This window comes from Protopterus annectens, chromosome 4.part0, assembly GCF_019279795.1.
Source record: "Protopterus annectens isolate FY-2018-M chromosome 4.part0, PAN1.0, whole genome shotgun sequence".
NCBI lineage: Eukaryota > Metazoa > Chordata > Ceratodontiformes > Protopteridae > Protopterus > Protopterus annectens.
In genome coordinates, this window is record NC_056733.1 from 1,408,661,621 (window position 1) to 1,408,733,709 (window position 72,089).

A 72,089-nucleotide genomic window follows, 5' to 3' on the forward strand; every position below is an offset into this window, starting at 1 on the left:
AAGAGAAGGATGGAGAACCACTGATGGATGAGTCAGGACATCTGGCACTGGGTCCAGAATCCAAGGTTCTTCCAATAGATGAGGCTGGAGGAAGGGGAACCAAATCTGATGGGGCTAGTAAGGGACTATTAGAATGATAGTCCTCCCCAGAGCCTTGGCTTTCTGTAAAACTTTGGGTATCAGAGGGAAAGGAGGGAAGACATAAAGGAGATCCAGGGGCCAATTGTGTACAAGTGCATCCCTTGGGGCATCTCCGAGACAGGGGCCAAAGTAGCTGCTGCATTTTATGTTTGTTGGAGCTGCAAAGAGATCGCAGCAAGGCTGGCCCCATCTGCAAAATATCCTTTCTGCTACTTCTTCCTTGAGGGACGACTTGTGAAGCAATAGAATTGCCCTGCTTAGTTTGTCTGCTATCACACTGGATCTCCCCGGGATGTGTGTTACTATCAGAAACTGCTGGGTGGAAGTTGCCCATTGCCATACTCTCAGGGCCTCGCGACATAGGGGATAAGATCTGGTTCCTCCTTGTTTGTTTATGTACCAGACCGCTGACATATTGTCTGTCTGAATTGCAATAGTTCTCAGAGGAAGAGAGTCTTGAAAGGGCAACGCTAGAAGTACCACTCTCATCTCCAGGACACTGATATGCAGATGAGCTTCATATCTCTTCCACATGCCTTGGGCTGCTCTTCCCTGATAATGCCTCCCCACCCTATCAGGGAGGCATCCATGGTCACCATGGCTATGGGAGTGTGTAGAACAAAGGGGCATTTGGTGAACACTCTGGGGTCTGTAGTGAGACCCAAGGGCAGAGCGCGAAATTGATAATGACTGGCTCCCAGCTGGAAATGCAAATGATCTCTGGATGGTCTGTCTATTTTTATGTGGTAGTACGCATCCTGGAGCTCTATCGAGCACATCCAATTGTCTTTCCCTAAAAAGGAAAGTATTGACTGTAGTGTGACCATCCAGAATTTTGTCTTTCTTACCGACTTGTTTAGTCTGCTGAGATCCAAACATGGGCCTCCAGTCCCCTGTTTTCTTTGGAACTAAAAAGAACCTTGATTAAGTTCTGGATCCTCTTTGGTCTGCTGAGACTGGTTGGATGACTCTTTTCCAGCAACCTTTGAATCTCTGTGGCTGCCTATTCCCTGTGACTGGGTGGAATGTCCGGGATTTTTCTTATAAGGGGGGGATGGCAAAGGGAAGTGAGTATCCTCTGGATATGATGCTTTGTACCCAGTTGCCTTTTATTTTTAGCCGGCATCTAGGTACAAAGAAAAGCATCCCTCAACTGCCTCCAGGGATGGGACAGGTGGGCCTCCTCTCAGGAGCACTGATAGGGCTTCCCAAAGAACTGGTCTCTGTTGTCCTGATTCTGCGGACCCCCTCTGCCACGTGGGTGGTGTCTTCCATTGTTACCCCTCCTCTGCCTCTAGAAAGAGGTTCACCATGAGTGTCCTGGAAAGTTCATTGTGTTTTACAGAACCACATATTCTCTCCCTTCTGACCTTTTGGGTAAGGTCTGGTAGGGGTGGAAAAACGGACTCCGACAGCAGACTGAGTCTTTCCGTCCTGCTCACTCCTGATAAGTGTTTCTGTCACTTTGGGTCTAAAAAGGGATGAGCCATCGAAAGGGGTGTTAATAAAGAATGACTTAAAGGGGGCCACAGAGGGACATAAGCACATCTAGGAATGTCTCCTAAGAGCAATTCCTGTACCCGCTGCCATATTCGTGACATCAGCTGCATACGAGACCAGACACATGGAAGAGTTTGCAAGAGAATTACGGGTAGTGAGCTGGGCAGTTAATTTTTGTGAGACCCCCACAACTACAGAACCCTGTAGAGTATCTCCTAGTTCTTTCAGGAGATCCCTTTGCAACCTTGTAAAGTGCGTTAGATAGTTCAGTGATCATAGAGCAAAATTCGCTGAACTAAACATGCACTTACCATATCTGTCCATGATCCTAGTCCTTATTAGGAGGATGGACAGACATAGAAGTTTCTGACTGTTCCTTCTTTGCGGCTGCCACCGCCACCACCAGAGCATCAACGGGCACTCCTTTGGTCAGGAAGGTCTTGTCCTGGGGAAAAGTTAGAAATTTATTAGGCCTCCTTACCATATCTGTCCATGATCCTAGAGTCCTTATTAGGAGGATGGATCGACATAGAAGTTTCTGACAGTTCCTTCTTGGTGGCTGCCGCCGCCACCACCATAGCATCAAGGGGCACTCCTTTGGTCAGGAAGGTCTTGTCCTGGGGAAAAGTAATACATTTATTAGGCCTCCTATGGACAGGCTCCATGGTATCCGGGGACTCCCACGCCCTTCGAGAGATTAGCTCAATTAGCTCATCAAAGGATGGCGACATGCAAGTGGTGGAGTGCTGAGACGCAAAAACCTTCAGGAAGACTGAGTCATTATCAGTAGGGTTAATGGCTTCCATCCACCCCTCTGCTTAAGAATTTCCAGGATATCTGCAATGGAGAAATCCTCAGAGGGGGACCGTGGGGACCCTTCTGACTCATCCAAGTCAGTATCTGAGGTGATGGATTCCTGTGAGGAGTTCAGATGCTTCCTCTTGCAAGTTCTCTTCCTAGGAACCTCATCAGTGAGAGCTTCTGGTGAGGTCTCGGAAGAATAAGGTTCACCCAATGGAGCTACCTGAGGCTCTGGGTCTCTATGCTTCTTTGGGATCTGTGGAGCAGAGGTAGACACTGGCGCCTTCGGGTAGGAGGTTGCTAGATCTGATGTGGCTTCCTGTGGGAACAATACTCTCCTCATGGCATTGAAAGCCCCCTGGCTTTGATGGGAGGGAAACACCGGATCCAAAGCAGCTGATGATTCTGCCCGTACCAAAGCAGTGAGTTCCGAGCCAGAGGTAGGTGCCAAACTCATCCAAGCCGAAGCCTCGAGAGGCAAAGTTGGAACCGAAAGATCAGTTCAACTATCCTCCCCAGACCAGACCGGTGACTGTCGGCTCCCAAACTCTAAGGTTGGCACTGAGCAAGTCAGAGTCAATGGAACAGACAATCCTGTAAAAGTCGTCGGTTCAGATGGTTCCACTATCATCAGCTCTGAATTCTCTGGCTCCGAAGCCTTGAGTTGGATCAGAGGAGGAACAACAGTAGTAGGGATGGGATTGGATGGTTGCAAAGCCACTGTGGTCGGTGCAAATAAAAGTTTGGCCAACACCAGTGTCTGCAGAAGCCTGTGCACCACATGATCCATGTCTGTGTCAGATAATCTTGAGGACCAAGAAGAGACCACAGAAGAAGCAATGGATTGCAATATGGGAGACTTAAGTGTCAGTGATACAGATTACAAAACCGGGGACTGGCTCCTACCTGCAATGATAACCGATGGCTCTGAGACCTGTGGAGCCGAGGTCTATGTCTTTTCAGAAACTCTGGTTGGAGTCAAAGGGGGTTTCTTCGGCTCTGATCCAGAAGATGCTTTAGAAGAAGATCTAGAAGTTTTCCCATGTGAACTGCCTTTGTCTAAGGACTCTTGGAATGTAGATTTCAACAATCCCCCCTTGCTATCAATTTGCTCTTTCATTTGTGATGCACTTTGCTGCTAAACAAATGACAAATAGAGCAATCCTCTTGTAGGTGAACTCCACCTAAACAGTAGACAAAGTCTGAATGTCCATCTGTGATGGACATCTTCTGTCCACACTTAGGACATTTTCTGAAGCCTGACTTCAATTTTTCCTGTTGAGACATATTGGCACAAGGAAAAAAACAATCCCCTCAACTATATGCTAACCACTAATACCACAGATATCTAATATATAGTCAAACACTCAAAAATAGCTTGCAAAATAAGATATCAGCCTTAACTTCAGGCTATCCAACTACACTATAAGAGGAAAAGAAAAAAACTTTAACTTCAAACTTCAGCTTTAACTTGTATATGTGTGTATAAATATATATATATATATATATATATATATATATATATATATATATATATATATATATATAAGCTGAGAGAACTGGGATAGGTGAACTAGGCCCAATAGAAAACTAGGCACATAACAGAAAAAAGTGTTTAAAGAACATAAAGTGCTGAAGGACCTTGAATAAACTATCCTACACAGCACTAATTAACTATAAACCCCCCAAAAACTACAACTAGCTAAGAAAGACCAAATTTAGTTATATTCACTGGCCTGAGCTGGTGAACTCCTGATCTGTTGCAGTGGCAAACAAGATCTGAGGGAAGCACAAGGTGCATCATGGGATAAGGAGTTGGCTTCGAGGTGGTTGAAGACCTCGAGCTTTGGCTGTTGGCCGAGTCGGAGTCGAGGATCGGCTCCAAACCCATCAGTAAGAATGAATGGCGAGATAGAACTTCACATCTGTTTTTTAGTCTATTTGTACATATGCAAATTTGAATAAAGTGCCTACCGATGGTAGGATCTCAAACAAAATATGGGTGTTATCCCTAATATTTTTTAGCGCTTCTCACAAAGCAGGTTTCAGACAAATGTTCAAGCAACGGTAAATCACTGCCAATAATGACCTCTGCTGTTTTTGCAACCCACTGCAAAGCTTTTTGTTTTGCAGCTTTAGTACACCTGTTGTACCAAGCTTTCATACAGTTAGGATGCTGTCTATTGTGTATCTATAGAAGTTCAACAGCTTCTGGGGAAGGTTAACTCTCCTTAGCTTCCTCAGAAAATAAAGGTGTTGTGCTTTGCCTATTACATTCATGGTATTATCAGCTCAGGTCAGATCCTCTACAATAGTAACTCCCAAAAACTCCGCAACCTCTGCATTAATAATTGTCAGACTATGGTTGAACATTTTAGTGGTACTAAAATCCCAAATAACTTCTTTAGTCTTTTTGGTATTTAAGACCAAATTATTCACACACTATGTTGTCAGGTTCTGAATGTCCTCCCTATATGCAGCTTCATCATTGTTTGATACAAGCACAATGACAGTCGTATCATCTACAAATTTAACAATAATGCTTGATTCATGGACAGATTTGACAGTCATGGGTAAAAAGAGCATAGAGGAGGGGACTTGGTACACAGCCCTGCGGCACGCCTGTGCTCAGAGTAAGAGTGAAAGATATGTGCTTATTCAACCTGACAGACTCTGGGTGGTTTGTAAGAAAGTCCAACAACCAATTGCTTACAAATGAAACAAGTTCTAGTGCAATATAATTTATCAACTGATTCGATAATACTGAGTTGTAATCAACAAAGAGCATCCTAAGTGTTAGGCTTTTCCAAATGTGAGAGGGCAGCATGCAAAGCCACACATACAGCATCCTCAAATGATCTGTTTGTCCAGTAGGCAAACTGATATTGATCTAAATCAGCTGGATTGGAAGCTTTGATGTGAGCAATTACCAGTTGTTCAAAACATTTTGCAAACACAAGGTAAGAGTGACTGGTCAATAATCATTAACACAAGCTATCATTGATTGTTTTTGGTGCAGGCACAATGGTCATAAATTTCAAGCAGATCAGGACTGCACACAAGGAAAGAGAGACATTAAATATATGCATAAATATCTCTGCCAGTTGATCAGCATAGGCCTGAAGCACACATCCTAGTACATTATCAGGGCCTGCTGCTTTCCGTATGTTGATGTTTTTAAGTACCTGCCATACTTCATGCACATGCAGAACCAAAGGTTATAAATCTCCAGTCAGATTAATACTGACTGGCAGTTATTATCCTTGCCAAACCACACAAAGAAACCATTTAGTTCCTCTACTAAGTTGGTATTATTATTGGACAGCATATTTGTGTCACTTTTCCTTTTATAATCCATGATTAACCAAAATGCCTTGCCACATCCACTGTAAATTCAAGTTACTATCAAAGTCTTCCACAATCTGTTTTGTACTTAAGTTTTGCAGACTTAATACACTTCTTAAGATTAGCTCTGGCAACTCTATAGGCTGAGTTATCCTTAGATTTAAATACAATGTCTCTTTCCTTAAGCAACTGTTTAACATCACTGTTCATCCACTGTTTCTCATTTGGATAAACCATAATCCTTTTGTTAACCTAACCAGGCATATACAGCAACTAGAGCTACCTCAAAGGTTCCTAACAAAAGGAATACAAGGCATAACAAAGCTGTCTTGTGCAGAATGCCTTAAAGCCCTTTTCCCAGTACTCAGTCTCCTGAGAGGTTACAAGACATTTGCTAACCCCACACTCATGAATCTCCTACATATTTGTAAGTTGAAGAGTATTAGAAATACAAGGTCTAGGGACCTAAATTTTGTCAGTGACTTTAACAGAACATGTTGGAGAGACAGATGTGTCCCAGACACTGCCCCTCCCATGGAACAGGCTTCCCATCCATGTGAAGCTGAGTTCCTCTATTATTACTCAGTTTAAGCACAACTTAAACCAGTGGATGGGGAATAGGAAATTTACACTGGGCCTGGCAACCATGTCCTTTATGGGCAGAGGTGGCTTATAAATGCCTGGCTCTTAATTTCCTGTTCAAATACAGTACATAATTCTTTCGGGAAAACTTGTCTATGCTTAGAAAGGCCCTCCACGTCATTAGTCTAGTAACACTCTATCACTCTGAGAGATCTGGTGACTGCTTGCTTTTATGACCCTTTTTCAGATTCTTTGTACTTCTCCCTCTCCTTTTCATACCATTCTCATTGATTTGACTTTGTAGAGTTTCTTGGCCAGAGAGGAAACTTAAATAGTTGAGAGCTGAATTCCCCACTTAGGCATGAAGGTGGCCCTTTAGTACCAGTTTATCTCTCCATCCTTACAGGGTGCTAGGACCTAAAGAAGCATAAGCTTCACAATATGTGCATAGGTGTGCTACCCCTAGGTAATAAGCATACAAAGTCCAGGTCCTATGGCAGAATTTTGTGGCCACAGGCCAAATACATTTTAAAACTAGAAGTCTTGTCTGATATGTTTATAATGCTGGTGACTAGCAGACAAGCAAAAAAAAAAGAGGACCTGTAAATAAAACTTAACCCCAACAGTAAAGAGAATGGTTATTACCACGAAAACAAAGGTAATCACAATTATAATATAAAAAGAGAATAGTTATCAAAGAATGTAGCTAAAGGGATTAAACTAACACAGGCAAGGAGACCTTTGTCTTGTCTGATGAAGGTTGTGCATTTTGTCAACCGAAAGCGCTTACATTACTTGTGAATAAATATTTTGTATTTGGATCTAGCCTCCTTGCCTGTGTTCATTTTGGAAGTTTGGAGTCTCGTCATTTTTATAAAGGGATTAAACATAAGAAATGATCCCAATACTAAATGAAGAGATTGTTTTTATATATAATGGGAAGGAATGAGCAAAAAGTGTAAAGACAAGAAGGAGCCTAAAGCTGACAGAAGTAAAGATCTAACTATATCAAAAAAAAAAAAAACAACTTTTCTGACAGGTTAGACAGAGCCCTCAAAAGCCACAACCTTCTGGATCAAGCAGCAAAAGAGATCGGGGTAATCTGGAGAACAGAAGGAATTATGGATAGGGGAGGAATGACAGTCTTGGAACTAAGCTTCTGAAAAAGCACAGATAGCCCAAACATCAGATCAAAAGGTAATAACCCCTAGACAACCATTAGGAAATAGTATGTTTTGACGCAAGTTGTCCTTTCTTACCCTCACAAAAAATGAACAACTGAGCTGAAGATCTGAAAGAGTTCTGTCAAGACATTACCAGAGTTGCCTGTGGGCATTCAAAGTATAGAGTATCCTTTCTCCCTCATTTTTAGGCTCATTCCTCTCCAACAAAGAAAGGCATCTTCCAGGCCTTTTTTCATTGAGCTTTGGAGCAGAATCTTGCCAGATAACTATTCAGGGAGGATTAAACACGTCTACTTGAGGAACTCCCCACAGATGGATCAAATCTTGGAAAAATCCCCTGATCGAGTTTACATTCATGAAGATCTCCCCTTGTCCTGTTGAGTTTGTCTGTCACACAATTTTGCTCTGATGGAATGTTGGATGCCTACAGAATGAGATGGAGCTATGAAGCTATACCCCTAACCTAACATAGCAAGCCTGCAAAGGAGGTAAAACCTAGTTCCCCGTTGTTTGTTGTACTGCATGAGTGTGGTATTGTCCAACAACCTGAACAGGTCCCAGGAACCACAGATGATTTAGAGAGTTCAATGCCTTGATCAGGGCAAGCATCTCTTTTATATGTATGTTCTTGTACTTGCCCTTGGTGTCCCATACATCTTGCATTTTATCCCCCTTGAAACTACTCCCCAAGAAAAGTTACAGGCGTCTAAATATGTAAAAATGTGGATACCCTGAAACCTTCAATGGGCTGTAACTGGAGCTAGACAGGTTGTGAACATACTTAGTGCAATGGATAGTCCAAAGGGTAACGCAGAGAAATGAATGTCACCCAGACACAAAACCTTAAGAAACACCTGAAGTCTGGATGAATAGGGATGTGACATGCATCTTTTAATCTAGTGTTACCAGGAAACTTGAATGAGGAAGAAGAGGTAACAAGTTGTGAAGTGACAACAATTTGAACATGAGCACTATCACAAATGAGTTTAGAAAAGAAAGATCTAGAAATGGTCTCCCAGCATTTTATTTCTTTGGCATTAAAACATCTTTGAATAAAAATGTTCCCACCTAGGAAGGAGAAACTGGGCCCATCACTCCCTGGGACAACATATGAAGAAGTACAGGTGGAAATAAGAGAATCTAGTCAGATGGATGAGGGATTACCCCCTGGAAATGAATTTCTTTCCACTGTTATTTGTAACCTTGAAGAATGATCTTTCATACCCATTTATCAACTATCTGTTGCCCATAGAAATGTAGAGATTCAACTTTCTGGAAGGGGAAGGGGGTGACAGAATGGACAAGTTCCCTTAAATGGTAATTCTAGTTGGACTGTCCTTGGTCACAGAAGGTTACAGAATTATTTTGGAGCCCTCCTTGCCATTTTTTCAACATCTGTTTACCTGCATTTTGTTAAGGCTGTTTCCAAAACTGGATGAGGGGTTAGCAAATCCATTAGAAAATTTGGAAAAGGAGGGATGAAAAATCTTGGGGATTCCCTGTATCAGCTTACCCATTTCATCACAGTTTTTGACCATGACTTTAGTAGAGGGGCCAAAAACTAAATGTCTATCCAAAGGAGAATTTAAAATCTCATTTTTATCATCTGAGAGGTTCTTAGAATGTTGTCAGGCAGTACCAGTGCCACAGCCCTGGAAGTTGCATCAACAGAGTCATACACACAAACTGTAAACAATTAGTAGTGATGTGCACAACAGAAAAAACTAAATTATTTTAAGCAGATTTTTTCTCACAAGAAGAAACAGCAAACAAAACATTCCTCATATTTCACAATTAGAACAAACTAACATGAGCCTGACAATTCAAAATTCTGAAAATCGAAGTTGCAGAAGAATACACTATTAACCCCATACTCATCTATAAACTTCCCATCCCTATGAGAAAGAGGACTGGAATTAAATTTTAGCAGCAGTAGGAGTAGCTAAAGCTCTAGTTACTGGGTCAGGCTAGGGAAGAGTGTATATAAACATACAAGACTGAGGAACTTTATGCATCCTATCTGCCTTTCATGGGCAGCTGGCTGACTATCAGTTAAACTTCAGACAGTAACACACACATCCTCCAAAGCTGACAGAACTTGAGGAACAGAAGGTTCTGGAAATTCCTTCTGTAACAGCTCATAGTATTTTCTGAGGGACTGAGAAACCTCAGTGTTTTCCTTCTGAGGATACTGGCACATTTTAGAAATGGTGTCTGAGAAAGAGACCCCCCCCCATATGGAAAATTATAAACTGATCTTTCCTGAGTCTAACTCAGAAATCTGAAGACAAAACCCTGTATCTGTCCCTTCATCTTCCTGACTAGATTCAGGAAGCTGAATCACTTTAGTAGAAAAGGGTATCCCTCTTTCTTTGATCAGAAACTGCTTCATAAGGATCAATAGCCTGAGTTAAACCCTGAGCCAGACCAGACAAGAAAATGGGGCAAACGGTGTTATTAACGGAAGCAGTAACTTCCCCAGGGATGGACACAACAATGACATGGCTCTCCCTTGCCCAGTGAGGGTTCCCAACAGCTGCAGAAGTCATGACTAATCCCTGGTCCATACTGGCTGTCAGTGCTACACCAGGGAGATCAGTGGTATAAGCTGAGGGGTCTGAAATACAACTAATGGCCTCAGCAGTCACCCACCTGCAGCTCAGGCAAACTGCTAGATACCCTGATGGGGTGGCAAAGGCTGTTTGCTTAATGTTTCCTTTTTGTGGCTGGAATGACCAACTGTGGGACTGACGGTTTGTTCCATGGTCAAGCAGATTATGGTGTCTCTTTACTGGGGAAAACTTCAAGAGCCAGTAAAAACTTTAAAGTCTTTAAAAAAGTCACTTTTTCACATTAAAACACAGTAAAAAGCACTTTTGAGGGCTAGCAAGTGTTTTAAAGTAAAAAAAATTGACACAGAAAATTTTTTTTTAATACTTCACAGAACTTTGAAACTGGGAAGAAAAAAATTTAAAGTACAATACAGTCTCATGACAGTCTGTTAAAACATAGACTCCTAGCTTTGAAATAACTTTCCTGAACAGGAAAGTGTTATTAAACAATTTTTTTAAAATGCAAGTCCCCCTGAGAGAACTTACTTGCTCAGCAAATGAATACAAGCTGGCTGGCTATCCTCAAAAGCCTCAGAGGAGCTTTCTCTTCAGCATCAGGAATGTTTTGAAGGGTTTGGCACCCACTTTTTTAGTCAGCTCACCTTGAGCTGACAGTTTTGGGTTGTGGAAGGTACCCTGGTGCTTTTGAAGCTGGACAGCTGTTATATCCTTGACAAGATATAACCAATATATAGCTAAGGCTACTACAGCAGTGATCAATGATGAACATCGAATGTTGCCTAGGCCAAAAGTGAGTCACCACAATGACTTTTGCTGATTTCTTAATATCTTCAGAAATTACCCTGGCTATCAGAAGAAAGGGTGTAAAAATGCATAAAGGAACATCTCTGACCAAGGGAATGAGGATGCATCTGTTTTGTAGCACTGTCTGCAAGGAGCTATGGTGCAGAATTTATTTAGATGTCTGGGAAGGAAGCAAACATATCTATATGATGTGTTCACCACAAATGGATCAATTCCTGGAAGTGTCTGTTTCAATTTGTTTATGTGAGGGTCTGGTCTTGTCCTGCTCATCTTGACACTACATTTTGTTCTGACAACATGTAAGATGCTTGAAGGGTTAATGAGTGTTGTAGAGCTACCCTCCCAAGCCCTTATAGCCAGCATACACAGAGGATTAAACCTGATGTCGCCCCTTTATGAACCAGATCATTGTGGTGGTGTCTAATCATTTGTAGATGTTCTGAGGCCCACAGATGAGAGATTTTATGACACTGTGCATCTTTGAACTAAGAGTTTCATAGGCATTGCACCTTTATCCACATACAAACGACTCACCAAGCAGAACTGGAGGCATCTGTAGTTACAGATTGACTTACAGCAGAATGAGGAAAAGGGGAGACTGGATTTGTTGTCTCCACCAGTGTGGTTCCTCTTTTACAAACTCCAAACGTTTAATCTAAAATTCTTGAGGTGTCTGCAATTCATGGAGTATGGGTGGTAGATGATGGATATGGTTGAGGAGAGGGGCTATACCATTTGGGAGGGAGGTTCTTTCCAGATCAGGACATAACCCTTTTTTATAATGGAAAGCACCTAGTGGTCTGTGGTGATCTGTTCCCAGCTTGAGATTGACCAAATGCTTTGGAGAGGATCAAAACAGAGGGGTCTGGGGATGTTTTGTAAATAGATTTTTCCCCAAAGAGGGGCCTCACAGATGTGTGATCCCTCTGTGGTTTCTTTGGGGATCTTTTTGGAAGCCTTTTTGTTTTTGAATAGGTCTGGAGTCCCATCTAACAAGTGGGCTTGTCTGAGTAATTCCTCTGGTATCTAGGCACAGACCAACAGACTCTGCCTATGGTCTTTCATAATCTTACCTTGCTATTATAGGGCTTTAAATAAACTACCAGCTTGTAGACTAAACGAAATGTCTTTATCCAAAGTAGAATCAATATATTTGGTTTTAAAGTTTTCTGGCATGAGTTGGTTATGCATCCATGCAATACCTGGGAATGACAGAGGCAGTAGCAGCTGCTGTAGAAGAGGCCTCTACAGTGCAACTACATTTTATACTGTGCCTGGCCGAGTAACCTGATTAAGCAAGGGCATTTGTTAACAAGAATCTGGCCCGTCACTCCAAGAATGGATAACAGGTACTTGGTCATTCTGGTTTGATAATAGCCATGAATGTCACAGATGATGTATAAACCTTCCCCCACATATCCACACCTCCACTGCCTTTGTCTGAATGAAGGGCACTGGGAAGAAGTTCGGAAAGTTTATCAGAAGAGAGATACTGCAGAGGAGGTCTGCCACTGGTTTCTTGTAAAAGAGCTTAGGTTCATCAGGAACTTTACAAAATCTGTCTGGTTTTTGAGGGCAGAAGGCTGTGAATCAGGGGTAGCCAAGGAAGGCTGCAAGGGACAGGTGAAGTGGCTGGAGTGCCCATTTCCAAGAGGCTGCAATATCTTTTTTACATCTCTAGAATCTGTCTAGACTCCCACTCAAAATACTTCATCATGTTTATAACAGTCTCTCCAAATGAAGCTTCAACAGGAGAGTCAGGGGAAATGGAGTCTTCATCATAAGAAGAAATCTTGCCAGGGAAGGTATTTGAGAGCAGTGTTCAGAGTTAAAGATATCTTTCTCTTCAGAGGAAGAGGAAGAGGAAGACAAAACCAAAGCCATAGTGATTTTAAGGGGTGTGGAAGGAGGATGGTAGAAAATGAAGGGGGTTTCAGGGTCATAATGGCCTTGAGCAGGCCATGAGAAAGTATATACATTCCTTCTCCCTTGATGGAGGAGGAAGAGAGACATTAGTTTTTTGGCATTATGTTTGTCTGCACCAAGCAGAAAGGTTCAGACCCCTGACATGCATTTACTAACTTACGAGGGATCTCTTCCCTCACTAGAATCTGTGGGATGTCTTCTAGACTCTCAGGTTATGATCCATAGTTTGCTTTTGTCTATGGGAGCAGATTCCTCAGTCATAAGATGCTCCAATGCTATACCGGCCTCTGGTGGGATCTTGGTAGTGAGCAACAGCGGTGGACTCTGATGTACTGCAAGTTCTGGAATCTCAGCAGGTGCATCAGAATTAGAAAAGGCAGTTCAAATATCTGGCCTGGGCCTTTTGAGTTTTCTCTTGAGGGGTGATGGTCCATTTGGGGAATTGGGATCCACCATCTTGTAGTAGGACAAATGCTTCAGATGTTTGGTCTTCAAGAAAGCATTGAGCAAAGCCAAATGGGATCACAAAGACTTTGGAACAAATGATTGGCATATGAAATGGGCCTTGTAGTAGCGTTCCATGCCTAGGCAGAATAGGCAATGGGTATGCAAATCCACATATGAGATATGCCTACCATACTTGCACTTAGCCCCCCCGCCCCCCCCCCCCCAGCTGACATCTAATATAGATCTAGCACAACAAAATAGGTAAGTAAAGGAAGGTTCCACAACTGGCCACTTATCTGTCTTTAATGAAGCTACAGTACCAAAACAAATGACAAGCAGTCTGATGGATTTGCGATATGTGTTTGGGCTGGAGGGAAGATAGTTTATCTATGCTCATACATGTTCCTAGATACCCCTACACTTGAAAGCAGTCAAATGTCATCAATACAAAATAGGAAAGGTTAGGCTTTGGTACTCCAGCAGAAGTCAGCAGTAATAAAACACTTGTTTGGAATACTAGAACAGTGAATTCAGTCAGGACACTATCCACTTGCTCCTAGAAAAACATGTTCATCCTAGAAATAGTTTTTACTCCAAGGGAGATGGACAGAACCAACCTTCCTCAGAATCAGAGCTTTGGGCTTGGAAAGCTCCAATGGAATCTGATAAACTTTCTTCCGCAATATTTATTAAGAATGCACTCTGGCAAAGATTTCTGAGTTACACGATTAACAGCCTGCAATAACTTCCTGGATAAAGTAAGGAAATCATCTTTATGAACAGACACCATGTCTAATCTTTTCTTTTTTTTTGCCAGGGACCTTCCTGGAAGAAGACAGACTAGGAAATGGCACTTAATCACTGGAAAGAGGTCTCTTTCCCCAGCTACCTCATGAAGAACCTCTAGATGGTCTCCCAGACCCAGTGATGATGTCCTTCTTTATCACTGTTGCAGTATTTACTCTTGGGATATCCTGACAAGGATGGTAAAACTTTTAGTTATGTACTTACCATAACTTCGGATGTATGGGATCCATCTCGCCTACATTCACAACAGATGGGTTCGGAGCCGATCCATCGGCTCCGACTCGGCAACTAATACACTAGCACGAAATCTCTCATTGGCTGGGCTACTCCCTATCCCAGGATGCACTACACCTACTTCCCCAGATCTTGTTTGTTCGCTTTCATACATCCATGCAAACACAGAAAAACTAGTAGTCACTATAACCAACTAAAGTTCTTCAAGAAAGATCGCCAAGAAAAAAGGGACTACAGCTCCTCTAAATCCGAATGGAAGGGGGAAGGAGGGTGGGTACTTATGAATGTAGCGAGATGGATCCCATACATCCGAAGTTATGGTAAGTACATAACTAAAAGATGTAATGGGATCCTATCTCTACATTCACAACAGATGGGACAGCGTCCTAGCACCTACATCCCGGTGGCTCATTGGAACACACTCCTGAGAACTGTGGAACCAAAGGAAGCTCTGCCTCGAGAAACCACATCCAATTTGTAATGAGAAATGAAAGTGTGCGGAGAAGTCCAGGTTGCCGCAGCACAAATATCATCTATTGATAACTTGGAGTGAAAAGCTACGGAAGTAGCCATTGCCCTGGTAGAATGAGCCTTGACTGGAAAGGGAAGGTCTTTGTTAGCCTGTGAATAAATAAAAATGATACAATCTTTAATCCATTTAGATATGGAAGTTTTTGTTACTGGTTGATCCAATTTGTTCAATGCAAAGGAAACAAACAATTGATTTGATTTCCGCGTTTGAGCGGTTCTATTCAAATAAAAACGCAGTTGTCTATGTACGTCCAATTGATGCAAAGTATATTCTGCGTTATTAGAGAATTCTGGAAAAAAGACAGGGAGTTCTATAGTTTGTTGAATACAGAAAGAGGAGGCCACTTTTGGTATAAATGCAGGGTTTAATTTCAATGAAACTCTATGCTTGTGAAAAATCAAATAGGGAGGATCAGAACAAAGAGCTTGAAGTTCTGAAACTCGCCTAGCAGACGTTATGGCTACTAAAAGGCCGTTTTCCAAGACAGAAATTTTAAATCACAGGTAGCAGCTGGTTCGAAAGGACGGGCAGTTAGGGCAGCAAGAACCATATTCAAATCCCAAGGGGAGACAGGATGAGATAAAGGAGGCCTAAGGAGCCAAGCCCCTTTAAGGAAAGCCTTACAAAGTTTGTGAGACATCAATGAAGGTTCAAATGAAGCATGAAAATTAGAGATCGCCGCTAGCTGAACCTTAATGGTAGAAACTGAAGAGCCCGACTGAAAAAGGGAGGCCAGAAAATTCAGAACCTCCGATACTGGTGCAGTGAGAGGATCTATACCCCGTTCTTGAGCCCAGAAGGCAAACCTTTTCCATTTACTGGAATAAAGTTTGATGGTGGAAGGTTTATGAGAAGAAGACAGTATGTGGACCACGTCCGGCGAAAGAGCATTGTCTCGGACTAAGGATGGAAGTGGAGTAACCATGCTGCCAACTTCAGGGACCTGAGAGACAGATGAAACCATCCTGACTGATGAGTCAACAGGTCTGGCACCGGATCCAGAAACCATGGACCTTCTATCGCATGCCTCTGTAGGAAAGGAAACCAAACTTGACGAGGCCAGTGCGGGGCAATCAAAATCATCTCGCTCTCCATGTAAATGGCCTTCTGTATCACCCTCGGTAGGAGGGGGAATGGAGGGAAGGCGTAGAGAAGACCGGGGGGCCAAATGTGAGTCAGAGCGTCCCTGGGAATCTGTCCCTGAGAAGGGAACAGTGTGAAGAACTCTCTGCATTTGGCATTGTGAGGGCTGGCAAACAGGTCGCAGCAAGGAAGACCCCATCTGTCGAAGATTTTCGCAGCTATACCCTGGTTGAGGGACCACTCGTGGGGTAAAAGAATGGTCCTGCTTAATCTGTCCGCAATCACATTGGACTTCCCGGTATGTGCGTTGCCATTAGAAAGCGGTTGGTAGCTACCGCCCAGTGCCAAAGTCTCATGGCTTCTCTGCATAGTGGGTAAGACCTGGTTCCACCTTGCTTGTTTATGTACCACACCACCGACATGTTGTCGGATAGGATAGTAATCGGGCCCTGTGGGAGAGCGTGATGGAGAGCTTGGAGTACCAATAGTACCGCTCTCATCTCCAGGACATTGATATGCAAATGCGTTTCCTGGATCTGCCATGTGCCTTGGACCGACCTGTCCAGGTAATGACCCCCCCACCCTACCTGGAAGGCGTCCGTAGTCACAGTGGCAACGGGACGTTGAGGTATAAAGGATCGCCCCTGGTCGAGATTTGATTGGAGAAGCCACCAATGCAGATCTCGACGGCAACTTTCCGTGATTATGATTAAGTGGTTCAAGGGAAGTTCCTGATAAGACCATTGAACCAACAGTAGCCATTGTAAAATTCGCATGTGAAGTCTGGCCAAGGGAACTAAAAGTATGGTTGACGCCATCGAGCCCAACAGTTGTAGGATCCGATGGGCCGGGGCTCTTAGTAGGGGAAGACAGGATTTGACTTGATCTTGTAGGACCTGAATTCTTGCTGCCGGTAAAAAGGCGCGCATTCTTTTTGTGTCTAAGTCTGCGCCTATGAAAGTAATATGCTGAGATGGCTGCAGTACAGATTTTTGCAAATTGAACGTGATCCCTAAGAAACGGCCCAAGGTGAACGTGGCTCTGAGCGCTTGGAGTAGTAGATGCTCGGAGGTGGCAGTAAGGAGCCAGTCGTCTAGATAAGGAAACACCTGGAATCCCAGACTTCTCAGGTGAGCAGTTACCACTGCCAGACACTTGGTGAGCACCCTGGGGGCTGTGGTGAGACCAAAGGGCAGTGCTCGGAATTGGAAATGACTGACTCGAGGAAGCGTAAATGTCTCCTGGACTCTTGAGCTATGGGAATGTGATAGTAAGCGTCCTGGAGATCTATGGAGCACATCCATGCATCTTTTTCCAGCAAAGGAAGAATAGATTGAAGAGTGACCATTCGGAATTTGGACTTCTTTACGAAACGATTCAATGAACTGAGGTCCAAAATGGGCCTGAAGTCCCCTGTCTTTTTTGGTACCAAAAATAATCTTGAGTAAGTTCCTGATCCGATCTGGTCAATGGGGACAGGCTGGATGGCTCTTTTTTCTAGCAGCTTTGAAACCTCTAATGCTGCCTGATCCCGTTGACTGGGTGGTACGTCCGGGATTTCCCTTAAAGAAAGGGGGGTTTGTTGAAGGGAATGATATAACCTCCGGTAATAATGCGAAGCACCCACTGATCGCTTGTTATGGATTCCCAAGCTTGTGGGTGCGCCGCAAAATGACCCCCGACTGGCTCCGGAGTTGCACAGTTGGGCAACAACTCAGGAACGCTGGTCGTATGAAGAACCACAAAAGGAATCACGGTCTCCAGAGTTACGGGGGCCTCTGCCACCTCTGGGGCGGCGTCTTCCAAAATCCCCCCCCCCCCCTGCCTCTGGAGGGGGAATCACTGGGTGGAGTAGGGAAAGACTTCTGAGATTTTCTAAACCACATTTTCCCTCCTCTCCGAGCCTTGGGGTAAGGCCTAGAAGGAGCGGAAAATCGGGCCCCAACAGCAGTCAAAGTCTTGCCCTCCTGCTCGCACCGAGTTAGTGTGTCCTTCACCTTGGGTCCAAACAAGGATGACCCATCAAAGGGGGCGTCGGCGAAGGAAGACTTGAAGGCCTCCACGAACGAACACAAGCGTAACCAGGCTTGTCTCCTGAGGGCAACGCCTGTTCCCGCTGCTCTACTCGCCCCTTCGGCCGCATATGAAATGAGCCTCATGGATGAGTTAACAATAGAAAGGAGGGTAGTCATCTGTGCGCCAACAGTCGGGGCCAGCGCCTCAGGTAGGTTACCAACAAGAGAGTCATTTAGCTCTTTGAGAAGATCCCTTTGGAGCCTCGTAAAATGACATAAGTAGTTCAGCGACCGTAAGGCAAAGGCCGCTGAAGACAGGTACGCTTCCCGTACCTATCCATACTCCTAGAATCCTTATTAGGAGGATGAACAGACGCCGAAGCCTCTGCCACGTCCTGCTGTGTGGCAGAAGCCACCACCAAAGCATCTACAGGCACACCCTTTGTGAGAAACTCCTTCTGGGGGGGGCCTCGCAGGCACCGGTTCCACAGAATCAGGGTGTTCCCACGCCCTTCGAGAAACCAAATCAAGGAGTTCATCGAAGGGCGGAGACACCCAGGAGGCGGAAGGCTGGGCCCCAAAGGCCTTGAGGAAGACTGACTCCTCAGCTGAAGGGGTTTTGGCTTGCCAGTCACCTCTCTGTCTCAGAATCTCCAAGATATCTGAGAAGGAGATATCATCCGAAGATGTTTTGGGGGACCCTTCTGCGCCATCGAGGTCAGTATCCGATGTAACAGACTCATCTTGGGAGTCTACGTGCTTCCTCTTACACAATTTCTTCCGTGGGGGTTCGTCCGAAGCAGTTTCGGACGGACCACCGAAGAAGGAACCCGATGGGGGTATCCTCAGGCCCTGGGGCCCCGCTGCCGGGGAACTGCAACACAACAGAGGCACCAGTCTCCAAATCTAGGGACGGTGAGGTAGAATCTTGCTGAACCGGCAAAGGCATGGCCAGCCAGCTCCTCATGGCCTCAAAGGCCGGACCTCCAGAATCCAAGGAGGTCACTGGTCTAGAGGCCACGATGGCACTGGGAATTCCAGCAGCCGATGCTCGAGAGGAAGACTAGGCACCAAGCACCCAATCCCAAAGTGCTCCCTCGGGCCCGGCTGAAGAGGTCGCAGTACCAAACCCTGAACCGGAGGACAGGGTAGGAAGCACAGTCGGAACCGAGACCTCGAAGGGTCTCTGCTCCGACCGTATGGCTCCGCTTTGCTCCACCACCACCGACTCCAACGGCTCCGAGGAGGTTGGAGGAGGAATCGAATGTGTTGGAGGGGGGATCGGCTCCGAAGCTAACTGTGCTGGAGCCGAGACCAATTTAGTAAACACTGGAGATTGGAATAGCCTCTGTAAAACCCTATCCAGGTCCGAATCTGAAAGTCTCGATGATTTAGAGGAGGTAGACAATCGAGGAGACTTTCCTCTCGGCTCCGAGAGAGAAGGGGACCGGCTCCGAAACGGCTCCAATGCTATCGGCGCCGACTTCACCACAGCATGGACCACCATCGGCACCGAAGGAGCCTTCTTCGGAGCCGAGGGGGAAGAGTCTGAGCTGCACACTTCCACCGGCTCCGAAGCCATTGGAACCGATGGAGGTGATTCACCTCTCGATACTCCAACTTGCGGCTCAAGGCAATGGAGCCGAGGTAGGAGGTATCGAGGCAGACCTTCACCCTCGGCCCGAAGTCAGTGGAGCCGAGGAAGAAGAGGTCAATTTTGTCTTTTTAGAAGTCGGCTCCGACGGACTTGTCGGAGCCGACGATCTTTTCTTTTTGGAAGCAACAGGTAGATCTAAGGCTTCCTCAAAAGAAGGTTTGATAAGCCCTTTCAATATTAACTTGTTCTTGCGTTCTTGAAGAACTCTAGAGGAGAACGCATGACAGACGCTACAAGTCTCTTGCAGATGTTTCGGCCCCAAACAATAAACACAGACTGAATGACTGTCTGTAATGGACATTTTATAATTGCACCGAGTGCATTTTTTAAAACCTGACTTTTGTTCCTTAGACATGATACAGGCCACAACAAGTAAAAACTCTATGGAAATCTTACTCTACCACAACAAGTATAGCACTATACACAAATTGCGCCAACTGAAAAGCGCGAGACACACTGGCGCGAGTACTGGTGAAAGTTTACCTCACAACAATTAGAAACAAGTTAAACGGCCCAAAGCCCTCTAATTTAAACGGGCTTTGCCCGAAAAACAACTAACCAAAAGTTAATTAAACCTAATAGCACTCAAAGGTAGGGCAAAGGCCCTCTAACTTAAACGGGCCTTACCCGACTGAATAAATTAAATTTTTTGGAAACACTCAAGCACTCAAAAAAAATAAGAAATAGTAAGAAATAGCTGTTAAAACAGCTGTTTGGTTAATATAGACAAAAATTCCCTAGGTCAAGGACCAATAAGGTAAAAAGAACCACTTAGCTCCAGCCAAGTCGAGACCACGTCCAGCTTGTTAAGCGGCAAACGAGATCTGGGAAGCAGGTGTAGTGCATCCTGGGATAGGGAGTAGCCCAGCCAATGAGAGACTTCGTGCTAGTGTATTAGTTGCCGAGTCGGAGCCGATGGATCGGCTCCGAACCCATCTGTTGTGAATGTAGGCGAGATAGGATCCCATTACATCATCTGTCTAGCATACCAAAGCCTTTAACTTCAGGGCACTCTAGATCAGCAACATGTCCTAGTGCAAAAAGTAAAGTGCATAAGTGACTTACAAGCACCTAATCCTCAGAGCTTCATTGCCACCAGTCTGAACACTACATATGAATTCAGTCTGCAAGCCATTTGAAGACGGTTCCACTGCACAGCTTTCTAAAGATAAAGTACTCTGTTGGGGTCTCTATTTTTTTCCTTCTTACCTTAGTTCACATGTCATCTAGGAAAGGAAAATTAGAGTGGGAGGAGTATTGCTCATAAAGAGAGAATGACCAGTGCCTTTTTTGGTTGGGTGCTAACTACAACCACACACAGTGTGACATCCATCGGGCATTTGTCTCCAGACACTCCACAGAAGATTCCTATCTCTTTCCATTTATTTGGAGAGCCAACAGTTGAAGCTTTTGGCTCAGGGTACCATGGCCAAATCTGCCAAAACAAATGTTCAGCTACTTCTTAAAAAGAAAATCAAAAAGGTGGGAAATAATCCTGTTGCTGTCCAGCCTTCATCAATGTCTCCATCGGGTTGGATGAACCCTAGGACTATCAGGTGCCACTGTTAGTTCCATCTGCCATGACCCAGTTGGAGGGCAGACATGGAGCTGTTTACCTTTATGTCTGCTGAGGCTGAGCCTACATCTGTTGCAGATGTGGAGAGGGAACTATGTCTGATTTCAAAAGGGTCTAGAGTGATTCCTCATATGCTTGTTAGGGAAGAGGCACCTGGTACCCTCAATGAGCCTAGGCAGGGGTCTGAACCTAGACATGTTAAAGCTGATGTTCCTTTGAAAATGCAGCAGAAGACCTCTGTGGTTATACTAAGGCTTTTCAATGCTCTTAATTTCAAGCCCCATCAAGGGTTATCTGTTCCTGCTTCTCTTCCCTAGTCTTTCACTCCTCCACTGACTCCTCTGATGAGTAAGACTGGTGAGTCATTGGCTTAGTCCTCTAGGATCCACTCTCCCCTTGCCCTGGGGGTTTGAGGAAGAGCATTCATTTTCCTGTGGAAGAATAAATAGCTTTTTGGGGATATCATGGCTCATATGATGGAACACCAAGTGGGACTATTATCAGCTTTCTGAAGTTCAAAAAAAGGTACTATGAACTCTTGCAAATATATTCTCCTCAGCCGTCTGCAGTTTCTCCAGTGTTGGCTGCTCTTTTGGCTAGTTTCACAGCAGCTTCTCAGGTCCCTAATTCTCAATGCTGTCCATAAAAACCAAATAGGTTCTAAAGTTCCTGAAGCTCAACAGTTTTTATATAAAAGCCCTTCCTCTGATCCTGATGTTATTTCTGTAGCCACTGAAACCATTCAAATTGCTGTCTTCTTCTAAGCTTTTACCTTCTAATAAGGACAGGCATGCCATGGATAGGTAGGGTTAAAAAATATATACTTCTCCTACCTCAGCCTTTTGGGTTATTAGTAGACCCACATGACTAGGTATATCCTGTCTCTTCTTTCCCAACTTGGGGACATTCTGGCTGATTTGTCTAATTGAAGGCAAGACTTCTATTTCCCTTTTGTGCTGTGCTTCTCAGGTAGCACATCATTCTATTAAATGCAGTTATGATGCTGCTGATGCCTCCTCTAGGGCAGCTGCATCTGGATTTGTTATGAGGATTTATTCTTGGTTGTGCCTCCAAGCTTTACTTGAAGATGCAGATTCATAGGTTCAAGGCCAAATTATAGGATACCACCTTAGACAACCAGAAACTCTTTGGCACTGCTACTGCTGAATTGCCCTTGCACGGTAAGGGTAAAGTTATGTAGGATTTGAAACAAATCTGTCTCTCCTGTTCCTACGTTTCAGAGAAATTATCCTTCTAAGCCATTCTTTGTTTGTAGATAGCCAAAACAGCCTTCTGGGGGTAAGAGGGCTTCTAGGACAGTTTTTCAAGACAAGCCTTCTCTGGATTCTAAAGAGCCAAGCATTCTTTCCTGAATAAATCTTCTTCTGATACACAACCACTCTTATTCCTCAGATTGCTCTGCCCTCAAGGTGACTTTTCCTGTTTGGCAACAGGTAACAATGGATGGTTGGATACTTTCCATTATCCAGAATGGTTATTTCATGGTCCAAAGCCCCTTACAGGTTCATATAAGGTTACTAGGCTAATGGTCCTGTGGGCCTTACAAGCCTAGCCAAGAGTTTATCCCCAAAAAAGAAACCTCAGTCAGCCCCTGTCAATAGGGACAGACGTGGAACCCCTGGGACAAACTTGTAGTTTCCCACCCACTCATCAATGTTGTGCTTGAAGAGGGTCAGTGAGGTACTCTGACATGTATGGGAAGTCTATTCCAGAGATGGGGCAGCTTCTGGGAGACAAATCTGTCTCTCCAGCAGGTTTTATTGATGCTGCATATTAGACTTAGGCCTTTCAAGCAGATAATGCATGAGGAGTTAGACTTACAGATATGGAACATCTCTAATAGGGCAGGGTTCGATATTGCTTTGTAGGTGAGACACAGATCACCATTGAGCAATCTGTACAATACCGAGTACAGCAAGAGTGATTTGAGCCTGTCCACTTAGGACAGGTGTTGGAGGCCATGGATTCTCTTTGTGAGGTATTTCTCTGGCCTTTCCAGTTGGTGCAGGTGTTTGGAGAGGTACATACCAAATGGGGCATTATACTCAATTATAGGCCTAATGAGGGAGGAATACAGAGAGTTAATATTTTTTCTGGATGCAATCCCTTAGATGAATCAAATAAAAGGCTTTTCTGACTACTGCCACTACAATACGGCTGAATGTGAGATTGTTGCCAACCTGAGTACCCAGGTCTCTCACCACAGGTTGTGTGCTTATGGGGTTGCCGATGTAGTAATCAGTAGGGGCCTTGTTTTTGCCAAATGGCATAATACATTTGTTTTGCATTTAACTTAAGGCCATGACTTTGGCACCGGTCATTTGTTGCTGTGAGACCCTCTGGTAGTATGGAGAGCCGATGACAGCACCCAACCTATATTCATCTGCAAACTTGGTCAGCCACAGGCCCTTTGTCTTTGCCTGGACCTCTGAGAAGTAGATGCCCAACAGCAGGGGGTTCCAGGACAGGTCCCTGGGGAACACCACTAGTAACATGTCTGCTGTCAGAAGTGGTGGTGCCTATTTTGACCTTGTGGGTCCTATTGGTGAGCCAGTTATCCACTCACCTGATAAGATAGCAATTTACACCAAGTTGTGTTAGCTTTTCAATGATGCCTGAGTGGGAGATTGTGTCAAAGACCTTGGCCAAGTCAAGGTAAGCTGTATGTGCTGACTTTCCCTCATCCAGGGGCCTTGGCAACAGTCTCAAAGTCAACCAGTTTCAACAGGCAAGATCTGCCCTTGACAAATTCAAACTGGGTGGGGTCAAGTGCTTGGAGAGTCCTATGCCCTTGTTTAGGAGGTCCATAATAATATGCTCCATAGCTTTACAGATCAGACTTGTCAAGCTAATGGGGCAATACTTTCTTGGATCAGTAGTGGCACCACCTTTGTGCAAGGGGATGACAATAGCAGTTCTCTACTTTACTGTAATGAAGATTGTAATTAGGCTGTGGTTGAATAGGATGCTCAATGGTGAAGCTAGTTCTTCATGGAGATGGTGCAGAATACAGTCTGGGATACTATCAGGTCCCATGTAAGCTGTGTTCTTTGCCTTGGGTAGAGCCTTTAGCATGATCTATGGAGATATGAGGTGTGGGACAATTATCTGGGATGTCAAATGGGCCTTTGGGGGGGTGGGGGTGATGTATGTGCTGAACCTATCAGCTAGCAGGTTGGCTAAGTCAACAGGATCAGTGTAAATCGTATCGTTAAGTACTAATTCAGAACAAACCTGGGCTTTGCCATGGAGGTTCCTGACATAACTGAAAAAAGTTTTGTGGTTTCCCTTTGTTTCAGAGGCTAGTTTCAATTCATAATTGGCTTTGGAGGTTTTCACTAGTGATCTAATTTGCTTGTTGAGGCTGGGAAGGGAGTTTTTCCAATTTGGAATTTGTTCCTTTTTACCCTTGGACAACAGTTTCTTCCTTTTCTTGTAAAGCCTGTTGATAGAGGATGTCCACCAGACAAGTTTGTGATTCCTTGAGCAGGTTTTAGTTTTGTTGGGTATGGCTGAGTCCATGCAGTTGTACTGGTGCTTGTATACTGCATTGGCACACTGTTCAGCATAGCTGTCTGCATCCTCTCGGGGGGGGGGGGGTGTGAAGCTACTGATACCCTCCCTTAGAATGTTGTAGTCAGCTTTTGAGAAGTTTTTTGCCTGGTTATGGTTGGGGGAGTGTTGGCTAGGACAGAAACTTCGATTGAGACAGATCAATGATCTGATCTCACCAGAGTAGAACATACTATGGGAGTGGTGCAGCGGTCACCCATGCTGGTGAGAACCAAGCCCAGAATGTTATCTTCCCTTGTGGGGGATGGGATGAGATGAGCTGGTCTAGTGCATTAAAATTGATGAAGTCATGGAATCATTGGGTGAGTGCATTAGTGCAAGAATAGTTCACCTAGTCTATGGAGGGTTAGTTGAAGTCACCAAGTATCAAGGTGTTAGGGGGTACCTTGATGAAGTCAAGTAAGTCCAGGTATGAGAAGTGGGTGTCCTGAGTCATGTAGGGGGGTAAATAGCAATAGCTGGATATAACTTGGATGGGTATCTTGCCAACTTTCAGTTGCACCTGGACTAATTCCAGTGCATCATGCTGGCAAACCAGTCTGGAGGTGTGCCTATCCTTAATGAAGACAGAGACTCCATCACCCTAAACCTTTCCAACCTCATTTTGGGGCCAGAAAATGTGGAACAAGGTATAACCATGTAAGGCATGGGTACTGTCTGCAGCCCTGAACCAATTTTCTGTGACTGCACAGACATCGGCATCTTCCAGTGTGAGGAGAGCTTCCAGTGAGTGCATTTTCAGGTTAAGGCTGCTAGCATTAAGCAGCATGAACTTCAATTTGCTTTTTGACAAATCTTTTATGTTGGAAGATTTGTCTTTGGGACATAGCCTAAAAAAGGCACAATGGAGGAGGCAAGAGCTTTGGCCAGGATCCAGAACCCCAGGGGTGACAGGTGGAGGCCATCTCTAGCAAAGCATTGAGGCCTGTCAACCATGTCATCCCAGGCAGACAGATACCAGATCCCCATGGAAAGACACCAGACACTAAGCCAATTGTTGAAGTCAATTATGTTTTGCTGGTATGGTGGTATCATTCTTGGTGAAGGTAGGATGTTGCTTAGGGCTAAGGTCATACCTGCCTGGGACATGCACAGTGACAGCTCAATTATGTCTCTCTTCATATAGTCCAGGGAGGTATGTCTCAAGTCATACACACCAACATGGACAAAGAGAGTCATACGTGTACCTGTTGTGGAGAGTCTTAAGTGTGTGTGTGATGTGGGGAATTCTGGCACCTGACAGATAACTGACCATGACCTTCTGCTTGTCAAGTCTGGTGAGGGGGACATCAGGGTGTCTCACTATTGAGTCGCCAATGGCTAGTGTTTGGTTTACTGTTATGCCTTATGGGCTGTATTGGTTTATTGTTCTGTCTAATGGGCTGCATTTGTGTTGTCTATAGTGTGTGATGTGTTTGGTGTTGTGTGTGTGGAATGTTTGCGTGTGTATTTTGGGGGTCTTGCTGTTTAGGTAAGTTTTTACTGAGGACTCCTGCATAGGTGGGTGTGTGTTGTGCTTGAATCTGTGATGTGGGTGGTGTGGTGTTTGTGCTGGCAATCTTCTTTTTGTCAGGAGTACTGACTGTGATGCGAGACAGCATGGATTGCAGGTTACTGATGTAGATGCATTTCTTGCAAGTAGAAGAATTATGTGCTAGGAGAAGAGGACTGTCTGTGAACGATGCAGTTGCTACACTGTCTGAGTATGCCCATGTCGATCAGACTGGTGGGAATTGTCCAGACATAGTGTTCTGAATACTTGGTGGACTTATGGAGAGCGGGTTTTAATAAGGGTTAGCTCACAAAAACCTTAAATGTAAAATAACTGGCCTAAAGCACAAGTGCTAAAACCAAAACTAAGATGCTTAGAATAGCAGATAAATTTAATCAGGCTACTAACAAGCAGTAATAAATGCAGAATAAGAGCACTTGCTCACTTAAGAGGACACAGAACAGCAAAATAAGGTAACAAAGTAGGTAGAATAGTTACAGTAAGAGCAGCTGAAAAAAGTGTAATTTTTTTTTTTATGTGGGGAGGGAGGAAACAGAACAAGATTAAGCGACTTCGGGGGCTGTCCATCCCAAATGATCTCTCTATACACAGTAGATAGAGCTGATGAGATGGGACTGGTAGCAGTGTCTGAAATCAAAGAAGCAAGGGGGTAGTCCTTCCCAAATGATCTCACTGTACTCAGTTGAGCAAATGAGACGGGTCTTTCCTCAACTGTCAGGCTTTTCTCAGGCTCCTTCTCATCTCATACATTTTCCTTTAGTTCTACAGAATCTGGTGGTACAGGGAACCATCCAACCTGTCCTCTTGTCTCAGCAGGGGACATGCTTATTTCAGGAGGTTTCTGAGTCCCAGAAAGGAAAAGTCACGGAGGCCCATTCTACACCTGTCCTTTCTTAACACCTTTCTCAAGGTTCCCTCTTTCAGGATGTTGTCTCTTCAGACACTTTTCCCTTTGCTGCTTCACATTTTTCTGGTATCCCTGGATTTGAAGGACACTTACCATCCACATTCCTATTCAACTTCTCTACAGGAAATAAACCAATGTTGGAAAAAGCAAGCCGGGATCCACGAACCAATATTTATTGAGCGCTTTCATTTTTTAGAATAAAAAAACTCATCAGAATGTATCTAATACAAATGAACAGTGACTGACCCAACTTGTATAGCAATCTCGCTTACAAAAGTGTTAATTAACAATCAGCTTAAAGGTATAGTCTCTAAGCACACAAACAATAAATATATACCTTATGAATACATATAAAATACATAAGAAATCTATAAAAAACATATGTATAAACTCACAGAAGAGAACATTTCATTATTAAAATATAGATATATATATATATATATATATATATATATACACATAAAAATAAATATTATGAACTACATATTTTTCACATATATCCTTCTGCCCTTAATCTAAGTATAGGGCTGATAAAGATGTTACTGTTGAGGCCTGGATATTCGGTAGCATTAGTCCTCATCTGCCACCTTAATTCATAAAGCTCTAAGAAATCATTAACTGGACCCCCCCCCTATCCTCCACTGATACCTGCTCTAAAACTGTGAACTTAAAATTATGGCCCTCATTGTTGATAATATGTACTGCCAATGCATTTTTGATGTCCTGCTTCCTAATGTCATAGCAGTGCTGGTAAACCCTGCTTCTAAGGGCATTAATAGTCTTGCCAATATAAAAACATGGACATGACTGGCAAAGAGCAAGAAAAACTACAGATTTACTGCTACAACAAAATTTCTTCTTATAAAAATATTTCCCATAATTAGGAATATCAATCTCCGTACCCTCCATAATGTGTTTACATTGAAGGCAAAATCCACATTTCAACATGCCCCCTACTTTTGTATTAATAATGCTGTTTCTCTCTAACATATTCTTGAAGGAAATATCCTTCTGATAGACAATTTTTGGGGCCTTCCCCACTATTTCAAGGTATTTATGACTAGTATAAAATAAGTTCCAATTGTGTTGAATAATCTGAGTAATGTCAGTGAATTGTCTGTTAAACTTAAAATAGCTGACCTTTTAAAATCTATTCCTTCCTTAGATATACTTTCATTTTGAGTAATACCTTTACCAAGTAAAGGAAAATAATACCCCCTGTTCCTTTTATCTATGACTTCTTGTAGAATAGGTTTCAAAAATGGTTTAGGGTAACCTCTTTGCAAAAGCATGTTCTTCAATACTTTAATTTGCTGTAAGAAAGCCTCCCCTTCAGATGTCAGGCGGGCCAAACGGGCAGCTTGACCCTTTACCAAGGATTTCTTCTGGTGTAGTGGATGAAAACTATTAAAATGCAAGAGGGTATTAGAATAAGTAGGTTTTCTAAAGAGTGCTGTAGTAAATTCTTTTTTTGCTCATTTTTCTTAATAGTAATATCCAAGTAATTGCTTCTTTTCCTATTGTATGACTAAAATCTAGAAAATGTGTACTTTACTTTATATAGGACAAAAAATTATTGAGCTCTTCCATACTACCATGCCAAAGAATAATAATGTTGTCCAAATACCTGCCATAATATTTCCAATATTGAGCATATTGGCTATTGAAAATTAATTTTAGTTCCCAAAAGGCCAGAACAATATTTGCAAATATAGGGGCACATATAGCCCCCATTGCTACACCTTTACATTGCTTAAAGAGCTGGGATTCGAAAACTATGACATTGGAATTTAGAACTAGTTCCATCAAAGTTCTAATGGTCCTAATAAGCTCATGTCTGATATTAGTATACCTACATAAGAATAGATAAAACCACTCCACACCTAATTCATGTGGGATTACAGAGAACAAATCCCTGACATCAATGGTCACAAAAATGAGGCCATCATCATACATATCCTTATTAAATTTCTTTAGGAGATCCCATGAATCCTTTAAAACCCAACCACAATTATTTAATGTTGATTTTAGTTGGGTGTCTATGTATTTGGCAATAAAATATGTTTTTGATGCCTTTGCATCAACAATGGGCCTAAGGGGTGGGTTACCTATATCCTTATGTAACTTTGGTATGCCAAAGATAGTGGTAATTTTTGGGGACTTAACTGCCATAAAGTTATAGTCATCTAAGCTAATTTTCCTGTTTAACAATAATTCATCCAGAATTACATCAACTTTCCTATATAGTATATTTTTCTCAGTCAAACTAATCTCACAATATACATCAGTATATAATATACCAAACATTTTTTCTATGTAAGAATTAGTGTTCATGATGGCCAAACCACCCCCTTTGTCAGGTTTCATAACTCTGATTGCCCTATTGTTGCATACATCACTAACTAATTTACTCTCTTATATATTTAAATTGTTGTCCAAATCTGAATACTTTCTCTTATTTTTAAGGAGTTTCTGTATATCGTGTTCACACATTCTCTCAAATGTTTGCACTACAGGATTCAAGGGGGGGGGGTTAAATAAGCTAGTTCTTTTACACAGTTCATGATTTATAGAATTAAAAGGCATTCCTTTAAATAAAAACAGTTTAACTTCCTTGTATAAAGCTTTAAATTAATTAATACTTCATCTAATACTGCATCTCTACAAGGGACAAAAGAAAGCCCTTTATGAAATACGTCAGCCAATTTCTGATCAAAAATGGAATCAGTATAGTTGTAGATACTGAAGTCTCCACAGGAATTCCTTACGATGTTGCATGTATCAGAAAAACCCTCACTCACCACTTCATTACATACAAAATTGGCATCAGTGATCAAGTTTGAGGTCATAGGGTTAATATCAGATATTGTAGAGATATTCAAGTCATTAAATACATTTAATATATCCCCCCCCTGTGATTCCATTTGTAATAACCTGTACCCCCTCTCTGGTTCCTCAGTCACTCAGACCTCCTCAAGGGGGAATACTTTAAAGGGTCAGGATGAAATTCATCAATATTATCATCCCTATTAACATCAGGGACATACGTATTCTCATTGACAGAATTGTTTGTGTAAAATGTCTGTCTATTTTGTCCCATGGGGAGGGGGGGGGTGGAGGGTAGGCTTTCCGTTGAGCATAATCATTCTCGTCTCTCTTTAATTTATTGTCCTTCTTACGTTTGAGATCAAAAATATTATCTATCCTTTTAAAAATATTAAAGTAATAATTTTGTTTAAGTTCAAATAACAAATCCGAATGTATACTGTCATCAAGTGCCTTTACCTTAGCTGATAAGCCAAGTAACTTTCTTTCATTGTCTCTAATAAGACAGTCAAAAAGGCCACAGTCATGTTTGTTAAATAAATCAAAAAGTTCAACATGTCATAAAGAATCTTTGACTAACCCCGTTGGATACTTCCATGTGCGAAGACCTTTTAGGATTTCCTCCCTTCGCTTACACTCCCTCAAATAGTTGTTTTCTAACTGTAGTTTCCGATAGTCCAGTATACTTTTTTCAAAGTGTTTGAGTTGGTCATTCAACGAGGCGTTCCCTTCAGGGTTTCGTTGTTCTGGGATAGAACGCCATTCTCAGTCTCAAGCCACTGATTTAGTGTATCTCTTCCGTTATAGGAAGAAGCGGCCCCCCTGTTGTCAGAATTAGAAGCCATATGTAAATTAACCTCACCCAATTGGTTGGGATGTGATCTGCATTCCTGCTGCCATTGTGCCGGTGTAATGCCACTAAGAAAACATTCTCTGCATCTTCTCCATGGTCATCCGACCTGTCTGGACGTAGAGGCAACTCTTGTAGAGGTTGTTGGATCAATCTAGCCATTAAGAGTGCTAAATTCTCCACCGTTGCGTTCAAAGTCTGTAGTGACTGTGCTAATGTTGCAATGGTAGGTGCTAGCAAACAACTCAGAACGTGTAAAAAAACAGCAAACTAAATAAACCAATGTTGGAAAAAGCAAGCCAGGATCCACCAATTAGAAGTTATGTACCTACCATAATGTTCCATGTTAGTTGTCTTCTCTCGCCTTCTTTCTTGCTGGATGGGTTCGGAGCCGATCCTCGGCTCTGACTCGGCACTTGCTTTAGCTTGAGAACTCCTTTTACCAGCTTGAGGCAACCCTATATCCCATGATGCAAGGCGGAACTACCTCAGATCTCGTTTGGTAGCTAACCTACCCTGCTAAGGACTAACCTAACATAATTAGGAAAACCAAGTTCATAATAAGAGTCCTCACATGAAGGCTCAGGAGGAAACAACCTGATAGGAATTCTTCAAGATCTGTCCAGGCCAGGGGGAAGGAGGGAGGGACGCAAGAAAGAAGGCGAGAGAAGACAACTAACATGGAACGTTATGGTAGATACATAACTTCTAAATGTTAAGTTGTCAATCTCGCCTTCATTCTTGCTGGATGGGACCGCGTCCCTAGCACCTGTATCCCGGGTGGCTCAATGGAACAGACTCTTGAGAACTGTGGAACCAAAACTGGCCCTGTCTCTGGAGGCCAAGTCTAACTTGTAATGAGAGACAAAGGTATGAGGCGTGGCCCAAGTAGCTGCTGCACAAATGGTATCAATGGGTAGTCTATCCTGAAAGGCTGCAGAAGTGGATAGACTCCTGGTTGACTTCGGTTTAGAAGGTAGTTGCTTGCCTCTGAGAGAGTACACATAGGAAATGGTGGAAGACAACCATCTGGATAAGGTCACTTTAGAAACTGGAAGACCTATCCTGTTTTCTGCATAGGAGACAAATAATTGGTCCAATTTCCTGAATTGTTTAGTCCTATGCAAATAGTACCTGAGCTGACGATGGACATCCAAAAAATGAAGCTTTTGTTCAGCTCTGTCAGAATAGTTTGGGAAAAAGACTGGTAGATCTATGGATTGGTTAATATTGGTTTGAGACACAACTTTGGGGAGAAAGGACGGGTTCATTCTTAAGGATACCCTGTCCTTATGAAAAACCAAGTAAGGGGAACGAATGCAGAGAGCTTGAATCTTGGAAACCCTTCTTGCTGAAGTGACAGCCAGTAAGAATATAGTTTTCCAGGTCAATAATTTCAAAGAACATGAAGCAGATGGTTCGAAGGGAGGTAGCATCAAGGATGCCAACATTAAATTTAGATCCCATTGCGGAGGAGGATACTTTATCGGTGGCTTTAGGAGAAAAACTCCTCTCAGAAAGGCCTTGCATAATCTATGAGACATAATGTTATTATCATGCAAGCCAACATGATACTTGGAAATAGCAGCCAGTTGAACTTTAACTGTAGATGAAGAAGATCCTGAATGAAAAACTTCAGCCAGGAAATCTAAAACAGAATGCACAGGAGCAGTAAAGGGATCAATATTCCTGGAATTTGCCCAAATAGAAAAACGTCGCCACTTGCTAGCATAAACAGTTCTAGTGGACGACTTTAAAGAAGACACTAAGATGTCTCTGACTGAATCAGAGATCATCGGAAGCCTGGCTAGGGAAGGAAGTGGAGCAACCAAGCAGTGAGGTTGAGAGAATGAATGGCCCGGTGCTGCTGACCCGACTGGTGGATCAAGAGATCCGGAACTGGGTCCAGATGCCAAGGCTGCACCAGGAGGTGACGATGCAGAGACGGAAACCAAATTTGTCGAGGCCAGTAAGGGGCAATGAGAATCAACTTGGCCCTCAAAACGGTGGCTTTCTGAATGACTTGTGGAATCAAGGGAAAGGGAGGAAAAGTGTACAGAAGTCCCCGGGGCCAATCCTGGGTTAGAGAGTCTCTCAGGGGTTGGCCTGGTAGGGGAAAAAGGGTGAAAAAATCGGGGCACTTGTTGTTTTGAGGTGTAGCAAAAAGATCGCAACAAGGTGTGCCCCACTTTAGAAAAATCTGATCCACTACAGATTGATTGAGAGACCACTCATGAGGCATCAGAATGGATCTGCTCAGCCTGTCCGCCAAGAGGTTGGACCTGCCGGGGATGTGCGTTGCTATCAGAAACCGATGAGAGGAGATTGCCCATTGCCAAAGTCTGAGAGCTTCTCGACACAACGGATAGGACCTGGTCCCGCCCTGCTTGTTGATGTACCAGACCACGGACATGTTGTCCATTTGTACTGCAATAGTCCCCGTGGGAAGAAAGTCGTTGAGGGCTTGCAACGTTAAAAGCACCGCTCTCATCTCCAGGACATTGATGTGCAGATGGTATTCTATGGGTTGCCACGTCCCGTGGACCATCCTGCCCTGATAATGCCCCCCCCACCCGATCAGAGAGGCATCCGTAGTAACTGTGGAAACTGGAGGAGGGAGAACAAAGGGTCGGCCCTGATGAAGAAGAGGGGAAGATATCCACCAGTTCAGATGAGTTCTGCATGATTGTGTGACTAAGATTTCGTGCCTCATCGGAAGACTGTGGTACGACCACTGAGTGAATAACATCCACTGCAAAAGACGCATGTGGAAGCGAGCCAGTGGTAGAAGAACAATGGCCGCAGCCATAAGACCTAGAACCTTTAGTATCAATCTGGCTTTGACCTTGCTGCTCTGCAATAGAATCGAGCAATTTTTGGATGTCCAGAATTCTTTGATCTGTTAGTCTGGCTAACATTTTGACGGTGTTTAATTCTGCCTATAAAGGTGATAGATTGGCAAGGCCGCAGAGAAGATTTTTCGAAATTTACCGAAATCCCCAAACTCTTGCAAAGCTGCAGAGTGTAGTCTCTGGTCTGAAGAAGTTGACACCTGGTGGTGGTGGAGAGGAGCCAGTCGTCCAAATAAGGAAACACCTGGAATCCTTGACGTCTCAGATGAGCTGTGACCACTGCCATGCATTTGGTAAACACTCTGGGGGCTGAAGTGAGGCCAAAGGGCAGGGCTCTGAATTGGTAATGACTGGTCCCTAGCTGAAAGCGGAGAAACCTTCTGGAGCGCCTGTGAATCTTTATGTGATAGTACGCATCCTGAAGGTCTATAGAGCACATCCAGTTGTCCTTGCCCAGAAAGGGCAGAATGGACTGAAGCGTGACCATCCGGAATCTTGCCTTCTTGACAAATCTGTTTAGACTGCTCAGGTCTAATATTGGTCTCCAATCTCCCATCCTTTTGGGGACCAAAAAGAATCTCGAGTAGACGCCGGATCCTACTTGGTCTGCCGGAACAGTCTGGATGGCTCTTTTTCCTAGGAGCTCTGAAACCTCCTGTTCTGCCAAATCCCTTTGACCGGGTGAGATGTCTGGAAGGGATTGTTGAGGTATGGGATACCCTTCGAAGGGGATTTTGTAACCCTCGGATATGATCGACTGTACCCACATATCTTGTGAGAGGGAATGCCAGGCTACTGGGTACAGCGAAATCCTTCCCCCGACTGCCTCCAAGGGTGGACAGTCGGGCAACACCTCAGGGGTGCTGAAAGGGCTTCTCAGGAAGAGACTCCCTGTTGCCCTGGTTCTGAGGACCCCCCCTGCCTCTAGGGCAGCATCTGTTATTGTTACCCCCTCTGCCTCTGGGGGTAAACTGACCACGTGTGTCCGGTGTAGCTCCTTGGGCTTTGCGGAACCACATCTTCCCTCCCTTCTGACCCTTGGGATATGGTCTAGAAGGGGTGGAAAAATGGACTCCAACGGCAGAAAGAGTTTTACCGTCCTGCTCACACCTGGTCAAGGTATCCTTCACCTGAGGTCGAACAAAGCCGAACCATCAAAGGGGTATTGGTGAAGGACGCCTTAAAGGGTCCATAAAATTACAAAGCCGCATCCAGGCTTGGCGTCTAAGAGCCACTCCTGTGCCTGCGGCCCTGCTCGCTCCATCGGCCGCATAGGATATGAGCCGCATGGAGGAGTTGGATAAGGAATTCAGGATTGCTAGCTGTGAGGCAATCTTTTCTTGAGCCCCAGCAGCAGAAGGATCCTGGACCACTTCACCCAGTTCCTTGAGAATATCTCTTTGAAGCCTGGTGAAGTGACAAAGGTAGTTCAGCGAACGCATAGCAAAGGTCGCTGAAGAAAACATACGCTTTCCATACATGGTCCTAGAATCCTTGTTAGGAGGATGGACAGGTACTGAAGGATCCGCCAGTTCCTTCTTAGTGGCCGCCGCCACCACCATAGCATCCACAGAGACGCCCTTGGAAAGAAACTGTTTGTCCGTAGGGGCCGTAATAAACTTGGATGGTCTCCTGGGGACAGGTTCCACAGAATCTGGAGCTGCCCACGCCTTCCGAGCCACTACCTGCATAAGTGGGTCGAAAGGCGGAGACACCCAGGAGGTGGAGGGTCGGGATCCAAAAGCCTCCAGGTATACCGACTCATCCTCGGAGGGATCAATGGATGGCCAATTCCCCCTCTGTTTGAGGAGCTCAAGGATGTCTGAAAAGGATACATCCTCAGAGGGGGATCGTGGGGAACCCTCCGACTCATCTAAGTTGGTATCAGATGTAGTAGACTCAGGAGTCTGTGTGTTTCCTCTTACACGTCCTCTTCGAGGGGTTCACCTGCAGGATCAGGAGAAACTTCGGAAGAGGAGGAAATTCCCAATGGGGAAACCTGGGGCGATGGATCCCTGGGCCTGAGAGCAAGAGGCTGGCAAGAGGTGTCTACAGGCACCGAAGAGGGAGGAGCTAGAGGGATGGACCGTTGACCTGGCTCAGGAGCCAGGACACTCCTCATCACCTCAAAGGCTCCCTCCCGGAGACCGGAATATCCCCGTTCCGAGGACACAGGAATTCCCAGCTCCACTGAGAGGGAAGGCTCCGAGGCCGATGTCGGTGCCGAGCTTACCAAAGCCGAAGCCCCGAGAGGGAGAGCAGGGTCGGACAAGGGTCCGATGCCACTAGCCCCCTCGGAGCCGACAAGGGAAACTCGACGACCGGATCCCTCCAAGGAAGGTCTCAAGGAGGAGATCGGAGCCGAAGACGACGGAGCCGAAGGATGTATCGGCACCGGCGCCGAAACAGTCGCTGTCCCGAGAAGCTCCGGCTCCAAACTCTGGTGTGGAGTCAGAGGAGGAAGTTCAAGGGGTGAAGCAATAGCCGAAGTCTGCTGAGACGGGCTATGGAGCATTTGGGCCAGTGCCTGCGACTTTAACAGCCTGCTTACCACCCTCTCTAAGTCATGGTCAGACAGCCTGGAAGATCTCGAAGATCGGCTCCGATGGCTCCGCTCCGACAAAAGAGGAGATCCCGGAGCCGAGTGGATACTCTCCAATGAAGGGGACCGAGATCTCTTTCGGGACGAAGTCATCGGAGCCGAAGTCCCCTGAATTCCAGATGGAGCCGAAGGTTTCTCGGCTCCGATGCTGGATAAGGTGTCGGCTCCGGCCGGAGCCGACAAGGCCACAGTAGACTGGGTGTCGGAACCAATCGGTGCCGAACCCACTACCTTGGAAGCAGAAAGATCGGCTCCAGCCGGAGCCGATCTCGGCTCCGATGGAGCCGGAGCCACCGGAGGAGGCTTGGATACTGTAGCCTGAACCTTCGGTGGCTTAGAAGGTTTACTAGACCCTGTTTTAGAGGGAGAACCTTCTGGCTTAAGTAAGCCATGGAGGATCAATTTATTCCTCCTTTCCTGCAGGACTCTCTGGCTAAAAGAGTGACACAAAGCACAGGCGTCCTGCAGGTGCAAAGGCCCCAGGCAGTAAACACAAGAAGTGTGACCGTCTGTCAGAGACATTTTCTGACAGCACGAGTCACACTTCTTGAAGCCTGAGACCTTGCCTTCCTTTGACATAATCCTAGAGGAAGAAAGTCACACACACCCCAACAAACACACAATTAATCCCCAAACACACAGACACACAGGTAGGGATTAACCAATGGGGTCTAGGCCTAACTTAAAACTGTTTTACAACTATGAAAAGAATTTAAAAGTTTTTAACTATAAGGGAAATAGGGTGGGCTGTAGAAACACTACACACTATGAAAAAGGGGAAAAAGGGAGAAATAAATCCCTAACTAAGCTTTTTGACAATATCAACTTACCTCAGCTGGCAAAGGAGACCTCTTTCGCTAAGCGGCAAACGAGATCTGAGGTAGTTCCGCCTTGCATCATGGGATATATGGTTGCCTCGAGCTGGTAAAAGGAGTTCTCAAGCTAAAGCAAGTGCCGAGTCGGAGCCGAGGATCGGCTCCGAACCCATCCAGCAAGAATGAAGGCGAGATTGACAACTTAACATCCAATATTTATTGAGCGCTTTCATTTTTTTTTGTAAGCGAGATTGCTATATAAGTTGGGTCAGTCACTGTTCATTTGCATTAGTTACATTCTGATGAAGTTTTTTATTCTAAAAAGAGAAAGTGCTCAATAAATATTGGTTTGTGGATCCTGGCTTGCTTTTTCCAACATTGGTTTATTTAGTTTGCTGTCTCTTCAGGAAATGTTTGTTTCTCTAGTTTCTTCCTCTCATTATCAGCTTTCTGCTTTGTCTTTTGGTCTTTCTACAGCTCCAAGGGTCTTTACCAATTGTCTGGCCCTTGGGGTAGCCACCTGCAGACTTCAGAAAATTCAAATATTCCCTTTTTTGGGTGACCTTTTGATTCAAGCCCCACTCTCAGCAGCTTCTGCTTCAAGATCTACACTTCACTGCAATTTGTCTGCACAGTGTAAAGTTCACCCTCAATCTCAAAAGTCTATGTGGATGCCCTCTCAGGATCAAGTGTTCCTGGGTAGGAGTATTAAGACCTTTCCAATGTTGGCTTGTCTCTCACCTCCCAAGGTCATCCCTGCTTATTTCCAGTCTCTTCCTCTTCCAGTTCTTCCTGCAAGAGAATTTCTCTGAGTGCTGGAGTACATGGTCTCCACTATTCCCATGGTTCCCTTTGCCATACTCCACATGAGGAGATTTCAATGGTATCTCAAGACTGGCTCCAGCACTGCCACCCTCTGAAGTATTTGGTTCCTCTTGCTTTGTCTTAATCTAAAACTCTGCTAGCAGATTCACCAGATTTCCCTGAATCCATGTCTGCTTTTTCAAGTTCCTCTGTCTACTCAGAAGTTGTACACTGATGATTCCAATCACAGTTGTGGAGCCAGCTCCAACAACCTTAAGGTCTAGGGTCTTTTGTCCCATCAGCAACTAACAGACCACATAAACAACAAGGAGATGAGGGCTCAACTTCTACCTCTCCACACCTTCCACTCCCTTTGGGTTCCAGGTCCTCTCAAGGTTTTAAGAGAAAATACCACAATTACGTAACACATCAATAAACACAGAGGCACAGACTACTTTGAAGGATGGCTCTTCAGACTTGGGTTTTGCAGTCCACCATCACTTGGGTCTTCAGGCTGCCTACATTCCATCAGAAAAAATAGCTGTGCAACATCTTACCATAACCATAGATGTCCTTCTCTTCCATGTTGCAGTATTCTTAGTGTGGGATTCTCCACCTCAGGTGAAACGAACGTCTGCTCCTATATAAAAGCTTAAGCCTGGTTGCTGTTGGTGGGTGGGACATCACATGTAGGGCCATAAACCTGGATTCTTAAATGAGACGTCTGCACACACAGACCCAAGAACTAACTGCCCAGACAGATAGTGTACTAGGTAGAGTCAAATTATGTCCTTCAGAAGTGCAAAGTACCATTGGGTGCCCAGTGTGACCATAGTCTAAGTGGTGCACCACAGACAGGTGAAAAGGCATGCAGGGGGATAAGGTGGGAGGGAAGGAATACTGCAACATGGAAGAGGACATCTATGGTTATGGTAAGATTTTGCACAACTATTCTATGTCCTAATATTCGCATGTTGCAGTATTCTTAGTGTAGGAGAGTACCACAGCTTAGAAAGGAGGAAGGGCAGAGGTACAGGTAGCTGATCCCAGAAATCCCTGCAGGATTGCCCTAGTAAAACCTGCTCCGGTTCTGGAGATATGGTCCAATTTGTAGTGTCTGGTAAAGGTGTGTACAGTGGACCAAGTTGCTTCCTCCAGGAAGGAGGCCATGTCCAGGCCTTTATAGAAGGCTTTGGAGGATGCTATGGCCCCCAGTGGAGTGTGCTCTTACCCCCCTGAAGTAAGGCCTTGCTATGGTAGAAATAGCAGAAGCAGATAGTTGTTCTTGTTTGGAGACTGTCTTGCCCGGGGCCCTGTGATGAAAGGATACAAACAGTTGATTAGATTTCTTTATGGACTTAGTTTTGTCCAAATAAAATCTTAGCTGTCTGTGCACATCCAGAGAATGGCATGAAAGAAGGGTTGGTGTGCAGAGTCATCCTGTCTTTGTGGAAGATAGTGTAGGGGGAACAGGCCATATGTGCCTGTAATTCTGATACCCTTCTAGCTGATGTGAGAGCTACCAGCAAGATTGTTTTCCATGTGCACATTTGAAGTGTTGAAGAACTGGCTGGTTTGAATGAGGCCAGTGCGAGTTTTTCTAGTATAAAGTTTAGGTCCCAAGGTGGTGGAATGGGCTTCCTTGGTGACCTGATGTGCAAGATCCCTTTCAGGAACAATTTAACATCTAACTTGGAGAGTAAAGGTAAGCAGGCAGAGACTGCAGTTAAATGGACTTTCATTGTTGTCTCCACTGTCTTTTTTTTGCAGGGTAGCTCAAGCTAGTTTCAGGGAAGGGGTTATTGAGCCAGCCCACATCCTAGCTGTTAGTCATTACCTGAGGTGTATTTCACTGTAATTCCAATACAGACTGCATTTCTGTGAACTGCTGCAAAGATGATAAATTTGCTGTGAGCTGCAGAGTTGGAATCTATTCCAAACTGATAAGTACACTTTTTGCAACTTAATTTGCACTGTGCTGTATTTATACATGTGCCTATTATTTATAGTGGTGCTGTATTGTTTTTTTCTCAGGGTAGCTCAAGCTAGTTTAAGGGAGAGGGTTGTTGAGCCAGCCCACATCCTAGCTGTTAGTCATTGCCTGAGGTGTATTTCATTGTAATTCCAATGCAGACTGCATATCTGTGAACTGATGGAAAGCTGATAAATTTGCTGTGAGCTGCAGAGTTAGAATCTATTCCAAACTGATAAATACACTTTTTGCAACTTAATTTGCAATGTGCTGTATTTTATACACTTGCCTATTATTTATAGTGGTGCTGTATTGTTTCTGTCTCTTGTTGTCTCCACTGTGTTTCTCCCACCCACTCTCTCTGTTTTTGTCTTGGTGTTAATCTTGTTGGCTTTGAAACTGCCTGCCCCTCTTGTAAGTTTGTATTCGGATACTCTTTCTGGGCCTATCTCATTTGCTCACTCAACTGAGTGCAGTGAGATCATATTCTGATTTCAGGCACTCCTACTGTGTACAAAGAGAGCATATGAGAAGGACAACCCCTGTAGCCTCTTAATCCTGCTGTGTTCCCTCCTTCACAAAAAAAAAAATAATATATATATATATATATATATATATATATATATATATATATATATATATATATATATTCAGCTGCTCTTACTGTAACTGTCTTAGTTGCTGTTCTGCGTCCTGTTCAGTTGTTCTTATTCTGCACTTATTACTGCTTGTTAGTCGCCTTCTAATTTAATGCCTTCTGCACTTGTCTCGTTTTCAGTCATTTGTTAATTTAATTGCATTTAAACTGCATTTGCCATAGTATTGATACATGTGTGCTAGCCTACACTGCATTTGAATTGTATTTACTGCTGTTTTAGCTGCTTTTCTGTTAAAAAAAATCCTAGCTTGTTTCCTGCCTTTCCTGTAACTTATCTAGCCCAGATACAGACTTGCTGTATCCAGAACTGTTTGTAAGCTCCTGAGCCCCCCCAAGCCTTAATGTGTTGGAGGGAAGCCTTCTAGCTTGTCAGTGGGAGTGGTAAGCACTAGGTAGCCTATCTATGACAGGAGGAGAGGTTTCTGGCCCAGAAATTATAGTTTATTGGCCGTTTGGGAAGCTCTTCCATCTCTTTCAACCTTCTGATTCAAAAGCCTGTGTTTGTGCTTGTTTCCTGCCTTTCCTGTTACTAGTCTAGTCCAGGTGTAGATTTGCTGTATCCAGGACTCTTTGTAAGCTTCTGAGCCCCCCCCCAAGCCTTTCAGTGTTGAAGAGAAGCCTTTTAGCTTATCAGTGGGAGTGGTAAGCATCAGATAACCTATCTACCATGGGAAGAGTGGGTTTTGGCCCATAAATTATAGTTTAGGCAGTTTTCCATCTCTTTCAACTTGCTAGCTTAAAAGCCTGCTTTTGCACTTGTTCCCCTCCTTTCCTGTAACTAGTCTAGTCCAGGTACAGATTTGCTGTATCAAGGACTTTTTGTAAGCTTCTGAGCCCCCCAAGCCTTTCTGTATTGGAGGGAAGCCTTATAGCTTATCAGTGGGAGTGGTAAGCATTAGGTAGCCTATCTACCACAAGAGGAGGGGTTCCTGGCCCAGAAATTGTAGCTACTGGCCGTTTGGGCAGTTTTTTTCCCCATCTCTTTCAACTTTCTGGTTTAAAAGCTGCACGTGCGCTTGTTTCCCACCTTTCCTGTTACTAGCCTAGTCCAGATACAGAGTTGCTGTATCCAGGACTGTTGGTAAGCCTCTGAGCCCCGCAAGACCCTGTGTTGGAGGGAAGCCTTCTAGCTTATCAGTGGGAGTGGTAAGCACTAGGCAGCCTATCTACCACAAGAGGAGTGGTTCTGGCCCAGAAATTTTAGTTTACTGGCCGTTTGGTCAGTTTTTTCCATCTCTCTCAACTTTCTGGTTTTAAAGCCCGTGTTTGCACTTGATCCCCACCTTGCCCGTAACTAGTCTAGTCCAGGTACAGATTTGCTGTATCCAGGGCTGTTTGTAAGCTTCTGAGCCCCCCAAGCCTTTGTGTTGGAGTGCAGCCTTCTAGCTTATCAGTGGGAGTGGTAAGTACTAGGTAGCCTGTCTACCACAAGAGGAGTGGTTCTTGGCCCAGGAATTGTAGTTTATTGATCATTCGGGAAGTTGTCCATCTCTTTCAACTTTCTGGTTTAAAAGACCACATCTGTGCTTGTTTGCATCTTTCCTGTAACTAACCTACTGGAAAGCATTAGAAAGCCTTAAACTGATCCAAGCCTTCTAGCTTAAAAGAGAGACTTTAGAGTGATTATCAGTTTTCTGTATTTTTTTGCTGTACTTAACCGTTTTCCGCCTAAACGCTGATTTGCCAGCACTTATTGCGATTTAAAAGCTTGTTTTTTTCACATATTGTACTTATTTGACTACCTGCACTTTTAAAAAGTTTTTTGTTTAAATAAATTGTTTAACTGTTGTAGGCTACACACTAAAGTGCGATAGCCTTTTCTGATCGTTTGTAGTATTTTAAAGCTGTTTTAAGTGTACTTTTAACTGTTTTTGCCTTATCTTTTAAAAAAAAAAAACAAACAAAAAATGTCTTGTTTCCCGCCTTTCTAAGCTAGTATAGTCCAGTTTTCAGGCTAGTGCTGAATTCAGGGCTGTGTTACAAGTTTCTGAGTTGCCCATACCTTACTTGGATAGAGGGAAGTTTCTCTGTTCACCTGTGAGAGAGGGGAACTTTGAGCAGCCATCTGTCCCTGGAGGAGTGGTTCCAGCCCAGAAGTTAGTAAAAAAACGCGTTTGCACGGTTTTGTGCGCTGGACAGCACCAGTTAGCTAGGGTAAAATTATTCCCAGCTCCACTAAGTCTCCTCTTCAGTTTTGTCACTTGAAAAGTACAGTTTTGTACCTACCATAAATGTAGATGTTCGAGTGTATATACTGCTGCAGTCATCACACTTGGGTTATCCTGCTGTCAGGCGGTCCCACAGTCGGCCGAATCCCAAAGTCTTGGTCTGGCGTCGGTTGTCGTCGCTTCTTCCCTGACATCAGTGCGACAAGGGGATAAAAGAGGCAGCCGGCTCCATTTTCTTCAGTTTTTCTTGTCCCAGATGTCAGGTGCCCCCAACTAGGAAGGCAATACAAATAACTATGCAAAAATACCTTAGTAGATAAACAATAGTACTAGCTGTTAGCAAATACACCATATAGACATGCATCCAATAGATTGATGTACATGGAGTTATGACTAACACCCTGGTATGTAGAGGGGATGGTGGGAGGGTAACCTGGACTGCAGCAGTAAATACACTCGAACATCTACATTTATGGTAGGTACAAAACTGTACTATGTTCATCATGTTATACTGCTGCAGTCATCACACTTGGGTTGAATCCCAAAGCTAAGGATGGGAAGCTGGTACTAAACTGGGTTAGGTGAAGCTAGGATGCCCTGCAGAACTGCAGTGGCAAAACCAGCTCTGGTTTTTGAGTATAATGGAAGGTGGTAGTGCTTGGTAAAGGTGTGCACTGAACTCCAAGTAGCTGCCTCCAGAATGTCCTTGGTTGGAACCCCCCTGAGAAAGGCTGCTGAGGTTGCTGTAGCCCTTGTAGAATGGGACCTAATATTAACAGGCACTGCTTTCCCATGGTGCGAGTAGCAAAAGCGGATACAATATGCTATCCATTTGCAGATGGTTTGTTTTGAGATAGCCTTTCCTTGTGAACCTGCAGCATAGGGTACAAAGAGTTGGTCAGTTTTTCTGAAGGTTTTTGTCTTATCCAAATAGTAACGTAGCTGTCTGTGAATGTCCAAAGAGTGAAGGAGTCTTTCTCCTTTATTCTGGGGGTTTGGATAAAAGGTGGGTAAATGAATGGTCTGATTCAAAGCCACACTGGATACTACCTTTGGCATAAAAGTAGGGTTAGTTCGTAAAGAGACTCTGTCCTGATGGAAAATGATGAAAGGTTCCACTGCCATAAGTGCCTGTAGTTCTGATACCCTGCATGCTGGGGTGATAGCCAGCAACAGAACTGTTTTCCATGACAAGTATTGTAGTTCTGCTGAGAAGGCTGGTTCGAAAGGAGGCAGTGTTAAGTTTTCTAAAACGAAGTTGAGGTCCCAAGCTGGCGTTGGGGGTTTTCTGGGGGGTCTTATATTCTTAGCCCCTCTGAGAAACTGCCTTAGTAAAGGGTGTGAGAATATGGGAGGATCCGTATTATATTGAGCTGAAATGGCTGAAGCATGGATCTTCATGGATGAGAAAGAAAGGCCTTTGTGTAGCATCTCAGTTAAGTATTGCAGTATTTGAGGAATGTTTGGTATCCAAGGAGTTTGACCTTTAGCCTGGTTCCATGCACAAAATATTTTGCATTTGTCTGTGTAAGTTTTTCTGGTGCTGGGCTTCCTGGCCTCCAAAATGACATTCAGGATGTCCTTTGAGAGAAGTATTGACTGATAATTCAAGGTATTCTCCATGCAGCTAAATTTAAAGTCCTGAGCTGACTATGAAGGATCTGAGAGTTTTGCTGAGTCAACAGAAGTGGGAATTGAGGTAAGATCCATGGAGGGCTGTGAGTCAAGGTCCTTAGTAATGGGTACCAGTGCTGACGTGGCCAGTCCGAAGCAATGAGGATCATTTGTGGTCTCTCTGATCTGACTTTCAGTAATACCTTGGTCAAGAGAGGTAGTGGTGGGAAGGCATAGACTGTCAATGCTGTCCAACTGAATGATAGGGCGTCCACTTTCCAGGCTAGGGAATGATAAGTCCTTGTGCAAAATTTCTGTAGTTGGCAATCGTTGGGGGAGGCAAATAGATCTATGTCTGGGCATCCCCACCTTTGAGTTATCATTGAAAATACTTGCGGGTGTAGTCTCCACTCATGAGGATCTGCCAAATTTCTGCTTAATTTGTCTGCCAATATGTTTTCCTTTCCTGGCAGGAATTGTGCTTGCAGTTGTACTTGGTAAGTCAATACTGTGTTCCACAAGGTCATTGCCTGTCTGCATAAAGGGTAGGAGTGTGCTCCTCCCTGTTTGTTTATGTACCACATAACTGTGGTGTTGTCTGTCCTTATTAGTAGTTGCCCTGGATGCAAGAGGTCCTTGAAGGCTGTCAGTGCATTTTGCACAGCTAGCATCTCCTTTTGGTTGATGTGTAGATGCATTTGTTTTGCAGACCATTTGCCCAGTATGCACTGTCCTGCCATGTGTGCTCCCCAGGCGTAGTCTGAAGAATCTGTTGTCATAGTTTGGTTTGCTGCAGGTAAGACAAAAGGAAGACCCTTGTTTATTTGACATGTTTGAGCCCACCATAGGAACTCTTTTTGAAGGCAGGGAATGAGAGGTATACTTGTTTCGAGGCTGTGCCTGTGTTGAGTCCATACACTTTTCAGGTACCATTGTAATTTCCTCATATGCAGCTTTGCATGTGGAATTAGTTGAATGCAGGATGCCATGAACCCCAATGCCTGCAGGATTTTCCTTGCAGTGAGCTGGGTAAAAGTTGCCATCTTTTTGAAGTATTGAGTCAGTTGTTTTTGTTTGTCTGGCGTGAGATAAGCCATCTGGGCCATTGTATTCAAGCTGGCACCCAGGAATATTATGTCTTGTGAGAGTATTAGCTTTGACTTCTTTTTGTTTACTGTATACCCTACGCAACTTAGCAGCTTTGTTACAAATGCCAGATGTTGTAATAGAATGGCCTTGCTGTCCGCTTGGATCAGGCAGTCATTCAGATATGGATACATTTGTATTCCTCGTTGTCTGCAGTATGCAATTACTGATGCCAGGCATTTTGTAAATACTCTGGGCGCAGTAGATAAGCCAAAGGGCAATGCAGATAATTGATAATGCGTTGTACCTGCCAAAAATCTGAGGTATCTTCTGCAATCTTGTCTGATAGGGACATGCAGGTATGCCTCTTTGAGGTCCAGTGTTACCAGCCAAGACTCCTTGCCCAGCATGGGAAGAAGCTGCTGTAGTGTGAGCATTTTGAATTTGGGTACCTTCCGATATGTGTTTAGAATTGAGAGGTCAAAAATGGGTCTCCAGGCTTTGTCCTTTCTTGGTACTAGAAATAGTCTTGAGTAAAAACCTTGACCTTGCTCCTTTGTAGGTACCTTTTGAAATGCTTTCATATCCATGAGAGCTGAAATTTGCATTTGTTCCTCTGCCCATTGGTTTGGAGGCAGATTTGGCATGCCTCTCATCTGTGGTAAAGTGTGAAAATGAAATCTGTAGCCTCGGGTAATAATATCCAGAACCCATTTGTCCTTTGTTATGATGCACCAATTTTGTGGAAAAAGAGGCAGTTTTCCTCCCAAAGGTGCTGCCAGGGCAATTTTGCTTGGCAGGTGAAGAGGGACGTCATTGTGTTTGTTTCCTGAAGGGTTGAGATCTTTCGTCTCCACCTCTTTGAGTTGTTGTATGCCATTGTCTAGGCATGAAAGAACCTTGTGACTGGCCTCTGCCCCTTGGGCGTCTGTACCTACCCCTTTGGGGTCTGTCTGATGCAGGAAAGGACCAGTTTTTTGATGGCCAGTTTCTGCTGAAACAAGGAGGTTGTACCTGTAAAAAATCTTTAACTGTCTGCATAGATTCTGCCTTTTCTTCCATTTTCTTTAAAACTTCCTCTGCTTTGACACCAAATAACACATCTTTTTGCAATGGAGCATTCAATAACTTTGCTTTGACATGTTCTGGTAAGGCTTGCTCTTTTAGCCAAGCATGTCTATGTATTACAGATTCTGTGACAGCTGCTCTACATGAGGCTTCCAATGAATCAAACCCAGACTGTATGGTATGCTTTCCCACCTGTTCTGCTGCATGCAGCAAATCCTGCATCTCTTTGAAATCAGGTTGATCTGTCTGAGGGATCATTTTCTGCTTTAACTGTATAATCAAGTACTGCTGGTATTTTAGCATGTGGAATTGGCAGTTTAAGGCTCTTATGGCCAAAGTGGCAGACGTATACACTTTCTTCTCCCATCTTTCTAATGCTCTGGAATCTCTTTCAGAAGGTAGTGGATTCTTAGCAGTAGAGGCCTTAACTCCTTTGGAACCCTGGGAAATGGTTTTGGGGTCTGCAACAGGGATTTTATATAGAAACTTATGAGAATCAGGAACTCGGTAGTATCTGTCTGGTTTAGCTGGTGCAGGAGGTAAGGAATCTGGGTTTAGACTAGATTCTGTGTAAACATCATCCAAAATGTCTAAAACCAGAGGAAATGCAAGGGGGTCTATGCTGTGGAAGAAGAAGAAACTCACGGAGTCTTTTCTTAGAGTCAGAGTAATCTTGGCCTTCCCAGTGGAAGTGTTCCCTCATGGTGTGTAAAGTTTCCCCAAAAGAGTAGTCTTCAGGGGGGGAGACAGAGGGAATGGACTCTTCAGCATCTGAGTCTTCATAAGGAGGGAAGGAATAATCCTGGTCCTCAGAGTTAGCTGAGGAAATGGATGCTTGGTCAGAGGAAGGATAATCTTCCTCTAGTCTAGGCCTTTTGTCAGGAGGGGGTTGTGAACCCCTGATAAGGGTAATTAAATCCTCAGTCATCTTAAGCATCTGTTTTTTAGGCATAGGGGCCTGTGGGTGGGTCTGTGGACCTGGTTTCCTAACTTTTAAGGGGGCTTTGAGAAGACTTAATAGAGATAGTTGTCAGTTTGAAGACACCTTCAGAAACCAAAGGCCTGTCCAAAATCTCTGGATCACCGTCAGGGTTGGCGTCCAAGGGGTGAGATGGAACCGGCTCCTGAGGCCCAGCGGATTCGGTCTGGGAGGCTGCCAGAATTTCTAAATCAGTGGTAGTCAAGGGCTGCGTAGGCGCCTCGCTGAAAACTGAAGAACCGGCGGCAGGCCTTGCTGAGGCCTTGGTATCTGGTCTTGGCCTAGGTTGCCTGTCCTTATCCTTGTGTTTTTTAATCATTGCTGATGTCGGTTGCTCTGACGTCATGCTATAGTTAAATTTTCTGCCAAAATAATGTCGGGCGAAATCTGCCCGATGCTTGATTGTACGTTTGTTGAACCTAGCACAAAACCGACAACCAGAGACGTCATGGTCTGGGCCTAGGAAAGGAATACAATAAGAATGAAAATCCTTATGAGGTATTTGCTTCCCATAAGAAATGCAATTATTAACTTTGTCTGACATCGGTCTGAGGCAAGAAATGTTTCCCCAACAGGGTACTTAGCTTTAGAGAAGACTTCGGGCTGAAATTCGATTCGAAAATCTCAGGAGCTAGCCGACCGGCACTTGCGAACTGCTTCTGCTTCGGGCACTGCACGGCAAGAAAGACTGAAGAAAATAGCGTTGGCTGCCTCTTTTATCCCCCTGTCGCACTGACGTCAGGGAAGAAGCGACGACAACCGACGCCGGACCAAGACTTTGGGATTCGGCCGACTGCGGGACCGCCTGACGGAAGGATAACCCAAGTGTGATGACTGCAGCAGTATAACACGATGAACATCTAGTCTAACTCTCAACCTAAGCACTCAAAAAGCATCCTACAGTCCAGCACTTGCTCAGACCTAATAGCAAGCACTAATATACCCAGACACTTGACTGCCCAGCAGGGCAAGGCTCTTTACCCACCCCTCACCAACCAAGCGACTAAGCAGCTCACCCTACTATTCAGGCATGCCTAAAGGGCAACTTCAGGTGTACTCTCCAGTCCAGCTGGTGAATCTGGGTATCCTGAGGCAATGTTACAACTGCCTCATGTACACAGACAGCCCTCTCTTCCTACCACAAAACACTAACATATGTGAGAGATGCAAATATACAGCCAAACTAGAAGCTAAGGTCTCTCCACCCAAGACTGGGACAGTCATGAGGAGAAGGTTAACACTTGCACCACATCTCCAGCCTCACATAGACCTACTAAACCAGCACTGGCAAAAAATACACATAAATACACAAAATCATACTCAGATGCTCTAAATAAAAACCTACAAAAGCACCAGAGAGCTCCAAAGCAGACACCCACAAAACCTGGACCTCCCCGTTACAAACCAGACAACACATAAAACACAAAATCAACATGCCGCACAATCACAGCCCTTATGGCAAAATTACATGCCTAACACACTAGTTAATAGGTGACTCAATACTCAGGCACACTGATGCCCCACTCACTAGGCTGGACAAGGAGATGGTTACTGTTAGCTGCCTGTCGAGAGCCAGAATCCGCCACATAACACAAGCACTCAGGTCACTCCAGAACAAGTACAAATATGACTCTGTCATTGTTCATGTTGGTGTGAATGACCTAAGACATACCTCCCTGGACTACATGAAAACAGACATGGAAGTGCTCTCTGATCATGTAGCCCAGGTGGGTAAGACACTGACCTGAGTAGCATCCTGCCCTCACCAAGAATGATACCTCAGTATAAAGAAAAAAATGATCAATTTCAACAACTGGCTAAGCTTCTGGTGTCATTCAAAGTGGATCCAGTGTCTGTCAGCCTGGGATGACATGCTCGACAAGCCGCGTTGCTTCGCAAGAGACATCACCACTTGGCTTTCGAATATTGGTCAAGGCTCTTGCTGCCCCCATAGTGCCTTTTTTAGGCAAGGCTCAAAATTCAAACCCACCTCCATAAAGAGCACAAGTAAAAAAATCAGGGTTATGCTACTCAACGCCAGGAGTTTACATCTCAAAATGCATGTGCTTGAAGCACTCCTAAGTATGGAGAACTTCGACATCTGTGCAGTAACTGAAACCTGGTTCAAGGCTCCAGAGAGCACTCCAGCAGTACTGGGCTACAATTCATACCACACATTTCGGCCACAGAACACAGACCAAAACACAAAAGGAAGGGGTGTATCCATATTCATCAAGGATACTCACACCTCAAGGTTAGTTGCCAGGATGATACCTCTGAGATCATCCATTTGCAACTAACATCGGACAAATCTGCAATGCAAATTGTGGCCTGCTACAGATCACCCTCGATGACCAAGGACCACCACTCTGCCTTTCTGTTTACACTGGAAAACATGAAGGTCCTACCGAACACCCTGATATTGGGTGACTTCAATTACCCTACCATTAACTGGGAAAACTACTTGAGTACAAACTCCCAGGCTCAGCGCTTCCTGGAATTTATCAACTCAAATGCCCTGGATTAGCTGGTAAACTCCCCTACCATAGGCCACAACATATTGGACCTGGTCATCACCAACATGGATGACAGGTGTTCTGTACCAGAGGTCAACCCATCACTGGTTAGATCAGACCATAAACTAGTCAACCCATCACTGGTTAGATCAGACCATAAACTAATCACCCTGGATTGTCCACACTCCACCACCACCCTCAACTAAGGAAACCACAGTGAAAAACTTTTCCAAAGCAAACTTCACCTTACTTAAGTTAAGGCAGAGGTGGTAAGTTTCACAGACCCTACGCTAAAGGATAACTCTGCCCAAGATGCAGAATCCTTTATAATTGCACTCTATGAGCACCTACAAGGATGCATGGATCGTGCCATCCCTAGCAAAACCAAAACTCACTTCCCTAAGAGAAGGAAACCAGTCTGGTGGACCCCTGCCATAAACAAGTTACACAACAAAAGGAGGAAACTAGTTCAGAAAAAAAGCAAACCCCAAGAAGGAAAGACATCCCTGATCAGTATCCATAAGAAAGTAAGGTCCCTCATAAAATCATCCAAGGCTAACTTCAAAAGAAAAATAGCCAAGGATTCAAAAGATAACCACAAAGCCTTCTTTAGCTATGTCAAGCATTGAAGTGGCAACTTGCAGATATGCTCTGAGCTAGTGCAAAATAGCACAAAATATACTGAGCCTACTGATATTGCCACCATCCTGGCAGATAGATTCAGTGCAAAATTCACCTCCCTCTCACCTTCAAAAGGGCCCATAACAATACCAGAAAAGTGTAGTGCCGCGAAAATCACAGGAGCACAGGTGAAAACAGCCCTTTCAAAAGCCAAAAACACAGCATCAGTGGGGCCAGATGGTGTCCCAGGCTGCATCTTGCAAGAACTACAGATGAACTAACCCCCCACCTAAACACACTGTTCAACCTCAGCCTCTCCACAGGCTACGTGCCCATAGAATGGGGCACAGCAACGGTTGTTCCACTCCACAAAGGAGGGGCCACAACTGACCCTGGTAACTATCACCCCATAAGCCTGACTAGCCTAGTCTGCAAGGCTATGGAGCACATCATCATGGAACTCATTAACAAAGACACTAGGAACCTCCAAACACTTGACCCAACCCCGTTCGGCTTTAAGGGCAGATCATGCCTACTAAGCCTGGTTGACTTCTTTGAGACAGTCACCAAGGCCATAGATGAGGGAAAGGTGGTTCACACAGCCTACCTTGATCTCACCAAGGCATTCAACACCATTCCTCACTCGGGTATTATAGAAAAACTCACCAGCCTGAACATAAACCCCTATGTCACAAGATGGGTTGCCAACTGGCTTACAGACAGAACTCACACGGTAAGAACAGCGGGCTCCAGGTCCGACTCTAAATCAGTCACAAGTGGTGTCCCACAAGGCTTGATTCTGGGACCCCTACTGTTCGGCATATATTTCTCAGAAGTACAGGGAAACACAGGAGGACTATGGCTAACTAAGTTCACAGATGACTGCAAACTGGGAGCCATAATTGACTCTCCGGCTGACAAGGACATCCTTCAAAAAGGCCTTACTGAGACAGACACCTGGGGTCAAAGTCATGGCCTCAAGCTAAATGCCAAAAAATGCATAGTCATCCCGTTTGGGAAAAACAAAACACCCACAAATTATCACATAGGCGGCAGCCCCCTTAATACAGAAGAGGTAATAAGAGATTTGGGGACTCAGGTAGATAGTAATCTCTCCTTTGACAATCATATTGCCAAAGTAGTTAGGAAATCCTTCTATGTGGCCCATCTAATTACTAAGGGGTTTGCATCTAGAAATAAAGAGGTTACAGTGCCCCTCTACTCGTCACTCATCAGACCCACCATAGAGTACAATGCCCCATTTGGGATGTACCTCACAAGACACTTCCAATAGCTGGAAAGACCACAAAAGCACCTCACCAAGAGGATTACTGGCCTCAAACATATGTCCTATGCAGCCCGACTGAAAGAACTCCGGCTGTACTCAGTGGCATATCACTTACTCAGAGGTGATCTCTGCCTGTCTTACAAAGTCATGTCCAACTCAGAATTGATGGACATGCTCCAACTAAAGAAATCCAAGTCACTGCAAGCCACATGCTCTAGTGAGCTAAACCTCACCACAACAATAAATAGAACATGCTGGAGGGATAGATTCCTGTCACAGACACTCCTCATGCTTTGGAACAAAATTTCTAAGTACATTAGGCAGAGCCCCTCACTAACACTCTTCAAGAGAAGCCTTGACGGCTGGATGGGTAACAGAACATACACCCCTGGGATCACTTCATTGGCTCTGCTTGACAGAGGCTTAGTTAATTAATCAATAGGGCGGTGAAAGCCAACACACTCTGGCTAGGCTTATAAATGCCTTCGGGCAGATAGCCTAGTACCTACCTATGAACCTATGAAGGGATTGCCTTGATAAGTTCACACACACAAGCCAAGACTAGAGGGACATTCACTAGAAAGGGATCCCTATGTCTTTGGAGACCTCATTTGGATAATCTTTCCCATTTTAAAATGTAGGATCTCCTTCTATTAAGTTTCCTGGCCTCCCTCAGGACCGAAAGCACATCCTCAGAGTAGTGGTGTCTGAAGGGTATTAAAAGTTTATCACCCAGAGTATTAGACATAGCATTTCCAGGTGAGGGTGGAGGAGTGCTCCCTTTGCTGCATGAGTAGGTCCACCTTGTGGGGTAACTTGTGATTGCTCTTGGCGATGGATAGTAGAAGAGGAAACCAATGCTGCCTTGGCCAATAGGGAGTCACCAGCAAGATTTTTGGCATGTCCCTCCTGATCTTCAGAAGGACATTTTGAATGAGAGGAAAGGCATACAGAAACCATCCCTTCCATGAAATAGTGAAGGCATCCACTCTCCAAGCTAATGGGGAAGTTGTCCTTACTACAACATTTTTTCAGTTATCTGTTCTGGGGGGAGGCAAACAAATCTGTTTGAGATGTGCCCCACTGGTGGACAATGCCTAGAAAAACTTCTCTGTTTAACATCCACTCATGATGCAAACAGGATGATCTGCTGAGAGCATCCACCTGGTGGTTGTCCCAGGATGGTATGTAGGCTGCCTGCAGAGATAAGTTGCTTTGGGAAGCTAGGTACAAATCTGGATTGCTAGCCTGCAGAGGATACAAGACTTGGTCCCCCCTGTTTGTTGATGTACCACATGACTGTGGTGTTGTCTGTGAAGATTTGAAGGGGATCTGGCTGCAGGATGGGAAAAAGAAGATATGTTCTTACCATAATGTTCCATCTGTGTTGTTGATCTTCATTCATTCATTACTGATGGGTATCAGTTCTGTCCTTGAACAGAGTCAGCCATTATAACAAGCTTGCGCCAGCCAAAAAACTCTTGAGCTAAGCTTACCCATACTGCCTATCTATCACCTCAGATTGAGTTTGCCCATAAGAAAGAAAGCAGAGGCTTTATCTGAGCAAATATCCTTATCACAGAGCTTGGACAAAATCTGAACCTCCAGGTGTCTTTTGGACGCGGTAGATGGGAGGATTGTAATGAATAAATGAAGATCAACAACACAGATGGAACATTATGGTAAGAACATAACTTTTTTATCTGATGTTGTCAATCTTCATTCATTCATTACTGCTGGGATAGAGTCCCTAGCTATTTTATGTCTTGGGAGGTCCTATGGAAGGATATTCCTGATCACTATTGAACCAAAGGATGCTCTCCCACTGGAGACAAAGTCCAATTTGTAATGAGTGATAAAGTTATGAGGAGTAGCCCATTTTGCTGCTGCACAAAAGTCATCCATGGAAGCTCTTGAATCGAAGGCAACAGATGCCACAATTGCTCTGGTTGTATGTGCATTGACCTTAGTTGGTAGAAGAACTTTGTTTTGTTGGTAGATAACGGAAATACAATCTCTCAGCCATTTAGCTAAAGTTGCTTTAGAAACATTTTCCCAATTTTGGTCCTGAGAAGGTATGAATATTTGGTCAGATTTCCGTAGTGATTTAGTCCTATCCAAGTAGAAACATAATTGTCTATGCACATCAAACAAATGCAGGCAATATTCTCCTTTATTAGAAAATTTGGGAAAGAAGGCAGTCAGATCAATTGTTTGATTAACAGTCAAATCCAAAATAACTTTGGGTAAGGAGGAGGGATTAGTCCGGAGTGATACTCTGTCTTTATGGAAAACCATGTAAGGTTGTTTTATGCACAAAACTTGTAATTCAGATATTCACCTTGCTGAGGTATTAGCTATCAAGAATAGAGTTTTCCAGGATATAAACTTCATATCACAAGTGGCATCAAGCTCGAAGGAGGACGAGTCAAAGATTGTAGCACCAATGTCAAATTCCAAGGTTTGATTGGCTCTTTGACAGGTGGTCTAATGTGCGTGGCACCTTTCAATAAGGTTTTACAGAGATGGTGAGATATCAAGGACGAGTCCTGGAAGCCATTGTTGAAGTTTGAGATAGCCACCAGGTGTACTCAAATAGTGGAAGCTGCCACTCTCGAATGGAGGAGGCTTGATAAATAGCCCAGTACAGAACTCATTAGAGCTGAGAAGGGGTCAAGTCTTTTCTCTCAAGACAAAATTATAAATCTTCTCCATTTGCTAAGATAAAGTTTTCTGGTGGAAGGTCGTGGAAAGCCAGAAGAATGTTTCATACAGGGGAGGATAAATTATTCTGCCTGGTAATTTCTGGAAGTGGAGGAACCAAGCTTTCAGCTTGAGACTCTATCTGTTCAGATTGATCAACCCTTGTGGGTGCGATAGCAATTCCGGCGTTGGATTCAGAATCCACAGTTGGTGGAGCAGGTGAGGCCAAAGGAAGGGAAAACAAACTTGTTATGGCCAATAGGGAGCAATGAGGATTACTCTGCTTCTCAACCAAGGAGCTTTCTTTTGGAATTGCAGGACCTACAATTAATAGGCCAACTAACTCTCTCCTAGCCTGTCATCTCAATATTAGAGCATTAATAACAAGGTACATGAATTGCATGCACTTCTGGATGTCCACTTCCCGTAATTCTCTGTTTATTTGAAACCTGGTTAAAACCTAACACTACAATGAAGTGTTACCACCTGGGTACAACATACACAGGCTGAATCGTGCTTCCAGGAAGGGGTGTGGGGTAGCTGTTACTCTATTAATCTGAGTTGAATGTCACCATAGATGTAATACAACCACCTCAGATTAATAACTCAAAGATTCTTGCCACCAAATTGCAACTTAATAAAAATAAATGCATTAATATCACCTGTATGTACATTCCCCCAGGTAACAATATATCTACACTTGAAGATATCCTGCACTGGCTATCATATCACTACCCCAAGAAACCCTACTACTTGGAGACTTTAACATAGACTGGGGCACCTGTTCCTCAGAATCCCCAACCACCCATATTAACCTGTATGCATTTACACAAATCATATCCACCCCTACCAGGATAGGTAAACCCAACCAAAAAGAAAGCAAACTTGACTGGGTACTCATAAATAGTCACCCCCAACTGTACACCTCTGGTACCCTCCCTGATGGCCTAAGCAATCACTTTCTCACATATATAATTAAGCACAAAGCCATTAATTCCCAACAACCCTTACTCAGAAAGGTTAGAAACAATAAATACTTTGACCCTGCCAAATTCCAACAAGAACTAAACTCATGTAATTGGTCTATTCTAAAACACCTCCACTTAGAGGAAGCAGTAACATACTTTAACAACAAATTCCTTGAGATCCTTGATTTGCATGCACCTGTTCGTTCAAAGAGAACAAAGGCAAAAACTGTGCCATGGCTTTCTAAAGAGTCTAAAGTCAAAATTACCCTTAGAAACAAAGCATGGGCTTTATGGCATTCTTCTAAAGACCCCCAAGATCACATTAAATACAGACAATCCAGGAACAAAACTAAAAAATCCATTTTACAAGACAAAAAAAGTACAGTTTTGTACCTACCATAAATGCAGATGTTCGAGTGTAGACACTGCTGCAATCATTACACTTAGGTTATCCTGCCGTCAGGTGGTTCCCCAGCCGGCCTGAATTCCAAAATCTTGGTCCGGTGTCGGTTGCTGTCGCCTCCTCCCTGACGTCAGTGCGACAGGGGTATATAAGATGCAGCCAATGCCATTTTCTTCAGTTTTTCTTGCCCCAGATGTCAGGTGCCCCCAAATGGGTAGGCAATTCAAATTGCTAATAAAACATACATAAGAATGCAAACAACATACTTTTAGCTACGAGCAAATACTCCCCATAGGTAGTAAAAGGTAGAGGAACTAGGTACGTACTAGCCAGTAAGAGGGGAAGGAGGGAGGGTAACCTGGACTGCAGCAGTGTCTACACTCGAACATCTACATTTATGGTAGATACAAAACTGTATTATGTTCATCGTGTGACACTGCTGCAGTCATTACACTTGGGTAGAATCCCAAAGCTGAGGTAGGGTGGTTGGTTCTATAAGGCATTAGGGGTGGCTATAAGGCCCTGCAGCACTGCAGAGGCGAAGCCAGCTCTAGATTTAGAGTATAGAGGCAGATGGTAATGCTTGGTGAAGGTATGCACAGAACATCATGTTGCTGCTTCCAAAATATCCTTAGTAGGTACTCCTCTGAGGTAGGCAGTTGAAGTGGCTGTTGCCCTGGTGGAGTGAGATCTAATGCTGTTAGGCACAGGTTTTCCATGGTGCACATAGCAGAAATGTATGCAATGTCCTATCCATTTGGAAATAGTCTGTTTTGAAATAGCTTTTCCCTGTGCTGCTGCAGCATATGCTACCAATAATTGCTCAGATTTTCTGAAAGCTTTGGTTTTGTCCAAGTAGAAGCATAACTTTCCCCTTTATTCTGTGGTTTTGGATAAAAAGTAGGCAAGTGAATGGTTTGGTTTAGAGACACACTTGAAACCACCTTAGGCATAAATGTAGGGTTAGTTCTTAAGGACACCCTGTCCTGGTGGAAAATGAGGAAAGGTTCCACTGCCATTAGTGCCTGTAATTCTGAAACTCTTCTTGCAGAAGTTATTGCCAGGAGCAGAGCAGTTTTCCAGGAAATGTATTTTAATTCTGCCGTGCTAGCTGATTCAAAAGGAGGTAAAGTTAATTTTTCCAAAACAAAATTGAGGTCCCAAGTTGGAGTAGGTGCTCTACAAGGCGGTCTTATGTTTTTAGCCCCTCTGAGGTACTGTTTTAGCAAAGGATTAGAGAAAATTGGTGGATCCGTGTTGTAATGGGCAGAGATGGCAGAGGCGTGGATCTTGATGGATGAAAAGGAGAGGCCTTTGTCTAGCATCTCAGTCAAATATTGTAGTATCTGAGGAATGTTTGGCACAAGAGGATCAAGGCTGTGAGCCTGGTTCCAGGCACAGAATCTCTTCCATTTATCCGAGTAGGCTTTCCTGGTACTAGGCCTTCTGGCCTCTAGAATGACATCCATAACTGCTTTGGAGAGAGGCATTGCTTGTGTGGCTAGGGAATCTTCCATGCAGCTAGGTTTAGTGTCTTTAGCTGGCTGTGGAGTAACTGATTGTTGTGCTGAGACAGCAGATGTGGTATTTGAGGCAAAATCCAGGGTGGTCCTTGTGCTAAGTTTTTTAAGATTGGGTACCAGTGCTGGCGTGGCCAGTCTGGTGCAATCAGGATCATTTTTGGCTCTTCTTGCCTGGCTTTTATGAGTACCTTTGGGAGAAGAGGCAGTGGTGGAAAAGCATATACTTGTAGGTTTGTCCAGTTGAATGAGAGGGCATCCACTTTCCATGCTTGCAGATGGTAACTCCTTGTGCAGAATTTCTTTAGCTGGCAATTCACTGGGGAGGCAAACAGATCTAGGTCCGGGCTCCACCATTTCTTTGTTATCATTCTGAATATTTGAGGATTCAATTCCCATTCATGGGGATCCATGATATTTCTGCTTAAGTCATCTGCCAGTGTTTTTCTCTCCTGGCAGGAATTGTGCTTGTAGATGAACTTGATAGTTTATAGCTGTGTTCCACAAGGTCATGGCTTGTCTGCAGAGGGGGTAGGAGTGAGTGCCCCCTTGCTTGTTTGTGTACCACATAACTGTGGTGTTGTCTGTTCCTGTGGTGGTACCTTTTGAATAGCTCCCATGATCATGAGTGCCATAATTTGTTTTTGGGCCTCTGCCCATTGATTTAGTGGCAGATTTGGCATTCCTTTTAATCTTGGCAGAGTATGAAAGTGGAACCTGTAATGTTTTGAAATAATATTGAGAATCCATTTGTCTTGGGTGATCATATGCCAATTGTGATAAAAAAGTGCCAGCTTTCCTCCCAAAGGGGCTGCCAAGAGTTGTTTGGCAGCTGGAGTGGGAAGTCATTGGGGCTGTTTTTTATATGGTTGGTGCCTGTCTTCCCCTTCTTTCTGGCCTGATGCACCCCATTGTCAAGGCCTGTAAGGACCTTGTGGTTGACCTCTACCTCTTGGCCATCTGTATCTGCCCCTTTGAGGTCTGTCATTAACTGGAAAGGACCAATTCTTTGTTGGCCAGTTTCTACTAAATCAAGGAAGCTGAACCTGTAAGAAATCCTTCACTGTTTGCATAGATTTTGCCTTATCCTCCATTTTCTTTAATACCTCTTCTGCCTTAACTCCAAACAAAACATCCTGCTGTAAAGGTGCATCCAGTAATTTAGCTTTAACATGATCTGGTAACGTATGTTCTTTTAACCATGCATGTCTTCTAATGACAGAGCCTGTAACTGCTGCTCTGCATGAGGCCTCTAAAGAATCAAAACCACATTGCAAAGTATGCTTTCCCACTTGTTCAGCAGCATGCAATAAATCCTGCATTTCTTTAAAATTAGGAGGATCTGTATCTGGAAGCATTTTTTGTTTCAAATGAGACATCAAAAATTGCTGATATTTTAGCATGTGAAATTGGCAATTTAAGGCTCTCATTGCTAACATTGCAGACGTATATACTTTCTTTCCCCATCTGTCTAGTGCTCTGGAATCTCTGTCAGAGGGAACTGGGTTCTTTGCTGATGAGGCCTTAACCCCTTTGGGTCCCTGAAAAATAGTTTCAGGATCAGCAACAGGGCTTTTATACAGAAATTTGTGAGAGTCAGGGACTCTGTAATATCTGTCTGGTTTAAGTGGAGCTGGAGGTAAGGAATCAGGATTTAAGCTGGATTCAGTGTACACATCATCCACAATATCTAGCCCTGGTGGAATAGCCAGGGGTCTGTGTTGAGGTAATAATAGGAAGCCTCTGAGCCTTTTCTTGGATTCTGAATAATCCTGGCCTTCCCAATGGAAATGCTCCCTCATGGTATGTAAGGTTTCCCCAAAGGAGTAGTCCTCAGGCGGAGAGGCTGATGGAAAAGATTCCTCAGCATCAGAATCCTCATAAGGGGGTAAAGAATATCCCAGGTCTGAGGATGAATCTGAGGAAATGGAACCCTGGTCGGATGAATCATAATCTGCATCCTGTCTAGGCCTTTTATCAGGTGGGGGATGGGAACCCCTGATCAGAGTGATTAGGTCTTCGGCAATTTTGAGCATTTGTTTCTTAGGTATGGAGGCCTGTCCTGGAGAATGCTGTACTTGTTTCTTAGTTTTTAAAGGTGGCTTTGACTTAGAAGAGGGTTTAATGCTTAGCTGAGTAGGTCTGAAGACACCCTCTGAAGCTGCGGGTAGCTCGGGTACTCCGGATCCCTCTGCAGGATCGGTTTCGGTCTGCTGAAAAGCTAGTGCATCCGAAAGGCCCAGCCATCTCCACGTGGGGGTCGGGGGAAGCCTGTGGTTCTGCAGAAACAGTTGCCAGGGGCTGCGAAGGCGCCTCACTGAAAACCGGAGAACCGGTGACTGGTCTAGAAGAGGCTTCGTCATCAGTTTTGGGCCTCGGATGCCTGTCCTTGTCTTTGCGCTTTTTATGCATGGTATAATTAAATTTTCTGCCAAAGTAATGTCGGGCAAAATCAAACCGACATTTAATAGTGTGCTTATTAAACCTAGAACAAAACCGACAACCAGAAACGTCGTGGTCTGGGCCTAGGCATGGGATACAATAAGAATGGAAATCCTTATGAGGTATTTGCTTCCCACAAGAAATACAGTTATTAACTTTTACTGACATCGATCTGAGGCAAGAAAAAGTTTCCCCAATGGGGTACTTAGCTTTGTAGAAGACTTTGGTTCTGGATTCGGAATGAAAACCTCAGGAGTAGGCCGACCGGCACTTGCAAACTGCTTTTGCTTCAGGCACCGTGCGGCAAGAAAGACTGAAGAAAATGGCATCGGCTGCATCTTATATACCCCTGTTGCATTGACATCAGGGAGGAGGTGACAGCAACCGACGCTGGACCAAGACTTTGGAACTCAGGCTGGCTGGGGAACCGCCTGATGGCAGGATAACCCAAGTGTAATGACTGCAGCAGTGTCACACGATGAACATCAATACTACTGTAATTTACAGACAGTAAATCAAAATAACCCTCAGAAGTTTTGGGTAGGTTTAAATAATCTACTACGTCCTGGACAAACTTCAACCCCAATCCCTGCTGCTACTATTGATAAAACCCCTGAAGATGTTTCTGACAGTTTTAACCGATTCTTTACTGAAACAATTCAAGCCCTCGCTAGCCAACTACCTCCTAGCTCCCCTGGTCCTGAAAGTACCACCCCTAGAAACCTACTTGCGTTCAGCTTCCAACCAGTTGCCACTTCACTTATCCGTACCTTGATCAAAAAATTAAAACCCACTGCACTTTCTGCTGATCAACTCCCTGCCGAGTACCTACAAAAATCAGCTGATGCTATTGCTTACCCAGTCTCAATACTAATCAATTGAACCATAGTAGAAGCTAAAATTCCCACCATCTGGAAAATATCCTATGTAATCCCACTTCACAAAGGAGGCAGCTCTACTGAATTCTCCAGTTATAGGCCAATAGCTATACTCTCTCCACTTGCAAAGATTATGGAAAAATGTATTCATAGACAACTCATGCACCACATAATTCAGAATCACCTTATGGCAGACACTCAGCATGGCTTCCATCCTCATCACAGCCCTACTTCAGCCCTCCTAGCCTTTACCAACACCATAAACCATAATTGCAACAATAATTATATATCCACAGCCCTCTTCTTGGATTTTTCCAAGGCATTCAATATGGTTGATCACCAACTTTTAATCCACACCCTGCAAACATTCTGTCTAGATATTAGAGCCCTTCAATGGTTTCAATCCTATCTGAATGGTCGACAGCAGGCTGTCCTCTGGCAGAACAAACTCTCTAATCTTCTACCTAACACCCTTGGAGTACCACAAGGCTCTATACTACGGCCCTTGCTGTTCTCCATCTTCATTAATGACCTTTGCACTGTCATCCCAAAAGTTAGCTGTATCCAATATGCTGATGACTCTACTCTGATTTCCTCAGCCACATCTCCAATAGAGTTATGGTCAGCTACCCAGACCACCTTTAATACAATAGAAAACTGGCTTTCTGAATATTGTCTGATCCTAAATCCCAAAAAAACTAAAATGTTGTTATTTTCACCAACACGTAGGTCTACCGCTTTCACCTTTACCATAAATTCAAATGATGGCACAATAATCTCCCCTGACCCTTCTAGAAAACTATTAGGTGTCATCATAGATAATAATCTAAAATTCGACCTACATGTTAACCAAACTATCAAAACCATCAATAAAAAACTAGGGTCACTTTACAGAATAAAAGCCTTCCTAACCCCTCCAGCTAAAATTGCCATAGCTCGCTCTCACCTTCTTTCAACCCTTCTGTATGCATCCCCTCTACTCTCGAATTTAAACAAAACTGTCCTTAACAAACTCTCAGTTTGCTACAACCACATTGCCAGGTTTGCCACTGGGCTGCCTTTTAAGACACATCATTGCATCAATCTAAATCAGCTTGGGTGGCTTGAACTACCCAGCCTAATCCAGTATAACTAACTGATTATGGCCTATAAAATCTTCTATAATCCAGACAATACTCCTGCACTTAAAATAATATCACCCCCTATAACAATCCTAGACTGCTTCGATCCTCTAACAAACTACTAATTCAGACTAGCAAAATTAATAACACAGCTGGTGACTCTTTCTCTCTGTAAACTCTGTAAGTAGACCCTGGAACTCTCTTCCAGCTGATATTACCTTACTTTCTACCTTAGGTCAATTTAAAACTAGACTCAAACAACATTTGGCACTTAACTGGCTATGCCAATGTATCAAGTCTGGCTAACTCTCTCTAGAATGTGTAAAAATCTGTTAACCAGCTTACTGTGTAATTTAATTTAATCCTGACTTATGCTTGGGATTAACTCTAACCTGTGGAACTTGTTTAACTTGCTTACTTATGTAATCACTGTAAATAGTCACTTTGTAATATGTAATGCTGGTATTATGTAATGCTGTATCTGCTTACCCTTGGAGCTTTTCTCCCCGGGCCCTCTGCTGAAGATGTACATGCATCCAGTTGGACTATCCTGGTCAACAAATGTAAAATAAAATAAATATAAAATTAGTGGAAGGGGGGGGGAGGCATAAAGTCATCCCATGGGCCAATCGTGTATTAGAGCATCCCCCGGGGACTCCCCTTGAGGGGGGATCAGGGCACAGCAGCTGCTGCGTTTGTGGTTTGCTGGGGATGCGAATAGATCCCAGCAAAGCTGGCCCTGGCAACTGAAGATCTTTGTTGCTATGACAGGGTTGAGGGACCACTCGTGAGGCAGGAGAATGCATCTGCTCAGCTTATCTACAATTACACTGGAATCCCTGGGAATGTGCATTGCTATCAGAAAGCAGTTGGAAGATCCCATTCCCAAATTCTCATGGCTTCTCGACACAATGGGTAAGATTTGATTCGCCCTTGTTTGTTGATAAACCAGACTATGGGCATGTTGTCCAACTGGATAGCAATTGTCCCTGATAAATTGGAACTGCTTGCAATACAAGAAGCACTGCCCTCAGTTCTAGAACACTGATATGCAGGTGGCTTCGACGTGGGACCAAGTGCCTTGGACTGTCTTTCCTGGAAATGTCCCACCCCATCAGGGAAGTGTCCATGGTCACTATGGCCTTGGGCTGAGAGGGGGAGAAGGGATGACTTTATAGGTCTTTTTCTGGCTTCATCCACCAAATTAAGTCTTGTTTGCATTGATTTGTTATGCAGATCTGAAAGGACATAGGATGAGTTAGAAGGGACCACTGTGCTGTTAAGGGCCACTGTAGGAGTCTCATGTGTAGTCTTGCTAGGGGAACTATAGTAATCAATACTGCCTTTGATCCTAGTAGCTGAAGGACTGCATGAGCTGAAACCTTGTCCAGAGAGAGTAGCATCTGGAGTTGAGACCTTAGTCTTTGTAACCTGTGAAGTGGAAGGGCGACTAGGCAAGACTGAGTGTCGAAAGTGGCTCCTACGAATTCCAGATTTTGAGTAGTAGTCAATTTGGACTTTTTGTGTATTGAGATCCCTAAGGCTCTTTCTAGCTTTAGGGTGTAATGTAAGCAGATGCTTGGTAGAGGTGGTAAGAAGCCAATCGTCTAAATATGAAAACACCCAAAATCCTTGCTGTCTCAAATGAGCTGTTACCACTGCCATGCATTTGGTGAATACTCTGGGGGCCGTAGAGAGACCAAAAGGCAGCTCTTGGAATTGGTAGTGATTGGCTCCCAGACAGAAGCAGAGGAATCGCCTGGAGCATTTGTCCATTTTTATATGGTAATACGCATTCTGGAGATCTATCGAGCACATCCAATCATCTTTCCCCAGAAATGTAGGGATAGACTGAACCGTAACCATCCTGAATTTTGTCTGTCTGACAAACCTGTTTCGGATGCAGAGGTCCAAAATTGGCCTCCAGTCGTCTGTCTTTTTTGGCACTAAAAAGAACCTTGAGTAAAATTCAGATTCTATCATGTCTGGTGGGACTGTTTGGATGACTCTTTTTAGAAGCAGCTTTTGTATTTCTTGAGATGCTGCTTCCTGTTGACTGAGTGGGATGTTGGGAATTTACCTTTGCAGCTCCGGGAAAGAATCAAAAGGGATGCGGATAACCTCTGGTAATTATTGTCTGCACCCAAGAATCTGCTATGGACTGCCAGGCAAGGTGGTGCAGAGAGAATTGTCCCCTGACTGCTTCCAGAGGTAAGCAATCAGGCCGCTCTTCAGGAGTGTTGATAGGGCTGTCCAGATAAAGAGTCTACAGATCCCTGATTATGCAGACCCCCCTCTGCCTATGGAGTGATGTCTTCCTGATGAGTTCTCCACTCTGCCCCAGGGGGGAAGTCATCATGTGTGTCATAGAAAGGACCCTGGGCTTTCCTGTACCACATCTTTCCACTCATCTGATTCCCAGAGAAGGATCATTGGGAGAAGTGGAAAAATGCACTCCCATGGCAGACAGGGTCTTGATGACTTTTCACACCTGGCTAATGTGTCTTTTACCTTTGGGCCAAAAAGACAGGAAACTTCCACTGAAGCATTGAGAAAGGAAGACTTAAAAGGGTCTGCAAAATCACATAGGTGCATCCAGGCTTGATGTCTCATGACAATGTCTGCAACCTAGAGCTGTAGCCACTCCTTCGGTAGTATGAGAAATCAACTGCATGGACGAGTTAGATATAAACTCCAGGGTGGGAAGCTGTGAGGCAACTTTGTTGTATACCTCATCAGATACTGCTCCTGCTAGTGGCCCAGAGATCCTTGATCAGGTGTGTCTGGAGATGGGTAAAATGTGCCAAGTAATTCAAGGACCTAACGGCAAAGCTTGATGAAGCACATACCCGCTTCCCTAACCTGTCCATCGCCTGAGACTCCCTGTTTGGGGATGGACAGTAGGACTCTCCTCAATGAGTTCTTTCTTAGTGGCTGCCGCCACCACCACAGCATCTACTGGTAAAACTTTGGACCAATGGGGGTGATCCTCTGGAGGAGAGAGAATTTTGTCTGGTCTCTGGGGATAGGTTGAACAGTGTCAGGATTCCTCCAAGCATGCTGCACAATGAGATGAACTAGATCATCTGTAGGCAGGGTCACCCAGGAAGTAGAGGGTCGAGAACAGAAAGTCTGCAAGAATACAGACTCCTCAGAGGAAGTGTTGGTGGGCTTCCAGTCTCCCTGCTGTTTTAAAATTTCTAGTATGTCTCCAAAGGAGACATCTTCAGGGGGTGACCATGGGAACCCTTCCCCCTCATCGTGATCTGTATTGTTGGTAAGGGATTCTTCAGGGGAATCTAAATGCTTCCTCTTGCATGATCTCTTATGGGGTACCTCCTCAGTAGGGACATCTGAAGAGGACTCCAAAGAATGGGTGCCTGTGAAAGGGTATCTTGAGGTTCCTGGAAAGCATGCCCACCCGAAGACGGATGGGTGCCTGGAACTGAGAAAAACAACCTCGGAACCGGGGTCACACCCCGCTCCAATAAGTCCACCCCCAAGGAAGGAGCCATGAGAGGACTCAGTGCCACCAAGACAACCAGAAATGTAGTAGACGCCACAGAAAAAATAGGCACCATACTAGGGTTCATGGTGCAGACAGACCAGTCAAGATCCCGAAGATGGGTCCGCTCCAACAGAGTCATGGTCCATAGGGTAGGTTCCAGAGCCATTGTAAGATCTATCAACGGAACCGAAGAAGCTGGAAATGGGATAGGCATCAGTGTCAAGGGCTCTGATACCTCGAAGGAGGAATATACGTCTGAGTCTGTGGAGAGTTGGAATTCCTCTGGCTGCCAAGAGCTGATCCATGAGTCTCACTACGAAGAGTTCCAAAAGTCCCCTGGAGAAGTGGGTTGACATCCCAGATGGAGAATCAAGGCATTCTAGAAAAGGACTCAATTGTTGTCTGAAAAAGGGATCTACCATCAGGGAGCATTGGGTATAAGGTAAGATTTTGCCCTTCGGCACCATGGTCAAAGGACCAGTAGGTTGTGTAGGGGGGGATAGTGACCTGAATTGGGGAGATTATTTTTGGTGCTGTGACGGGCATCGGTAAAATAGTACAGGGTGGTACCATAGGAGTTGAAGTCTTGAATGGTTCCATAATCAAGGACGGCACCATAGAAGGTGTTAGAGGCCCTGGTACTGAGGACGGCACCATAGAAGGGGTTTGACGCCCTGGTGCCGAGATTGCAGAAGTCAATTTAGGATGTTTTGCCTTTGGTTCCGTGGGGGACTTAGCAGATTCAGTCTCACTGGTATGAGGAGAGGAAGGTCAGATTGACTCCTCTTTTTATGTTCCTTCTTAGGAGGGATTGCTCCCTCTGCCTCAGATAGAGCCTCTGAGAAGAGTTTATAGGAGACCTTAAGTATTAATTTATTCTTCCTCTTAGTCAAAGTGTCGGTGCTAAAGCCCTTACATAAGTCTCATGGGGGTGACTTATTTTTCTGCAAGAATAAGGATATCGCCTAGGCAGGGGTAGATTTGAATGCCCTTGGTTCTGCAACAGGCTATGGCTGGAGCAAGGTATTTGGTAAAGACCCTGGGTGCAGTGGATAAACCAAAGGGCAAGGCAGTAAATTGAAAGTGAGAACAGAACCCAGTGAAACGTAAGTACTTTCTGTGAGAGGGTTTTATAGGAATGTGGAGGTAGGCCTCCTTTAGGTCTAGAGTGACCACGAATGCCTGTGCTGGCAATAATAGAAGGAGGGTTTGGAGGGATAGCCTTCTAAAGGATGGGACTTTTAGGAAGAGATTTAGAAAGGACAAATCCAGGATTGGCCTCCATGGCCCATCTTTTTTTGGTACTAGAAATAGCTTTGAGTAAATGCCTTTTCCTTCTTGTCCTGGGGGGACAGGTTCTATGGTTCCATGGGGTCAATAGATCTTGTATAATATGTCTGAAATAAGGTGTAGTTGTTTTTTGGGTGGTAATGGGATCCCCTGAGAGGGGGGCCTTTCTTCCAAGAAAGGAAGTATCCCTCTTCTACTATTGCCAGAACTCAGTGATCTGAAGTAACTGTTCTCCAGAGGGGCAGGCAGTGGGAGAGACCAGCTGGCAGGGGGTGATGGGCAAGGCAGTCATGCATTGTTGGTGCCATTTTTGTCATGAAAGGGGTGTCTGAGGGTAGGTAGAGAGGAGGCTGGTCTGGTAGAGGTCTGCCTCCTGGTTCATCTCCTATGCCTGGAAGAAGGGGAAGCAGTGGAGGGGATTCTTCAGACATATGTGGTCTTAGCTGGATATCTGTAGTATTTAGGTAGATGGGATATCAGAAGATGCTTAATGCCTTGAAGCTCCTTGCTTTTCTCCTGAAGATTCTTAAACAGTTCAGCAGACTGCTTCCCAAACAGGAGCATCAAGAATTTTGGATTTGAAATCCTCAGGCAGGGTTTGAAGCTGAAATCATGAATATCTGCATAGCACCGAGGTAGATGCAGCAGATCTACCAGAAGCCTCTGCTGCATCTTAACTGTGTCTGAGTGTCTGGCCACTTGGGATGCAATGGACAGTTTTGATGCTACCTCAGTCTTGTTAGGAGATTCAGGCAGGGAGGATAGGAGTGTAGATGCTGGGGGTACCAAGTCCAAGGCATACTAAATCATATGGGTTTTGCAATTAGTAGTTCTGAAGGCTAAAGGTGTAAGAGGTGTAAACTTTCTTCCCTAGCCTGTCCATGTTTTTGCTGTCCTTGTCAGTGGGCAGAAAGGACGAGGATGGGATCAGTCTTGACTGCTTGTCTGGGGCTACAACAATCACTGCAGAGTCTGCCAAGAGGGGGGGGGGCTTCAAAAGAAATTTGTGGTCATCAGGCACCTTGTAGAAATGATCAGGTCTCTTTGCAGCAGGTGACTGAGAAACAGGATTTTTAGATGCTGATGTAAATGCATCCAGGTATGCAGGTATAACTGGGGGAATGGTAGATGGTGAAGGAGATTCAATTTGCAAAAGCTCAATATATCTGAGTTTCAGTCATTTGGGAAGTTTCCCATTTGAAATATTCTTTCATTTTAGTTATGGTCTCCCCAAAAGTGATGTCCTCGGGTGGAGAGTCCCCTTCTATGGATTCTTCATCAGGAGGATAGTATTCTAGAGGAGAGGCTATCTGTGATGAGTAGATAATAGACTCATTAGATGATGTAGAGAGAATTTCTTCCTCTTCTTTATGGGAAGTAGGAGGGAGTATAGATGTACCCGAGGTACGCCTTGGGCGTAGCACTGGGATAGTGGAGGGAGAGGAGGCCAAGGGACCTAAGAGCCATAAAAACCTGCATCAGGGATGGAGTAGAAGATTGCCAGTCAGGTAGTCCCTCAGCAGAGGGAGATAAAGGTTCACTTTTTTTTTCTTTTTAGAAGACTAGATTTGGGAGAGGGAGCAGGCTTAGTTTCATGGGTCTGAGCTAAAGCAGAGGCTTTGGATTCTGGCATCCTAGATGGACATCCAGTGGAACTTAGTTCCCCCTTAACTTCTTTGGAAACTGACATATGGATCATCTCCATGGACGTGCCAGCCAGTATTTAAACAGCTACCTCAAGGTGGGGCCAACAAAGTAGATGGCTCTAACGAACATCAAACATTCCTCAACCCCTATATCAGTGGCTGGCAGGGTATCTGACAAAGGAGAGGCAGAGAAAGCAGGCCATGAAACCTTAGCTTTTTTCTGAGGTGGTTCTACCTGGGTGTCTGACTCCGGATCCATCCTAAGCTCTATTTTTTTTTAATGTCTGGTTTTCCAAGTAAAGATTAAGGGTGGTCAGATGGCTTCTAACTGTTTTAGGGATGAAGTACTGGCAAATGGTGCAGGCGGCATGATTGTGTTCTCAGCCTAGACAAAAAAGGCAACAATCATGGGTGTTGTATGGAATTTGACATCCGCACTGGCATTTACTCTTCTTAGCAGACATCGGCTAAAAAGAACAAGCAAACCAAGCTCAAGCAATAGTAATTGAAAAAAATCCCCAACGGGGCACTTAGCTTTAGATGTCTTGATAGGTAGATGAGCAATGTGATCAATGTGACGTTCGACTGCGGCAGAAAAATTCTGAGATCTGTGTGTGAAAATTAGAAGTTATGTACTCACCATAACGTTCCATCTGAGTAGGTGTATTCATTTGTCTGCAACCTGTGGGTTATGGATCCGATATCGGATCCGAACCGGCATGGTTTTCCAGCTATGGATCCAAGCTCTCAGCTCCTCCCCTCACCCATAATGCCCTGCTCTACCCTCATGACCTCAGATCGAGTTTGCCAAAGCAACAACACCCTAAAAAGGGTAACATAGAATATGCAGGAAACTGAAAGGCCAGGGGGATAGGAGGGCGGGATGGTTGCAGACAAATGAATACACCTACTCAGATGGAACGTTATGGTGAGTACATAACTTCTAAATCTGAAGTAGGATATTCATTTGTCTGCAACCTGTGGGACAGAGTCCCCAGCTACCTGAATCTTGGGCGGCCATCATGGAAGGATATTCTGGAGCACCGGAGCCAAAGGATGCTCTACCCCTAGATGCAAGATCCAACTTATAGTGGGAAATAAAAGTATGAGATGAAGCCCACGTGGCTGCTGCACAAATATCATCTAGAGGAATCCTAGCCTTGAAGGCTGCCGAGGTAGATACTGACCGGGTTGAATGGGCATGAACACCCTCCGGTGCGGCCTTCCTGAAGCTTGATAAGCCAGTAAGATGCACTGTGAAATCCAGCGGGACAGAGAAACTTTAGAGATTGGCTTGCCCAAATTGAATTTTGCAAAGGAAATAAACAGCTGGTCGGATTGCCTATGACCAGCCGTCCTGTTCAGATAAAATCTAAGTTGCCTGTGAACATCTAGTGAATGTAGCTTATATTCACCTTTGTTTTCATATTTAGGGAAGAAAACAGGGAGGTTAATGGACTGATTGATGTTTGCTTCAGAAGCGACTTTAGGAAGAAAGGACGGGTTGGTCCTGAGGTAGACACGGTCCGGATGAAATACCAAGTAAGGAGGTTTAGCTGATAATGCTTGAAGCTCAGAAACTCTCTTGGCCGATGTAATGGCTACCAAAAAGGCTGTCTTGTAGGACAAGAATTTGAGATCCACCGTAGCCGCTGGCTCGAAAGGAGAGGCGGTCAAGGCCTGTAGGACCAGAGAGAGGTCCCAAGGAGGAACTGCTTGTTTTATAGGGGGCCTGAGAAGAAAAGTACCTTTAAGAAAAATTTTACACAATTTGGCTGACATAAGAGGATTAGAGTCATGACCAATGTGATAGTGAGAAATTGCCGCCAGTTGTACTTTGACTGTGGAACTGCTGGCACCATCGTTAAAGAGAGTTGTTAGAAAGTCAAGCACTAAAGGAAGAGGAACCGTGAAGGGATTCAGGCCTTGCCGCTCCGCCCACAAAGAAAAACGTTTCCACTTGCTTCGGTAAACCTTTCTAGTGGATGGTTTATGAGCTGCCACCAAAATTGCCTTAACCGGTGATGAAATACCGGGAGTCCTAATCAAGAGTGGAACTGGAGCAGCCAAGCGGTCAGCTTCAGGTTGTCCAGATTCGGAGGAGGAATGCAGGATGGATGGGATATCAGATCCGGGATGGGATCTAGAATCCAAGGAGGATTCACCGAGTGAGACCTTAGGAAGGGAACCAGATCTGTCGAGGCCAGAACGGAGCAATGAGAATCATTCTGCAACCCACCCGAGAGGCTTTCTGAAGAACTTGGAGCATCAGAGGCAAGGGTGGATAAGCATACAGAAGACCGGGTGGCCAAGCATGCACCAGAGCGTCTCTTGGGGTACCTCCGGAGGAGGTATTAGAGCGAAAAAACTGTCGCACTTGGTGTTTGAGGGAGAAGCAAAAAGATCGCATGAAGGGGTTCCCCACCGTGCGAATATGCATTCCGCTACTTGACAATTGAGAGACCACTCGTAAGGGGTCAGAATGGTGCGACTGAGCTTGTCCGCTAGGATGTTGGACCGACCTGGAATGTGCGTTGCTATTAGAAAGCGGTTGGTGGAGATTGCCCATTCCCAAACTCTCATGGCTTCTCGACAAAGAGGGTAAGACCTTGTTCCCCCTTGCTTGTTGATGTACCAGACAACAGACATGTTGTCCGATTGAATTGCAATTGTTCCCAAGGGAAGAAAGTCCTGAAGTGCTAGCAACGCTAAGAGCACTGCTCTCATCTCTAGAACATTGATATGCAGTAAGGTCTCTGAATCGTCCCACGTGCCTTGGACGGTCCGGCCCGCAAAGTGCCCCCCCCACCCGAGGCGGGAGGCGTCCGTGGTCACCGTGGCGATTGGGGGAGAAGCACAAAATGGGCGGCCTTTGTGGAGATCCGGGGAGTGGAGCCACCACAAGAGGGACCGCTTGCAAGCCTTGCTGATCGCTATGGGATGATGCATGGGGAGAGCAAGGTATGACCACTGTACTAAGAGCGTCCACTGTAGAATGCGCATATTGAGCCTGGCAAGAGGAAGAAGTGCTATAGCCGATGCCATGGACCCTAGAGCCCTCAGGACCAACTCCGCCGGAACAGAACTTGAATGGAGAATGGCCCGCCCCTGGAGCTGCAGATTTAGAACACTGTCCGCAGTGAGGAAGGCTCGTAAACTCCTTGTGTCTAGCCTGGCCCCTATAAAATCTAAGAGCTGTGTGGGCGCCAGGTTGGATTTCTTTGTATTTATTGTGATGCCCAGAAAAGGAGCAAGATGGAGAAAGGAGTCTCGCGCCAATAGAAGTAGATGCCTTGTTGGGGCGGTAAGAAGCCAGTCGTCCAGGTAGGGAAAGACCTGCACCCCCTGAAGCCTCAGGTGGGCCGCTACCACTGCTAATACTTTGGTGAACACCCTGGGGGCTGTGGTGAGACCAAAGGGAAGGACCCGAACTGGTAGTGACTGGCTCCCAGCCGAAGCGGAGAAACCTCCTGGAGCGCCTGTCCATCAGGATGTGGTAGTACTGGCGTCCTTGAGGTCTATCGAGCACATCCAGTGATTTTCTCCCAGAAGGGGAGAATAGATTGCAGAGTGACCATTGAATTTTTCTTTGGGGACTGCCAGATTCAAGAGAGAGAGGTCTAGGATTGGTCTTAGTTCCCCGTCTTTTTGGCACTAAAAGAGTCTGGAG